The sequence below is a fragment of the Theobroma cacao genome, chromosome 2 (assembly GCF_053813885.1).
Source record: "Theobroma cacao isolate CCN51 chromosome 2, ASM5381388v1, whole genome shotgun sequence".
NCBI lineage: Eukaryota > Viridiplantae > Streptophyta > Magnoliopsida > Malvales > Malvaceae > Theobroma > Theobroma cacao.
In genome coordinates this window covers 16,190,510-16,262,598 of record NC_142640.1, presented here as the reverse complement: position 1 = coordinate 16,262,598, position 72,089 = coordinate 16,190,510, and the positions used below count along the sequence as shown (strand labels likewise).

The 72,089-nt window shown below is 34.2% G+C and overlaps 2 protein-coding genes and 1 long non-coding RNA gene across 4 annotated transcripts in view; all 3 read right to left on the bottom strand.

Moving 5' to 3' along the window:
* Nucleotides 1-41,689: 41,689 nt before the first annotated feature.
* On the bottom strand, nt 41,690-43,484 carry LOC148764107 (uncharacterized). The gene is made up of 4 exons (XM_088803537.1): nt 43,288-43,484; nt 42,710-43,113; nt 42,344-42,565; nt 41,690-42,192 (listed from the first exon to the last, which is right to left on the bottom strand). The coding sequence occupies exons 1-4, from the start codon at nt 43,482-43,484 to the stop codon at nt 41,690-41,692; spliced, it is 1,326 nt and encodes a 441-aa protein (XP_088659663.1).
* A 950-nt stretch (nt 43,485-44,434) lies between these two features.
* LOC18608951 (squamosa promoter-binding-like protein 16) lies at nt 44,435-48,841 on the bottom strand. 2 transcript variants are annotated; one of them, XM_018115131.2, is made up of 4 exons: nt 48,232-48,841; nt 46,608-47,058; nt 45,385-45,521; nt 44,435-45,230 (listed from the first exon to the last, which is right to left on the bottom strand). In XM_018115131.2, the coding sequence occupies exons 2-4, from the start codon at nt 46,814-46,816 to the stop codon at nt 44,644-44,646; spliced, it is 933 nt and encodes a 310-aa protein (XP_017970620.1). In that variant the 5' UTR covers nt 46,817-47,058; nt 48,232-48,841; the 3' UTR covers nt 44,435-44,643. The 2 variants fall into 2 exon arrangements, with proteins under 2 accessions (XP_017970620.1, XP_017970621.1); XM_018115132.2 differs by lacking the exon at nt 48,232-48,841 and having other exon boundaries at nt 46,608-48,178.
* A 20,908-nt stretch (nt 48,842-69,749) lies between these two features.
* The window catches only part of LOC18608948 (uncharacterized), a 9,744-nt gene continuing 7,404 nt past the window's right edge, over nt 69,750-72,089 (bottom strand). Inside the window, exon 4 of the long non-coding RNA XR_016024853.1 lies at nt 69,750-70,066. This is a non-coding gene — a long non-coding RNA (uncharacterized LOC18608948). The remainder of the gene's footprint in view (nt 70,067-72,089) is intronic.

The window sequence follows — 72,089 nt, the reverse complement described above, 5'->3', positions numbered from 1 at the left end:
AAAATTCTCAGACTTATCCAAAGTCTTGGTGGAGTAATTTTTTAAATTTACACTTTTGCCCCCGTAAAAGTGAAAAATTACATTTTTGCCCAAAAAACTGAAAAATTATCCATAGACATATTTTTCATCCCTTATACTCATACCATTCCCTAATTTGTCAAATTTGATCTAAATTCTCTCAAAATCTCAAATTTTGTCCGCGGGTGGCAAAATTATGATTTTGCCCCTGAACATCAAAATTTCCAATTTTACCCCAAATGAACCCTCGAACTCCGAACAATCATTTTTAGTCATTCCTGGACTGTAAAATATTAAATTTTGTCCTACGATTCCTATTTGAACTAGTTCGAGGTTAAATCAAATTAAGTGTACCGTTAGGTACAATACCGGGTTTCGTCTATTCTTAGGACTTTCCTAGCATAATAACATGTTACTCAGTACATGTATGTCATGACATGTGTTTATAGGGTCGGGTTTTACAATTCTACCCCCCTAAAAATAAAATTTTGAACTCAAAATTTCACTTACCAAATTCGACAACTAGATACGGGTATTGGTTCCTCATCTGATGCTCTACTTCCCATGTCATTTCCTCTATTCGAGCACTTTTCCACAACACTTTGACCATTGAAATACTCTTGTTCCTCAGTACTCGATCCTTTCGATCCAAGATACTCACAAGTTGCACCTCGAACTTCAAATCGTCATGCAACTCGATCGGAGGTGCTTCGAGGATGTGAAAGGGATCTGGTACATTTTCTCAAGCATGGAGACATGGAAAACATTGTGGATCCGATCTAACTCCAGAGGTAGTTCTAGTATATACGCCACTGGCCCAATTCTTTCAATAATACAAAAAGGTCCAATGTATCTCAGATTGAGCTTTCCTCGCTTTGCAAACCGGATCACACCTTTCATTATCTAACAAGATATCATAATTTACCACAATAATATAATCAAATAAAACTTAATACCACAAAGCATTCAGATTATTACCTTTCCAAGGAGAAACCTTAAGAAAAACTCTATCATCGATCTCAAACTCCAAGTCTTTTCTCTGTTTATCTGCATAGCTCTTCTACCTATCCTGGGCTACTTTTAGCCTCTCTCGTATAACCTTGATCTTTTCATTAGTTAGATCGATCAATTCCACACTAGCTAACTTTCTTTCACCCACGTCATCCCAACAAAGTGGAGTACGACATTTCCTTCCATATAAAGCTTCGTACAGTGCCATACCAATGCTAGACTGGAAACTGTTGTTGTAAGCAAATTCCACTAACGGCAAGTGTTTATCCTAACTCCCAAGAAAATCCATGACACAAGCCCTCAACATATCCTCCATAGTTTGGATAGTCCTCTCTGACTTACCATCCGTCTGTGGGTGAAAAGCAGTGCTAAATTTCAATTTGGTTCCGAGAGCTTCTTGAAATTTTAGCCAGAATCGAGAAGTGAATCGAGGATCTCAGTCTAACACTATAGAAATGAGAACTCCATGTAGCCTCACAATATCATCTATATAAAGCTGAGTCAGCTTCTCAATAGAGTATGTACTATGGACTGCTAAAAGGTGAGCGGACTTAGTCAACCGATCTACGATCACCCAAATCACATCATTTCCCCTCTGTGTCCGCGACAGTCCCAAAACAAAATCCATAGTTACATGCTCCCATTTCCACTCAAGAATAGGTAAAGATTGAAGTGTACCTGCTGGCCTTTGATGCTCCGCCTTAACTTGCTGACATACGAGACACTTTGCTACGAATTCTACTACGTATCGTTTCATACCCGGCCACCAATAATTCTCCCTGATAGTCTTATACATCTTGGTGCTTCCGGGATGTAATGCATAGGCAGATGAATGGGCTTTTTCCATGATCGCCTCTCTCAACTGGTTTCCCTCAAGAACACAAACTCAGTCTCTAAACATCAAGACATTATCCTCTCTGAGTCTGAACTCACTAACTCCCCCATCAGTCAATTTTTGAATTTTTTTTCTTAACTCATCATCAGACCTCTGAATGTCCTTGATCTGATTAAGTAACAAAGGTCGCATAATGAAGTTTGCCAATAAGGATCCATCCTCACCATTTCTCAACTTGACCCTAAGAGATTTCATCTTTAATAATGCTGGAAAATAACAACTCTCAAGTGTGGCTAAAGACGATGAAGACTTACGACTTAAGGCCTCAGCTACAACGTTCGCCTTTTTCGGATGATAGTCTATCACCAAGTCATAATCTTTTATCAACTCCAACCATCGCCTTTGCCTTAAATTAAGCTCCTTCTGAGTGAGCAAATATTTTAAACTCTTGTGATTCTTAAATATCCGACAATGCTCACCATACAAGTAACGCCTTCAGATTTTTAAAGCAAACACCACTGCTGCTAACTCTAAATCATGGGTAGGGTAATTTGCTTCATGTTTCTTCAACTACCGGAAAGCATAAGCTATTACTTTCTCATCTTGCATCAACACACACCCTAAACCCAACTTAGATGCATCATTGTACACCACAAATCCCTTACCACTCACAGGAAGTGTTAAAACGGGAGCGGAGGTTAACCGGTTCTTTAGCTCCTGAAATCGATTCTCACAAACATTATCCCACTCAAACTTAACTCCCTTATGAGTTAGATGGGTCAAAGGAGCTGTTATTAAGGAAAACCCTTGAACAAACCTCCGATAATAATCGGCTAATCCGAGGAAACTACGAATCTCCGTCACTATCTTAGGTTGCTCCCATTGGAAAATTGCCTCTATCTTCTTGGGATCAACATATATTCCAGCTCCCGATACTACGTGTCCCAAGAATATCACTTCCTATAACCAAAACTCACACTTCAAAAACTTTGCATACAACTATCTTTCCCGTAAAGTCTGTAATACTATACGCAAGTGGTTAGCATGTTCATCATTATCTCTCGAGTAAACCAGGATATCATCAATGAACACAATAACAAACTTGTCCAAGTAAGGGTGGAACACCTTGTTCATGAGATCCATAAAAGATGCCGGTGCGTTAGTTAACCCGAAAGACATGACCAAGAACTCATAATGACCGTACCGAGTCCTGAACGTTGTCTTGGGTACATCCTGCTCTTTAATCTTCAACTGATGATACCCAGACCTCAGATCAACTTTAGAAAACACTGTAGCTCCCTGTAATTGATCGAAAAGATCATCAATCCTCGGTAACGGATACTTGTTCTTAATGGTCATTCTATTAAGCTGTCGGTAATCTATACATAACCGAAGTGTACCATCTTTCTTTTTTACAAATAAAATCGGTTCTCCCCATGGAGATATACTAGGGCGTATAAAACCCTTGTCCACTAACTCTTGCAATTGTACTTTCAACTCCTTCAACTCTGCTGGAGCCATTCTATATGGAGGAATAGAGATAAGGGCAGTACCCGAAAATAAATAAATGGTGAATTCTAACTCACGATCGGGAGGAAGTCCAAGTAATTCATCAGGAAATACATCGAGGAACTCACTTACTACGGGGACATTCTTTAACTTAGGTTCCCCCCTCGATATATCAATCACGTGAGCCAAGTATGCCGGATATCCCTTTCGTACCAATTTCAAAGCTTTGAGGGTCGAGATTACACAATACGGTAATACTCAACGTTCCCTCATAAATACAACTTATGCTCCCTCTAAACTCTGGAGAATCACTTCTTTCTTAAAGCAATCCACTTTTGCTCGATAAGTGGACAACCAATCCATACCCAAGATCAAATCAAAGTCCCGAATCTCCAAAGGGATTAAATCACTCATAAATTCTTTTTCCCCAACTTTAATACCACAGTCTCTATAATACGTATTTCTTACTAACCGCTCGCCTAGAGGAGTATGCAATATAAATTCTTCCTCTAATGGTGACAGGTTCCTATCTGAGAATGATGCAAATGATATGCTCACGTATGATCTATCGGAGCCCGAATCTATCAAAATATGTGCATCTCTATCAAACACAATCATAGTACCTATCACTGTGCTAGGTCGAACCCGGGCTTCATCCTCAGTCACTGCAAAGACCCTGGTCGAAATCTGAGGCTGCGGTCTAGAAGATGGCTACTCTGGGGTATTACTCCCCATGCCTGACCGTATCACTGGGCTTTGTCTGGACTGTGATCCCGAAGTGTCTCTCCGCGGTATACTAGGATGAGTCAGAGGAGTAAAAGTAGCTACTGTACCCCATCTCAACTAAGGACAATCTCTCTTAATATGCCCCTGTTGGCCACATTGAAAACACTTCACAAGCTGTCTACATGACCCAACATGAAATCCTCCGCAATTACGGCATCTGTCCAATCCTCTTGAAGTCCTCCCCTGACTACTCATCACTGGTCGATCAAATCTAGAACATCTCGACTGTGATTGCTGAGATAAAGGTCTAGTGGATGCCACAGACGCTGAAATAGTACTTCCTGCAGTAGATGTCGAATCTCTGCCTCTCTTTGAAGACTGACCCGGGAAAGTAGGCGAATTCCTTCTTTTTACGAACTCAGCTCTGATCCGTCTATTCTCAATGGCGAGCTTCTCAACCCGTAAGGCCATCTGCACAACTTCCTTATATAAATCATTGCCAGTCACTATCATACGCTCCCGTATCTCATTACGGAGTCCCTCTTCAAAGTAGTTTACCTGATCTTGCTCCAATCTCACCAACTTAGGTACATACAACATCAACTCGTTAAACGAGTTTCATACTCCTCAATGGTCATGTTCCCTTGTGTCAAACTCAGAAATTCTCTTTTTTTCTCCTTCTAATGAAAATAGGTGTAGTACTGACCATCAAACTCTCGGAGAAAATCCGTCCAAGTCAGCGGTATAGGAGAGCGAGACTTTACTGAATTCCACCAGGTACGGGCTCTCTTTTCAAATAACCGTGTAGCCACCTTCAATTTCATCTCAACATCTAATCCCATATCTGCCAGTGTCTCCAATACCTGAATAACCCAATCCTTAGCTGCAGTCGCATCCAACTCACCAGTAAACGAGACGCAACCTAACTGTCTAGCTTCCTTCAATTTCTTAAAAATGGAGACGTCCGGTGTTTGGGGTGGAATAGGAGGGGGTGGTACTAGGGTTGTTACATGGGAAACAGCGGGTGGAACTGGACCAGCCTGAGTCTGGCCCGCAAGAGTGGCGAGAAAAGTCGCTAATGCCTGAGCTGCCTCGGGTGTCATGGCAGGTACTCCAAGAGTAGCAACAGGTGGTGGAAGTACAGGAATGTTTGTAAACTCAACAGTAGGAACTGCTCTAAATGAAGACGCAACTGACTCCTCTTCTATGGAATCTGACCGACTCTGTCTAGGGCAACCTCTTCCCCTATCGGTAGATCTAGTGATAGGTGGTAGCTCATGTCGATGAGGCATAATGATCTATAAGAATAACAGAATTGGTTTAGACTACTTAAGACTCTATATGCAACTACATGCAACTAACTAATCTTAACTGGGCCACACTGACATTGTAAATTATTTTAAAATAACTTTAAATCCAAGAACTTTAAAAATCAAAAACTTCTTTCAAAACCATAAACTTTTAAACCGAAAGCTCCGATACCAATAGAATTGTCACGACCCGGAACCTCCCTCGGACCCATAACAACCGTCGCGACGTCCCGATTGACACTCATTACCCGAAATGCTAATCAGAACCCCGCAAGGCTTACATATCAGTTTCTTGCCTTTTCTGTGAGAAATTGTTTTTAAACATTCCAGTTTAAACAATTTCCAGTAGTTTTCGACTCAAGTAAATCAAAAGATAAAAATATTTTAAAAGCATTTATAGACAAATATTACTATTCAAAATATTGATTAAAATATAAGATTTTTATATAAAATAATATTTATAGAAATACGTGTAAGAAATCTTTTATAACTTGGAAGTAAAATAAATTCATACATACAATAATTTACAAAGTTATAATGTACAATAAAATTACAATGACAAGTGGCCTAAAATACACCAAGTATTGGTGATAGTAACCTACTGTTTGTGAGGTAAATATGTCAACTGGAATCCTCGACAAAATAAGGTATCTACAAGCTACCACAGACCTGAAATGTTTGGAAATTAGGTGGGTGAGATTTTACAATCCCAATGAGTAAACAGACATTATCATAAATATCTAAAGGCCAGTAACATGGAGGCAAGTTTAAACAACAAATCACAAACCATTTCATAAGGTTTTCAATTTATTCCTTAAACCATAAAATATTTGTAATTTACCAAAACAGTTGTTAAGGCTTATGTCTTTTCTTAAAAAACAAGGCTCAAGCCAAAACTAATCCTCGAGGATACCTTGGCCGAGGCATCTAACCGAGTCTGCCAAGGTTGTTATGATATTTACATGTGAAACACATTTTTATTTTCAAAACAAGTCGTTCCTTGGCATTGGCCGAGTTACACACTCACGTGGGGGTTCGACGTGAAGTGAGCTCTAATACTACCTCGGGAGTTACCCTCCTCGCCTCTACAACTGAAGTAACTATGTAACCGGGTTTACCGTGCCCCTCTAATAGGCAGTCCACGAAAACCCATCACTGTAGTGACTAAACCCACTAATTTTAAAAAAATTTCGACAGTATAACATGGCTTTTATTTATTTACCCAGCCTACATAATAAAAACAGCTTACATAAATTCCCAATGCAATTTATCAAATATAGCCACCTATACTCATATTTCATAAGCCATTCATAGGAAAATATATATTTCAAAATAATTGTCAGCCTCCAATTACTCAATTTTATAATCAACACAATATATTTTTATTTATGACATTTAGTTCTAAAACATCAAAAAATCCCGTTTTAATCTCGTTTTCATTTCATAAAATACATAAAGAGCATTTAAAAATAAACTCTAGATAATTTACAATAATAATAAGTTTACTCACCGTTTGTACAAATTAACTGATTTTTAGGTGCCCCGATCACTGTTCGTCGGGTATTACTTACTTGCCTTTACCGGAAGGCTCTCCTCCTAAACACATTACAAAATTTACACAATTCACCACATTGATGCTAAATCACTATATAATTGACTTAAATCCTATACTAATGCATGGTATGAAATGCAATAGCCTAAAACGGCTTAAACGCAGTATTAACCTATTTTCGGCACTTTACTCGATAAATTGCTAACGCGCTCCATTTTAGCTCTAAATTGTCCCATTTTCTCCACAACATTTCTAACCATTAAATATCAGCCACTAACCTTCTAAAATCACCAAAATCAGCTCACTTTCCTCCTTGAAAAATTCGGTCAAAAATGGGACATTTACTCGGTTAATTTTTCACTTTGTTTTTCTATCACATTTAACCATTTTTCATCATTTTCTCTTCATTTCTCTTAGAATAAAAATCAGTTCATCATCATTGTACATCAATGCATATTCAGCCAAGGGTGGGTATTGTGAAAATTTCATGCTTTCTTGCCCAATTTAATTTCTATACACATTTAACTAACTAAAACTACCAATTTAACTAAAAATCAAAACCTAAAAATTCCAAAATCTCTCCCCTAAAATTTCGGCCAGCCCTTGGTTTCACTTTTTGATCTCTCTCCTCAAGCATTCTTAAAGGAAATAAAGGCATAGGAAAGGTAGAAATCAAGCTAAAATCGAAAAATCTTACCGTTAGACGCGTAAACGGACGAAAAACACGATTTCCCCTTTGAATTTTCTAGTTTTCCTTTGTTTCTCTCTTTTCTTCCTTTCCTCTCTATTTTGTCTCTTGTTCTTTCCTTATAGCCGGCCAGCACTTAATATGGGGTTTAAATGGGCTGACTTTTCATTAAAATAATATTAAATCATTAAAAAGTGCCATGTGTCACTTTCCCATTGGCCCGTTTTTTAAATTTCATCCAATTGTTTCCAAATTTTCACCATACACTTGTCCCACATATCCATAGCTTAGATAAAATTCTCAGACTTATCCAAAGTCTTGGTGGAGTAATTTTTGAAATTTACACTTTTACCCCCATAAAAGTGAAAAATTATTTTTTTGCCCAAAAAACTGAAAAATTACCCATAGACATATTTTTCATCCCTTATACTCATACAATTCCCCAATTTGTCAAATTTGATCTAAATTCTCTCAAAATCTCAAATTTTGTCCGTGAGTGGTCAAATTACGATTTTACCCCTAAACATCAAAATTTCCAATTTTACCCCAAATGAACCCTCGAACTCCAAACAATCATTTTTAGTCATTCCTGGATTGTAAAATATTAAATTTCATCCTACGATTCCTATTTGAACTAGTTTGTATTTGAACTAGTTTGAGGTTAAATCAACTCAAGTGTACCGTTAGGTACAATACCGGGTTTCGTCTATTCTTAGGACTTTCCTAGCGTAATAACATGCTACTCAGTGCATGTATGTCATGACATGTGTTTATAGGGTCAAATTTTACAATAATTTACAAAGCCATGACTCACACTACACAATCAAAGCATGAAGGCTTATGGTTCCCTTCTCTTATTACAGCTTTGTGCAAGCAAGCTAGTGTAAATTGGGATGCTAGTTAGAAGTTATTGCACCCTAAACTTCCAATTGATCTGAATCTTATCCTCAAACAACCTCAACATTCTATTGAGGGTAATTCTTCTTCTACAAACCATTTTCCACCCCCTTGACTAAGACAGTAACAATTGTAAATGACTCAGAGAATTGAAAACCTTAAGCACCTAGTTGAGCAACTTGGGCACTAGTTTGAGTAGCACATGACTTATCAAACCCAACGTAATCAACATATAGACCACATGTTTCCAGCTTATGGTGTTTTTATGGGAATAGACATTTCTACTCTTCCACCAGCACCAGAAGCACCTAATCCTCTTAGGGGTGCCAATGAGGTAGAAGACAATGGGAAAGAAGATGTGGACTAAAGCTTCACCAAATTCATCTGATCATCAGGGGAGTATTCTTTACCTTTCCTTTATTTTTTTTCTAGCATTGAGGACAATGTTTAGTTTAAGTTTGGGGAGGTGAATTTATTTTTCTGGTGGTGAATATTCTGTGAAAGTTTTAGATTTAATTTATTTGCATGCTGATAACTCTATGATATAGAGTTATTTAGCTTAATTTTGATAATAATTTGGCTTAGTTCTTGTAGTAATATAGAGAAATTAATAGGTTTTATTTAAATTATTTTAAATTAGCAATTTAGGTGAGTTAATCTAATCTTAGTTGATTTTATACTTAATTTGGTGTTAATGTAATTAAGATAGGTTGTTATTGATTTATTTGTGCTTTATAGGTGTTTGATGAAAGAAGAATTTTAATGAAAGAAGGTGAGCAATTTGGAGGTGTAGATTTCCACTGCACATATTTTAGTTTTTTTGTCATAAGGCTTTCTACAGAGCTCCACATGAAGCGATTTTTAAACCATTGGAAAGATAAGAGAAAAATCTACAACGTTGATGTTTACCACTTTACCAAATTTGGCTTGTAATGTGGTCAAAAATCTTATGAAATTTGACATACTGTAGCAGTCCTAGAGCAATTACAATTTCTATTAATTAATTGGGCAAGGCTGTGACTCACATAGTCTGGTAAGGAAATTCCAGCTGAAATTGACTTCTTTCTCCACCCAACTTGGGCTAACTTCAAAGCCAATAAAAACAACCTTTCGAAGGACTTAAAAAGGAGGAAAAACACCAAATTGAAAATTGAGAATCAAGCGGCAAAGTCATTGAAGCCGAGAAGATTTTGAAGAATTCAAGTAGACTTGGACGATCAAGAGTATAATTGTTGAGTTTTTTCTTTTTGATTATTCTTTTATTTTCTTAGTTTTTTTTAATTGTTTAAACTTTATTCAATGATGATGTGTGACTTGATGGGGAATTAATTTTTTATCTAAGATTATGATTGAACTCATTATGTAATCTGAATTATTTATCTCTCTTTTGATTATGTTTGATAGATTTATGTTGTTTATTTTATTATGTTCTTAATACTTCTAATTGCTTGATCACCAATTAGATTGAATTGGGAAACTTAGGCTAAACCTTGATGAAAGAGATTTAGGTAGACCTTGAATAGAATAGTGTATGATCGAATACACTTAGTTGATTAGGTGGTTTGATTTTCATATAGGGTAGACATACACCTATAAGCCATACGTAGCTAGGATTAAAGCACAAACTTAATAAATCTTTCTTCAATTTAATTTGCATAGACATATAGTAAATTAATTGGGTGAGGTATTTTTATGAAAAACTCAACAGAGACTTGTAAATAATTTAGGACTCTAGGTTAACAATTTAATCCATTAAACTAAGTTAAGAGAGAGAGATAATAATCAGATGAAGTATTGAGGGATATCATAATCTTAGGTCTAGTAGTTGATTGAAGTTTTAATTTAGTAGTTTTATTTTTTTTTAATAATTTTAAAATTTGATTGTTTAAATAAAATTAGGGTGTGTTAATTTTAGTAGTTAATAGTAGGAATTAAAACAATTCTCCGTGGGAATGATACTCTGTTCATTACTATATTACTTGTTAACGATAGGTGCACTTGCGTGAGAAATCAACAACACATGCTTATCTAGATTCATAAATAATTTAGGATTAGTTGATAATTTAATTTAGTACTTGCTTCAATTTTAGGAATTTAGAGTAAAGTTGTGCCAATTTTGCTTGATGATTTCCCTATCCAATGATGATAATTAGTGGTCTTGAATTTTTAGCTTTTGGTAAATAAGGTTTTTTTTTGGATTCATGCTAAATTCTTTTAATAAGTATCATTGTTAGGATGTAACTTCCACAATTTTGAGCATTATATTTTTTGCTTTGGATTATTGTGAATATCTAGAGAAGGTTTATATTGATGAGAATTTTAGATTATGTCCAGAATTCTAGAATTTGCTTGATTTTCCTTTGAGGTGAAATTCTAGGCAATACTTAGTTAGGGAGATGATTTAGGCCATCTTTAGACAATTTGAGCCTAAAAAAGCCAACCTCAATATATTTATATCCTTAGTATACCTCGTTGAGCCTAATTTTTCATTGCTTTGTTTAACTATAAAATAATTGAGCCTAGTTTTAAAATAAAATTTTTGATTTTACAACCCTCACTCCTAAGCAAGTATATTGTTTTAGGAAATATAGAATGAGCTAAATGTTGAAAAAGGTTAAAATGTGATGTTGACATGAAAAAAAGAGTTAAAAATATATTAAAAATCACCCAACTACCTACAATACAAAAAAATAAGTTTATAAGTGTGAAATTGTGAAATTTTGAAGGAAACAAAATGTGTTGAACAAAAGAAAAGTTGAAATGTGGAAGAAAAAAGGTCTATGAGGAGAAGGAAAATAGAACTATATACATAGGTCCTACAATAATTATGTGCTTAGGGTGATTTGAGCCACATTATTATCCTTTATCCTACTCGGACCCTAGCCATACATTACAAGCTTTATAAAGTTCTATTGACCTAGCTTGGTGTTAGTCTACAGTAGTGGAGAGAGAGAAGAAAAGTGAACCTATGGAGTTCTAGTAATTTGAAATTTGTGTTGGCATAAACTCATCCGAATATCATGATATTCTTGATAAAAAAATTTTACACACACACAGAAATCCATTTGAGAATGTGCTTGCATTAGAATTGAAACATGAATTTGAATGATGTCGTTTTTCCTTAAGTTAAAGATTAATAGACATATTTTTCAGGAAACTATGGGGAATCATTGAGTTGGTGCACTTTATCTCTAGTAGTAACTACATTTATTTTGTTTTCACCATTTGAAATTGATTTTCATAATTTAGTTTCATTTCTATGTTTTGCTCGAGGAATAGCAAAATATTAAGTTTGGGGGTGTGATAATTCTATGATATAGAGTTATTTGGGCTTAATTTTGATAGTAATTTAGCTTAGTTCTTTTATTAATACATAGAAATTAGTAAGTTTATTTAAATTATTTTAAGTTAATTAATTTAGGTGAATCAAGCTAATCTTAATTAATTTATGCTTAATTTGGTGTTAATGTGATAATGATACATTGTTATTGATCTATGTGTGCTTTTACAGGTGTTTAATGAAGGAAGAATTTTAATGGAAAAATGAGAGCAATTTCAAGGTGCAGACTTCCACTATACAAGTTTTGGTATTTCGACCATAACTCTTTCTACAAAGCTCCAAATAAGATGATTCTTTGACCATTGGAAATTTAAGAGACAAATCTACAACTTTTATGTGTACCACTTTGTCCAGTTTGGCCTAGAAGATAGTGAAAAATCTTATCAAAATTAAAACAATGTAGTAGTCCTAAAGCAATTACAACTTCTACTTATTAATTGGTCGAGGCCGCGGCTTTGTTAAAGGTAGGCCACAGCTTACGTAGTCTAATAAGGAAATCTTAGTTGGAACTAATTTCTTTCTTCAGCCAACTTAACCTAACTTCAAAGTCCTATGAAAACAACCTTTCGGAGGACTTTTAGAAAAAACAACGCAACACCAGATTGAGAGCTGAGAATCAAGCTACAAAGTCATTTAAGCAGAGAAGAATTTGAGGGATTTAAGAAGATTTGGAATCTCAAGATTATAGTTCTTGTGTTCTATTATCTTTTTGTTATTCTTTTATTTTCTTAGTTTGATTTTAATGTTTAAACTTAATTTAATGATGATGAGTGACTTGATGGGGAGCTAAATTAATTATCTAAGATTATGATTGAACTCAATATGTAGTCTGATTTATTTATCTCTCTTTTACTTATATTTGATTGTTTTAAGTTGTTTATTTTATTCAGTTGTTAATGCTTCTAATTGCCTGATCACCAGTTAGATTGAATTGGAAACCTAAGTTAAACATTGACGAAGGAGTTAGGTAGACCTTGAATAGAATGCTGTATAATCAAATGCATTTAGTTAATTAAGTGGTTTGATTTGCATATAGGGTAAACATACTCCCATAAGCCATACGTAGCTAGGATTAGAGCACGAACTTAATGAATCTTTCTTCAAATTAATTTGCATAGGCATATAGTAAATTAATTGTTAGAGATATTTTTATAAGAAACTCTACAAAAACTTGTAAATAAATTAGGACTCTAAGTTAGCAACTTAATCCATTAAATTAAGTTAAGAAAGAGAGATAGTAATTAGATGAAGTATTAAGAGACATCATAATCTTAGGTCTAAAAGTCAATCAAATCTAAAAAAAAGTAATTTTGCTGAGTAAATTTAGATTAGTTTTAGCTTTTAAGTTTGATTTTATTTTGCTATTTAATTCAATTTTTAGTGTTAGGATAAAATTAGGGTGTGTAATTGAAATACCCAATACTTTGATATGGTGATAAATAAAGTTGATCGGATGCAAATTGAGGTCAATTAAAATGTTTAAAAGTGATAAAAGACAAAAGGAGTTGTTTAGGATAAAATATTTCGCACGCGAGAAAATAATAATAATTTTATTGGAGGAGAATTTGTGAGATAAAAGGCGATTCAGAAGTCAAGTAAGGCATAATAAGGTATTTTGGGTACCAAGGAGACAAGATAAAATTTTTAGAATAAAATAATATTTTATTAATAAAATAATATTAAAATATTAATATTTAATCGGATGTCGAAATTAGTCATGAAGAAGGATCATATGGTTGATCCAAGTGGGGGAGAAGAAATACAAGTGAATTTTTAAAGAAATGAGTGACAAAAGTGAAATACGCGTGTTTTTGTTAAGTCGAACCAACGCGGATAAGTAAATATTTAACTATTATGGTAATACCGCGTTGAGGTGCAATTTTTATATTTTCGTGGTACACGCATTGAAAAAGGAAGTTAGATGAAAATTGGAATTTTTAGACGTATTAAAAGGATCGAAATTGGAATATAAAGATTAAAGGATATGTAGTGAAATTAGTGAGAAAAATAAAATGATCATAGAGTAAAAAAAAAAATATTAGAAGACCAACATGGGCAACAGGCCATGTGGCCAATAAAAGAGTCAAAGACTCTTTACTTAGTAAATTGGAGGGGGTGGCCGTCCATGTGAAGCAACAAGTGAAGGAAGAAAAAAAAAATTTGATGTGGCCGGTTGGAATGTTGTGGAACATTCAAGAGAGAAATAAAATATATATATGTGTTATTGACCAAACTAAGTGAAGAAGACCAAGAAGAAAAGAGAGGTCGGTTGAGGGAGAGTAAAGGAGAAATAAAAGAGCAAAGGAAGAAGAAAGAACTGAGAGAAAGAAAAACAAAAAGAAAATCGTGCATGAGAAAGGAAAACAAAAGGAAAAGAGAGTTGAGTTGAGTTGAGGGGCTGTTTTTGCTACCATTCAAGAAGGGAAAAAAAGCCATTTTAAGGGCTGGTTTTGGAGGCTGAAAAGAGCCATTTTTCTGCTGGTTTTGGAGGTTGGAAAGTGCCATTTTTTTGCTGATTTTGGAGGCCAAAAAGTGCAAAATTTTGCAGCAGAAAATTTAAGGTTTGAGGTGCTGTTTTGATGGTTAATTGTGGTTGTTTTGGCTGCAAAATTTTTGAAGGAAATGTGCAATTTAGTTGCTGAATACTGGAGGAAAAAACAGAACAACATAGCTGCTGATTTTGGAGCAAAAATAAGTAGCTGTAGCTGCTGAAAAATTTAGAGATAAAAAGCTAGGAAGTGTGACCGGTGGTGAGAGGGAGAGAAAGGAAGAGAGTGGACGGTTTGTGCATGTGAAAAGAAGAAAAAGGAAGACAACAAGGCTGCTGGACGGTGGGAGAGAAAGAAAGAAAGAAAGAAAAGAAAAGAAAAGAAAAGAAAATAATAAGGAAAATGGGCATGGCCCAACAAGCAAGGAAAATTGGACATGGTCCAATAAAGGAAGAATGCGCATGACCCAATTAAAAAGAAATGGGAGAAGTCCATGAATAAGAGTCCAAAAACAATAAAGGAAGAAAAATCCAAAAGATAAGGAAGGTGGAGATTTGGGCCTACCTAGTTTAATTAGGTAAAATTTCTTTACTCTTCACCATAATTTATTTTGAAATTGGACTATATGGAGGCTAAATGAAATACCCCATACTTTGATATGGTGATAAATAAAGTTGATCGAATGCAAATTGAGGTCAATTAAAATATTTAGAAGTGATAAAAGACGAAAGGAGTAGTTTAGGATAAAATATTCCGCAAGTGAGAAAATAACAATAAAATAACAATAATTTTATCGGGGGAGAATTTGTGAGATAAAAGGTGATTTGGAAGTCAAGTGAGGCATAATAAGGTATTTTGGGTACCAAGGAGACAAGATAAAATTTTTAGAATAAAATAATATTTTATTAATGAAATAATATTAAAATATTAATATTTAGCCGGATGTCGAAATCAGTCATCAAGAAGGATCATATGGTTGATCCAAGTGGGGGAGAAGATGACAAGCCCGACTCTATAAAAATATTTATCATGACATACATGTGATGGATAGCATGTTTGCATGCTATGAGAGTCCCAAAAAATTTACAAAAGTCGGTATTGTACCTAGGGGTACAATAAAGTTGATTTAAGCCTCGAACTAGATTAAATAGAGAATTTATGATGAAATTAAGAATTTTAAAGTCCTAGAATGGTTTAATCTGGTGATTCGGAGTTCGAGGATCAATTTGGAGTCAAATCGGAATTTTTGCTATCTAGGGGCAAAATGGTCATTTGCTACTTGGGGACAAAATGAGAATTTTAGAAAAGATTTTGTTGGCCCCATTTGACTTATTGGAGTATAATTTGACTTATTGGAGTAAGATTTGAGGTTTAGAAGTGAAAAATTTTAATTTCGGTATAATTTAGAGTAAAAGGGTAAAATGGTAATTTTGCCACCCCAGGGGTAAAATTGTAATTTTCCACCACCAGGACATTTTTCCAGCACATGGTCTTCCTTTATCCTCATTTTGACCATTGACTAATTGTGTGGTGGAGATAAAAAGGATTAAAATTTTAAAAATTTTAAAAACGGGCCAATGACATGATGCCATGTGTCATACCTTTATTATTTTATTATTTCTTTATAAAAAGGCATAAAATCAGCCCATCTTCCACCCCATGGCCGGCCAAACCAGCAAGAAGAGAGAGAAAACAAAAACAAAACCCTAGAGAGAGAAAATCAAAGAAAAAGTGTGAATTTTCAAGGAAATTAAGTGAAAAAGGTGAGATTTTTCTATTAAGCTTGAGTTTTCTTATTCCCAAGCATTTCTCTTTATTTTTCATGATTAAATTACATGTTTTCATGATGAATTCAATTCTGAAAAAATGGGTTAGGAGAGAGAAAGTTGTTGGATTAATTTGATTTTAAGTTATGTCAGTGTTTTAAGTTAGTTTAGCATATTTAGGAACAAAACAACAAGAAAAGAATTTATTTTCCTCCATTACCATTATTGGCCGAATTTTCTAGGGGAATATTGGCTGATGATCTTGATGTTTATTTGAGGAATTATGATGAATAATGATGAATTATGAGCCTAGAAAAATAATGGAAATTTTCGGAGCAAAAATACGATTTTTACCCACTAGGGGTATTTTCGTAATTTGCTATCGAGACTGATAAATTGAATCTCATTCACAGTCATGGAGGTAATTTAGTTATAATTGGAGTGTAGAAAGTGAGAAGAATTGATTTGGAGTTAAATTGGAGATAATAGGCCGAATTAGGTCAACACCGCATTTAAGCGGTTGTCGGATAAGTTGTATATCATATCATGCATATATACCGAGCCTGAATTGATTTTATAATGGTCAAGTATTGATGTGGTGAATTATGTATTGTACATTGTGGATAGGTGATGAACAAAGTACACTGGTAAAAGTACAGAGATTGTGCTTGGAGACTGAGATTAGGAGTACATCGACTCCTAGAACTGTGAGTGAACTTATTATCGTCTTAATTATCTAGAGTAGTTTTATACAACTGTGTGATTTTATGAAAAATGAGTTTAAATGGTAAATTGCTATGTTTTAAGAGAAATTGTGATTTTATAAAATGATTTTATAAATTTTCTGGAAAATCGAATATTGGTTTTGAAAATAGAGTAATTGGAGACTGCTAGTTTGTGTTGCAAATTTATGGTTTTGAATTGAATGGCTTATGATAATAAATGAGCATGAATGGCTAAACTGATTTTGGTGTTAGAATTATTTATACTGTGTATTCAGCCTTGAGAGGCTAGGTTGCAATAAATTGCCATGTCATGCTAGATTGAATTTTATTGATTGGTGGATTATATATTAATTATTTACTGCAGAGGGGGTTCCGTGGACCAGCCTATTAGAGGGGCACGGTAAACTCTATTATATTATTACCTCAAACGGAGAGGCGCGTAGGGTATCTCCTGGGGTATAGCTTAGGGTTCACTTCACGCCAAACCACCACGTGAAAGGGAACTCAGCCAACGCCAAGGAACGGCTGTATTTTTCTCAAACTAAAATATATTTTAAGTGTATACAAGATTTTAACAGCCTTGGCGGACTCGGTTAGATGCCCTGCGCAAGGTATCACCGAGTATGAGTTTTGGCACGAGCCAAAGTTTTAAGAAATTCATAAGCCAAGTTGATTTCTCGATTTTTATGGATTGATTTTATTTGGTTGAAATGAGTTGAAAGGTAATGAAATTACAGTATGATGATTTATTTTAATTGTCTCCATTTACTCGACTTTAGATAGTTTAGATGGTATCTGTTTACTCACTGGGATTTTATAATCTCACCACCCTTATTTCCTCACATTTCAGGCTCGGGGAATTCCATAGTTAGCTGACTTTGACAAGGACTTTCATTTGGACTCGAATCGGTAAAAGCTGTAGGTTTCCAGCTTCCGATGCATTTTGGTTAGAGGTGGGCCCACGTGTCACTGTAAAAGAAATTTTATGCTTTGGTTATTTGCTTTATAGTATATATGAATATAATTATCTTTTACGCTATAAGAATTATGTATCGATAGTTTTATGAAAATTATTTTATAAGAAAATAGTTTATTTTATTGAATATTTTTATTATATTCAAATGGTCAAATTTTCACTTCAAATGAACGTTTTAGATACTTAATTTTTTTTTTAAATCATTAAATATATATTTTCGGCTTACCTACTACATTTTTAGCAAGTTTCGAGGTTTTCGACAAAAATGACGAAAATGCCCCTGTGAGCCAGAAAAAAAATGTTATGTTATGATTTGAAAATGATTTGTAATCCTTCGTATTTTGATATTTGATAACTATTGCTCACCAGGGAAGTGCGAAAGCTGATACGAGAGCCTTGCGGGGTTTCGATCGACATTCGGGGTGAAGAATGTCTGTCGAGGCCTCGCGACGGTTGTCACGGGCTCGATGGGGAGTTTCGGGTCGTGATTATTTTATTGGTATCAGAGCATGGTTTAAAGATAAAAGATTTTGGTTTTAAAGCTTTGGATTTTAAAGTTTTTTATTTTAAGGTTGTTTTAAGAAATCCACACTGACACTGCGTGGCCCCAAGTCTAGTTAAGTTAAGATAAGTTAAGTTAGGTTAGATTGAATAGAATATATGCATCTACATATAGAAATCTACCTACTTTTGAGATGCATAAATAATTAAACAATTACTATTTGATTGCATATAGGTTTTGAGGTGCACTGGTGACATACACACCATGTCTAGAAGAGGTGGTAGTCTCGATACCTCTCATAGTGATAGCGAGGGATCGCTAGATTCTACTGTTAGGAGCTGATGGCAGTCCGAATCGAGTAGTCCAAAAAGTGCAGATAGTGATAATATTAATATTAGCATGAGAAGTTCCCTTTTGAGAGAATCTAAGGAACATATTAAAGAAATGGGGAAATTAAGGATAGCCGAAGGAGGTATTCGTTCTAGGAAGAGCGTGACAGTAGTCCGACACTTTCCACCAGGCTGTGGGAGAAATGTAAGGGGACAACCAGAAAAGGATAAGGAGAAAGTAACAGTGGCGAGTAAACCCCTTACAAAAGTGTCAGGTGTATGACATTTTCCTCCCGGTTGTGGAAGAAATGCTGCACCGATGAGTGATGAAGAATATAGGAGAATACAACAAGCTTGGATTGAGGAGCAAAGGAAAAAATCTCAAGAGGAGGAAAACCCGGAAGAGGATCTTTAGGAGGACTCGGAGTAAACTCTTTCGATAAGATCAGATTAAGATGATGATCCCAATGACATGTAATATTTTCGTAGGATTTTACACTACCTTAACTCTAAGTAAATGTTGTGTAAAAGAGATAATAATTATCTATACAAAGAAGTAAAAATAGTTTGGCTTTTAAAGTATAGGACTAGAATGTATTATAAAATGGTTGTTTAAGTAACTGAAGGTATATGGGAATCTTTTAGTACAACAGAGATAAATTGGTGATATAATTATTGAGGAAAGTTATAAAAGGAAGCAATAAGGTTATAAATGACATTCGGAATGGATAATGTGATTACATTAATGATTGTAATTTAAGCATGAAGGGGATTATTCAGTGATGTTATGACACTATGAGGTAATAGTTGGGCACAAATATAACCCAATGAAGTTAAATTATGGAATATGGGGAATATAAAATTTTGATTCAGTAAGGATTGCGAGAATAAAGTGAGGAGGAAGCTGGGCTGTTTTCGTAGTTAATTATACTGAAAGTCAATAAGATTATTGGAGTATAAGACAAAGAAGATAATTGGATAGGGATGACAATAAATTTGAGGAAAGTTGTAGATAGTAGGCAACTTATGTGTGGAGTGATATATGTATTTTGAATTTATTACACTATATGGAAAGAATGTTTTGAGGTGGAATTTTATGAATGTTGATAAGCGTCAAAAGATGACATGAGATGAAAGAATTAATTTGGCTTAGTGTGTATGACAAGAAAATAGAAGGTACCTATACTTATGGAACTCATGATATATATCTAAAAGGGAAACCACTGGTTGAGAATGATTGATGTGGTGACTTTGAATGCAAACAAATAGCTTTGATGAGAAAATTTCTAATAGCTACAGTACTTCAACATTGACTGTTCAACGCTGTAATGCTCCGAATACTTCACGCTTATGATGCATGAGTAAGATGGGAGTGACACGATAATGTGCTTACAAATTGAATTTTGGTTGTTGGTCATTGTGTTTTGTTATCTAGGAGTCTTAAATATTCTGGAGAATGTTTACCCAAATGAATTGAAAAACTTCTTTATTGCCTTGTATATAGGCATATAATTAAAAGAAAAAAATTTTGAAAGATTCTTGAGATGACTATATTGAGATGAGATACCAAGTAATGAAAGTGTGAAGGAAGAATTACGAGACTGGTATAGAAAATCAGTTTATATAGAATATTATTACGAGAATTTGTAATATCTGTTTTGATACAGTAAAATGACAAGAGTTAGGAACAACATGAGGCTAATTGTGTGACACCCTAGAAACCTATGAAGACGAGTTAGGGATTGAATGGATGAGTACGTATTTATATATCTTTAAGAGTAAGTGTTTTAGGAATACATAAACATCTTTGAGAAGAGATTCTAATCATACACAGCAAGTATGAAACGTAAAATTTTTAAAACTTGCTGAGAAGCCTAACGTCTAAATCACAAGTTAAGGGATCACATGCTGTGAGACATAAGTTTAAGATAGATATTCCCAAGGAAATACTCAAGAGAAGTTTTGCTCTAGATCTCGTTAAAGCAAGCACTAAGTTATGTGATTATAAAAAGGAAGCTGTAAGCTGAGAGTGATATTAGTATTAATATTGAAAAATACTTGAGGAGAATCTAGTTTTAAGTTTTACAATTTCAAGTACAATTTATAAATTGGTTAAGGAAGAATGATGTTATGTTCATATGAAGGGATGGAATAAAGGATGATAGAAGTTGACCCTGAAAATGAAGTCAGATAATGAAATTTTTCTAATATATATTATGGAAATTGGAATTCGAAAATGCTTGAGGTATACATGATTCAAATGAGTTTGAGTCTTAAGTGACAAATCAATATCGTAATGCAAGAAAGATACAAGGTAATATAGAGGCATGAAAGATGATTAAGGACAAAAGGATGACTCTTAGGAATTGTGGTATTGCATGAGATGCAATGATCAAGTTGAGATAAATCTTTGAGGCATCAATAGGATTATAAAGCATACACGCATAATAGATTATAATTCAATGGAGATGACATTGTGATGAATGATATATAGTATAAGGAAACTCAAACATATGGTTGGAAATGATATGAATGGTATGAAGTTATATACAAGTATAATAAGAAGGTTGACATGCACTATAAGAATTATTATATTGAAACTAGGATTGGGATACGGATGAATAAAGGGGGAATGTAGTCCAAAGCATGTGAACACATGGATTCCTATATATAAAGAGAGATGTTGACATTTGAAAATGAATGTATATATGTATATATGAAATTGATAATTTCATATATTAGAGGGGCACGGTAAACTCCATTATATTATTACCTCGAACGGAGAGGCGCGTAGGGTATCTCCTGGGGTATAGCTTAGGGTTCACTTCACGTCAAACCACCACGTGAAGGGGAACTCAGCCAACGCCAAGGAACGGCTGTATTTTTCTCAAACTAAAATATATTTTAAGTGTATACAAGATTTTAACAGCCTTGGCGGACTCGGTTAGATGCCCTGCGCAAGGTATCACCGAGTATGAGTTTTGGCACGAGCCAAAGTTTTAAGAAATTCATAAGCCAAGTTGATTTCTCGATTTTTATGGATTGATTTTATTTGGTTGAAATGAGTTGAAAGGTAATGAAATTACAGTATGATGATTTATTTTAATTGTCTCCATTTACTCGACTTTAGATAGTTTAGATGGTATCTGTTTACTCACTGGGATTTTATAATCTCACCACCCTTATTTCCTCACATTTCAGGCTCGGGGAATACCATAGTTAGCTGACTTTGACAAGGACTTTCATTTGGACTCGAATCGGTAAAAGTTGTAGGTTTCCAGCTTCCGATGCATTTTGGTTAGAGGTGGGCCCACGTGTCACTGTAAAAGAAATTTTATGCTTTGGTTATTTGCTTTATAGTATATATGAATATAATTATCTTTTACGCTATAAGAATTATGTACCGATAGTTTTATGAAAATTATTTTATAAGAAAATAGTTTATTTTATTGAATATTTTTATTATATTCAAATGGTCAAAATTTCACTTCAAATGAACGTTTTAGATACTTAATTTTTTTTTAAATCATTAAATATATATTTTCGACTTACCTACTACATTTTTAGTAAGTTTCGAGGTTTTTGACAAAAATGACGAAAATGCCCCTGTGAGCCAGAAAAAAAATGTTATATTATGATTTGAAAATGATTTGTAATCCTTCGTATTTTGATATTTGATAACTATTGCTCACCAAGGAAGTGCGAAAGCTGATACGAGAGCCTTGCGGGGTTTCGATCGACATTCGAGGTGAAGAATGTCTGTCGAGGCCTCGCGGCGGTTGTCACGGGCTCGATGGGGAGTTTCGGGTCGTGACACTAAATTATTTTATTTAATTATGCATTAGTTAATTGGTGATATGAAATAAATTTAAGTTGCTTAGAAGGTTGAAATAGGCACTAAATACCGTAAGTAAGTTACCGGTGTTAATACTCTAAAGAATTACGTGAACGAAGGATGCAATTAATTATAATAAAAATATATTAAGATGTGAATTAGACAAGTAGATTTATGATAAAATGAGAGAGAGAAAAGTAGAATTGATTCACTAAATGTATTGAATTTAAATGGTTGCTAGGAAAGCGTGTTGAACGAAGTAGGTGACGGGCGATTAGGTATAATTATACGCATATACGAAGTAATAGCGATGTAGAAATCCCGCTATTGTGAGGTGAGTAACCTTACCATCATTTTTATTATCTAAAGTATATTTTTAATCGATTTTGATGAAATTTTATGAAAATGAAATTAAATGGTAAATCTTGAGTTTTACAAACAAAATGTGTCTACATGAAAAGATGTTATAAATTATTTTAAAATTGAATGATGATTTTGAAAAATAGAGTAATTGGAGACCACTTGTTATGAATTAAATTTATGAATTTAATGGCTTATGACAGTATTTGCATGAATGGCTGAATTGGTATTGGTGTTGAAATATATGAAATGTGTATTTAGCCTTGAAAGGCTGTGAATTATAATAATTGTCATGTCATGCTAGAATGAATTTTATTGATTGGTGGATTATATATTAATTAATCACTGCAGTAGGGGGTTTCTGTGGACCAGCCTTTTAGAGGGGCACGGTAAACCCCATTATATTCTTACCTCGAACGGAGAGGTGCGTAGGGTATCTCTTGGGGTAAAGCTTAGGGTTCACTTCACGCTAAACCACCACGTGAAGGGAAACTCAGCCAACTCCAAGGAAATGGCTATGTTTTCTCAAACTAAAAATATATTTTACGTGTATACGAAATTTTTAATAGCCTTGGTGGGCTCGAGTGTACGCCTCTGATCAAGGTGTCATCGAGTATATTTGATGGCATGAGCTAACTGTTTATGAAAGTCATAAGCCCTAATGAGAAATTAAATGAAATACAACCGTTTGCATGGGTTGGGATGAATTTTCAAATTGTAAAATACTTAAAATGATGGGATATTTTAATTGTCTCCTTTTACTCGGCTTTAGCTTATTTAAATGATGTTTGTTTACTCATTGGGATTTTATAATCTCACCACCCTCCTTTCCACCCATTTCAGGATCAGAGTAAGCTGTAGATAGCTGATTCCATCGAGGGCTTCTATTGGATTAGCGTCCTCCACACAGTAGGTTCACAGTTTCTTTAATTCTAGTTATTGTGGGTCCACTTGATATTGTAAATTTAATAGTTTATTGTGTTATAGTAAGAATGAATTTATTTTGTTTTTACGTTACAAAAAGTATTTACGTATAACTCTAAAATTACTATTTATAAGAAAATAAAATATTTTATTGAATATTTGTTTATCTTCTTATTATATTCAAATAATTATAATTTCATTTTTAATAAAGGTTTTAGATGCTTAAACTTATTTTTGAATATAAATTATGTGATTGGTACTTGTCTACTATCTTTTTAACTAGTTTCGAAATTTTCAGTGGAAAGTGACCAAAATGCCCCTATGAGACAAAATTTTTATTTTATCAGTTTTAAGTTGGAAATAGCTCAAAATCCTTTAGAACATAATAGTTGGCAATAGTTACTCACCGAGAAAAACGAGAAACTGATATTAAGTCTTGCGGGGTTCCGGTTGGCATTTCGGGAGATGAGTGCCCATCGAGGCACCGCGACTGTTGTCACGGGCTCGAGGGGAGTTTCGGGTCGTGACAGTAATTTTAGTAATTAATAGTAAGAGTTAATTCAATTCCCTGTGGGATCCAAACTCTACTTATCATTCTATTATCTTTGCGATGCTTATACTTCGTGGGTAGAAAATTGAATAACAAAGAAAAACAGAGAAAAGATAACAAAGAAGAAAGAGTTAACTTAGTAAAAACTCGACCAATAAATGAAAAATGAAAGCTAATCATTTTTCACTAATGTTGCATTTAGTTAACAGAATAAATAAGAATAGAATAGAATAGCTGTTAAGTGATAATATAATAGAATAGTTATTATGTAGTTTAATACGACGAATGGAATAGGTTAGAAATAGTTATTATGGCTGTCAAACCCTATTCTATAAAATAATTATGACGTCATTTACATGCTCAATAGAATGTTTGCATATTTAGGAAGTTCGAGAAATCGTTAAAAGACGATATTGCCCCTAATGGTACCATTAAGTCTATTAAGCCTCGAACTAGTTCAAATAGGGATTTAAGGTGAAATTCAAAATTTTACAATCAAAGAATGACTTAAAATGGTGATTCGGAGTTCGAGGATTAATTTGGAGTCAAATCAGAATTTTCACTATCTATGGGCAAAATGGTAATTTTGCCACCTGAGGATAAAATTGAAATATTGGAAGAGGTTTTTGATCAAGATTGATCACATTTGACTCATTGGAGTATAATTTGAGGTTGACAAGTGAAAAAGTTGTAATTTCAGTATTTTTGGAGTATAAGGGCAAAATAGTAATTTTATCGCCTCGAGGCCAAATCGATAAATTTTCACCCCCGACACTTGTCAAGACTAAGGGATTTTATCCATCATGGAAATGGATAACCATGAGAAATGTGTGGTGGAGAATTAAAGGATTAAAAGTCAAATATTTAAAATTTGAACCAATAAGGAAATGCCATGTGACATGCTTTTATTATTTTATTGTTTCTTTATAAAAAGGCATAAAAATCAGCCGATTTCTCCCATAGTGGTCGGCCAAACCAGAAGAAAAGAGAAACCAAGGAAGAACAAACCCTAGGTGGGAAAAATCAAAGAGAAAGTGTTGGAATTCAAGGATTTGATCAAGCAAAGGCAAAATTTCTTTAATTTTGCTAGTTATTTACCTTACCCATGCATTTTTCCTTAATTTTCATGGTTGAAAAGCATGTTTTCATGGTGAATTCATGGCTGGTCAAAATGGGTATGGAGAGAGAATGATCTTGGATTTGATAGATTTTTAGGTATGTTAATGTTTTTAGGTGATTAATGATGTATAGCATGAAAACAAGTGAAGAAAACCACCAAAGGTTTGGTGCCCATCAATAGCCGAATTCTCTAAGTGAATAATGAGGAAGAATGGGATGTTATTCTAGGTGATTTCATTAAGAAATAATAGTTTTTGGTGAATTAAGGAATTGGAAAAGAAATGGAGCAAGTTGGAGTGAAATTGGACGCATTGGCCAATTTATCGGATGAAAAATCGACTTAGACCAATACCGGGTCTAGATGGCTACCCGTGCATTTTTCATTTCATATCACGCATATATATCAAGCTTGAAATAGCTTATGACTGTTAGACACAATTTAATTGGAATATGTGTCATGGATTATGGCTAGGTGGTGAGCCATTGGATACGGGTAAAGAACTGTACCAGCGGACTGAATGTAAAACTCGACCCTATAAACACATGTCATGACATACATGCACTGAGTAGCATGTTATTACGCTAGGAAAGCCCCTAAGAATAGACGAAACTCGGTATTGTACCTAACGGAACACTTGAGTTGATTTAACCTCGAACTAGTTCAAATAGGAATCGTAGGATGAAACTTAATATTTTACAGTCCAGGAATGACTAAAAATGATTGTTCGGAGTTCGAGGGTTCATTTGGGGAAAAATTAAAAATTTTGATGTTTAGGGGTAAAATCGTCATTTTACCACCTAAGATAATAATTTGATCATGGAGTGAAAATTTTGATCAAGATTAACTATTTGGAGTATAATTTAATGATAGGAAGTGAAAAATTTCAATTCCGGCAATTTTCGAAACATAGGGCAAAACGGTAATTTTGTCGCCCCGGGGTAAAATCGTAATTTTCACCACCCAAAACTTGTCAAAATCATAGGATTTATTTATTTTTGGTATGAATAACTATGGTATTTTAAGTGGTGAAAAAATTGAAGTTTAAAGGATGAAATTTTAAAAACAGGTCAATGGAAAAGTGATACATGGCACTTTTTAATGATTTATTATTATTTTAAAGAAAAATCAGCCCATTTAAACCCCACATCAGGTGATGGTTGGCCATAAGGAGAAAATAAGAGAGAAAATAGAGAGGAAAGGAAGAAAAGAGAAAAACCAAAGGAAAACTAAAAAATTCAAAGGGGAATTCGCGTTTTTCGTCTGTTTAAGCGTCTAACGGTAAGATTTTTCGACTTTAGCTTGATTTCTACCTTTCCTATGCCTTTGTTTCCATTTAGCATGCTTGAGGAGAGAGATCAAAAAGTGATACAAAGGGCTGGCCAAATTTCAAAGGGAAGGATTTTGAAATTTTTATGTTTTGATTCTTAGTTAAATTGGTAGTTTTAGTTAGTTAAATGTGTATAGAAATCAAATAGGGCAAGAAAGCATGAAATTATCACAATACCCACCCTTGGCTGAATATTTAGTGATGTACAATGATGATGAACTGATATTTATTCTAAGAGAAATTAAGAGAAAATGATGAAAAATGGTTAAATGTGATAGAAAAACAAAGTGGAAAATTAACCGAGTTAATGTCCCATTTTTGACAGAATTTTCCAAGGAGGAAAGTGAGCTGATTTTGGTGATTTTAGAGGGTTATTGACTGATATTTAATGGTTAGAAATGTTGGAGAGAAAATGGGACAATTTAGAGCTAAAATAGAGTGCGTCAGTAATTTATCAGGTAAAGTGCCAAAAATAGGTTAATACCGCGTTTAAGCCGTTTTAGGCTATTGCATTTCATACCATGCATTAGTATAGGATTTAAGTCAATTATATAGTGATTTAGCATCAATGTGGTGAATTGTGTAATTTTTGCAATGTATCTAGGAGGAGAGCCTTCCGATAAAGGCAAGGAAGTCGTACCTGACGATTAGTGATCGGGGCACCTAGAAAGCATTTAATTTGTACAAACTGTGAGTAAACCTATTATTATTGTAAATTATCTAGAGTTTATTTTTAAATGCTCTTTATGTATTTTATGAAACGAAAATGAGATTAAAGTGGGACTTTTGATGTTTTAGAAATAAATGTGACAAATAAATATATTCTGTTGATCATGAAATTGAGTAATTGGAGGCTGCCAATTGTCTTGAAAAATATATTTTCCTATGAATGGCTTATGAAATATGAGTATATGTGGCTATATTTTATAATTGCATTGGGAATTTATGTAAGCTGTCTTTTACTATGCAGGCTGGATAAATAAATAAAAGCCACGTTATACTGTCGAAATTTTATTAAAATTGGTGGGTTTAGTCACTGCAGTGACGGGTTTTCGTGGACTGCCTATTAGAGGGGTACGGTAAACCCGGTTGCATAGTTAATCCGGTTGTAGAGGCGAGGAAGGTAACTCCCAGGGTAGTGTTAGAGCTCACTTTACGTCGAACCCTCACGTGAATGTGTAACTCGGTCAACGCCAAGGAACGGCTTGTTTTCAAAACTAACATGTGTTTAACATGTAAATATCTTAACAACCTTGGCGGACTCAGTTAGATGCCTCGGCCAAGGTATCCCCGAGGACTAGCTTTTGGCTTGAGCCCTGTTTCTAATAAAAGTCATAAGCCTTAACAACTGTTTTGGTAAATTACAAATATTTTATGGTTTAAGAAATAAATTGAAAACCTTATGAAATGGTTTGTGATTTGTTGTTTAAACTTGCCTCCATTTTACTCGCCTTTAGATATTTATAATAATGTCTGTTTACTCATTGAGATTGCAAAATCTGACCCACCTTCTTTCCAAATATTTTAGGCCTGTGGTAACTTGTAGATACTAGATTTTGTAAAGAATTCCAGTTGACCCCCTATCTCACAGACAGTAGATTACTATCACTAATACTTGGTGTATTTATGGGCCACTTGTCATTGTAATTATTATTGAACATTATAACTTTGTAAATTATTGTATGTTTGAATTTATTTTACTTCCACGTTGCAAAAGATTACTTACACGTGTTTCTATAAATATTGTTTTATATAAAAATACTATATTTTAATCAATATTTTGAATAGTAATATTTGCCTATAAATCCTTTTTAAAAAAAAAATAATTTTTGTCTTTTGATTTACTTGAGCCGAAAACGACTGGTAATTGTTTAAAACGGAATGTTTAACAACGATTGCTCACAAGAAAGGCAAGAAACTGATACGTAAGCCTTACGAGGTTCCGATTGGCATTCCGAGTAATGAGTGTCAATCGGGACGTCGCGGCGGTTGTCATGGGCCCGAGGGAGGTTCCGGGTCGTGACACTGAAAATAGGAGTATTTTTGCTCCTAATACTGTGAGTGGACAACTTATCATCTTAAATATCTAGAGTAATTATACTTGTTTGATGCTTTTATTGAATGGTGAGTTTAAATTATAAAATATTATGTTTTCCAATTAAAATATTTTTTAATAAAATTGAGATTTATATTGATTTTGAAATCAAATATTGTTTTGGGAAAATTGAGTATATGGAGATTGTGTTGAATTTATGATTTTATATGTTATTGAAATTGTGGCTTATGACACTATGGTAGTATGATGGCTAAATTTTTGGGGTTGGCATGAAATATATGAACAGTTTTGGGTTGGTCTCGGTAGACCGAATTACATTTTATTCGTCATATTATGCTACTGAAAGTTTTATGAGTCTGGTGGTATATTAAACGGTCACTGCAGTGGTGGGGGTTTTCGTGGACTGCCTATGAAAGCGGCACGGTAACCCAATTATATACGTACCTCCGGGGGGAGATGTTGGATAAAGTATCTCCTGAGGTAAGATTTGAGTGCACCTCACGTTCGATCCACCACGTGAGAGTGAGACTCAGCCAATGCCAAGGAACGGCTGTGTGTCAGATGCGAAAACATGTTTATGGGTATGGAACATTTAACAGCCTTGGCGGTCTCAGTGGGATACCTTGACGAAGGTACCAGTGAGAATGATTCTGGCAGGGGCCAAGTTTAAGAAATTCATAAGTCGGGAAATTTTGATGAAAAGAAATTATTTGGTATAGATTGAAACGAATTTTGCGTTATGAACATTATTGAGATATAATGTTGTTATATTGTCTCCATCTACTCGGCTTTACATGCTTTTGATGGTAATTGTTTACTCACTAAAATTATGTAATCTCACCCCTCTTCCTATCCATTTTTTTCAGGCTCAAGATAGTTTGTTGATAGTTGATTAAGATGAGAATTAATCTCGGAGTTGCATCCTAAAAAGTAAGGGTTCATAGCCCTGCACTTTCTTGGTCAGTTAGGAGCCAACGTGTCACTATAAAAGTAATTTTATACTTTAGTTAACTAATTTAAAGTATTTATGAACATATTTAGTTTTTACACCATGTTTTTGGAGGGTTTCGGTATTTTTGAAGAAAAATGACGAAAATGCCCCTATGAGCCAGAAAATAATATTTTATTATTTTGATTTGAAAATGACTTATGATTTCTTGAAATGCGAGATTTAATAATTGTCGCTCACCGGGGAGATGCGAAAGCTAATGCTAAGTCTTGCGGGGTTTTGATTGGCATTCGGGGTAATGAGTGTCTATCGAGACGTCGAGACGGTTGTCACAGGCCCGATTGGAGTTCCAAGTCGTGACAATTAAAGTGGTATCAGAGCATGGTTTAAAGATCAGAGATTTTGGTTTTAAAGCTTTGGATTTTAAAATTTTTGGTTTTAAAGTTGTTTTAAGAAATCCACATTGACACTACGTGGCCTCGAGTTAGGTTAAATGAGGTTAGATTGAATAGGATGCATTTGCATTGGTCATTAGACATTCTCCCCACAGGCTGTGGGAGCAATGTAAGGGGATGGCAAGAGAAGAAGAAGGGAAAACTTGAAATGAACTCGAAAAAAGATCAGGATGATGATGATCCTAAAGATGTTTAGTGTTTTGTTGAAGCTTATAATACTGTAACCTTAGGTGGACGTAGTCTAAGAAGAATGTCCTAAGGTGGGACATAGGACATGAGGAGTTTTGGAGATGCTTATAGATGAAGATGTGAGATAGTAACAAGGGATGTTAATATCAAACGGTAAATAAAGGTTTCAAGAATAATATAGTAAATGAGTTCATATGGAATATTGCTGTAAGAATTTCTTATTATATTGTGGAAATTAGAACTCAAAAATACTTGAGGTATATTGTCACGACCCGAAACTCCCCATCGGGCTCGTGACAACCTCCACAAGGCCTCGACAAACATTATTCACCCCGAATGTCGATCGAAACCTCACAAGACTCTTGTATCAACTTTCGCACTTCCTCGGTGAGCAATAGTTATCAAATATCAAAATTCGAAGGATTACAAATCATTTCCAAATCAGAACATAACATATTGTTTTCTAGCTCACAAGGGCATTTTCGTCATTTTTGTCAAAAATTTTGAAACTTGCGAAAAATGTAGTAGGTAAGCAAAAAATATATATTTAATGATTTAAAAACAAATTAAGTATCTAAAACGTTCATTTGAAGTGAAAATTTGACCATTTGAATATAATAAAAGTATTCAATAAAATAAAGTATTTTCTTGTAAAATAATTTTCATAAAACTATCGGTACATAATTCTTATAGCATAAAAGTTAATTATATTCATATATACTATAAAGCAAATAACCAAAGTATAAAATTTCTTTTACAGTGACACGTGGGCCCACATCTAACCAAAATGCATCGGAAGCTGGAAACCTACAGCTTTTACCGATTCGAGTCCAAATGAAGGTCCTTGTCAAAGTCAGCTAACTATGAAATTCCATGAGCCTGAAATGTGAGGAAATGAGGGTGGTGAGATTATAAAATTCCAGTGAGTAAACAGATACCATCTAAACTATCTAAAGTCGAGCAAATGGAGACAATTGAAATAAGTCATCATACTGTAATTTCATTACCTTTCAACTCATTTCAACCAAATAAAATCAATCCATATAAGTCAAGTAATCAACTTGGCTTATGAATTTCTTAAAACTTTGGCTCGTGCCAAAACTCATACTCGGTGATACCTTGTGCAGGGCATCCAACCGAGTCCTCCAAGGTTGTTAAAATTTTTGTATACACTTAAAATATATTTTTAGTTTGAGAAAAATACAGCCGTTTCTCAGCGTTGGCTGAGTTCCCCTTCACGTGGTGGTTTGGCGTGAAGTGAACCCTAAGCTTTACCCCAAGAGATACCCTACGCCCTTTTTCGTTCGAGGTAAGAATATAATGGAGTTTACCATGCCCCTCTAATAGGCTGGTTCACGAAACCCCCTCTGTAGTGAATAATTAATATATACTCCACCAATCAATAAAATTCATTCTAGCATGACATGGCAATTTATCGCAACCTAGCCTCTTAAGGCTGAATACTCAGTACAAATAATTTTAACACCAAAATCAGTTTAGCCATTCATGCTCATATATTGTCATAAGTCATTCAATTTAAAACCATAAATTTACAACACAAGCAAGCAGTTTTCAATTACTCTATTTTTAAAACCAGTATTCGATTTTCTAGAAAATTTATAAAATCATTTTAGAAAATCACAATTTCTCCTAAAACATAGCAATTTACCATTTAAACCCATTTTCCACAAAATCACACAATTGTATAAAACTACTCTAGATAATTAAGACGATAATAAGTTCACTCACAGTTCTAGGAGTCGATGTACTCCTAATCCCAGTCTCCAAGCACAATCTTTGTACTTTTGCCAGTGTACTTTGCTCACCACCTATCCACAATGTATAATATATAATTCACCACATCAATGCTTGACCATTATAAAATCAATTCAGGCTCGGTATATATGCATGATATGATATACAACTTATCCGACTACCACTTAAATGCGGTGCTGACCTAATTCGACCTATTATCTCCAATTTAACTCCAAATCAATTCTTCTCACTTTCTACACTCCAATTATACTTAAATTACCTTAGTGACTGTGAATGAGATTCAATTTATCAATCTCGATAGCAAATTACGAAAATACCCCTAGTGAGTAAAAATTCATATTTTTGCTCTGAAAATTCCCATTATTTTTCTAGGCTCATAATTCATCATTATTCATCATAATTCCTCAAATAAACATCAAGATCAGCAGCCAATATTCTCCTAGAAAATTCGGCCAATAATGGTAATGGAGGAAAATAAATTCTTTTCTTGTTGTTTTGTTCCTAAATATGCTAAACTAACTAAAAACACTAACATAACTTAAAATCAAATTAATCTAACAACTTTCTCTCTCCTAACCCATTTTGATCAGCCATCAATTCATCATGAAAACATGTAATTTAATCATGAAAAATAAGGAGAAATACTTGGGAATAAGAAAACTCAAGCTTAATAGAAAAAATCTCACCTTTTTCACTTAATTTCCTTGAAAATTCACACTTTTTCTTTGATTTTCTCTCTCTAAGGTTTTGTTTTTGTTTTCTTTCTCTTCTTGCTGGTTTGGCCGGCCATGGGGTGTAAGATGGGCTGATTTTTGTGCCTTTTAAAAAGGAAAATAATAAATTAATAAAGGCATGACATGTGGCATCATGTCATTGGCCTGTTTTTAAAACTTTAAAAATTTTAATCCTTTTTATCTCCACCACACAATTAGTCATTGGTCAAAATGAGGATAAGAGATGACCATGTGCTGGAAAAATGTCCTGGTGGTGGAAAATTACTGTTTTGCCCCTAGGATGGTAAAATTACCATTTTACCCCTATACTCCAAATTATACCGAAATTAAAATTTTTTTTCACTTCTAAACCTCAAATCATATTCCAATAAGTCAAATGGGGCCAAAAAATCTTTTCTAAAAATTTCCATTTTGTCCTCAGGTGGCAAATGACCATTTTGCCCCTAGATAGCGAAAATTTCAGTTTGATTCCAAATTGATCCTCGAACTCCAAATCACCATATTAAATCATTCTGGGACTTTAAAATTCTTAATTTCATCGTAAATTCTCTATTTGATCTAGTTCGAGGCTTAAATCAACTTTGTTGTACCTCTAGGTACAATACCGACTTTTGTAAATTTTTCGGGACTCTCCTAGCATGCAAACATGCTATCCATCACATGTATGCCATGACAAATATTTTTATAGAGTCGGGCTTGTCATCTTCTCCCCCACTTGGATCAACCATATGATCCTTCTTCATGACTGATTTCGATATCTAGCTAAATATTAATATTTTAATATTATTTTTCATTAATAAAATATTATTTTATTCTAAAAATTTTATCTTGTCTCCTTGGTACCCAAAATACCTTATTATGCTTCACTTGACTTTCAAATCACCTTTTATCTCACAAATTCTCCTCCGATAAAATTTTTATTATTTTATTATTTTTTTCTCACTTGCGGAATATTTTATCCTAAACTACTTCTTTCGTCTTTTATCACTTTTAAACATTTTAATTGACCTCAATTTGCAATCGATCAACTTTATTTATCACCATATCAAAGTATGGGGTATTTCATATACAAAGTTCAAATGAATTTAAATCTTAAGTAACAAATTAATGTCAAAGTACAAGAAGGATACAAAGCAATATAGAGGCATGAAAGATGATTGAGGACAAAGGGATGACTATGAGGAATTGTGATACTACATCGTATTCAATTATCAAATCAAGGTAGATCTTGGAAGCATAAATGGGATTATAAGGCATATACACATATGTGGGGTTGATATTGTGATCAACTAAAATGAAGAATGATTTTTAGTGAATTAAGTTTCAAACTTAATACATGATGAGTGATGTAGGTAGTACAATGATACGAAATTTTATCAGAAATTGAACTATGTGAACATAAGAGACTTTGGGAAAATAGTTGAGGAGATAATATCAAGGAAATATGATCTATAGCATGGTTAAGCTGTACGAGATGGATTAATATGATTAAGAAGATTGATATTTCATACCTGTGAGATAAACAAGAAGTATATGGAAATAATGGAAGAAAATATCCCACCTTTTCTTTGAGTTTGATAAGTGAAATTTTGAGGACAAAATTTTATTTTAAGGGGGTTAATGCTGTCAAACCCTGTTCTATAAAATAATTATGACGTCATTTACATGCTCAATAGAATGTTTGCATATTTAGGAAGTTCGAGAAATCATTAAAAGACGATATTGCCCCTAATGGTACCATTAAGTCAATTAAGCCTCGAACTAGTTCAAATAGGGATTTTAAGGTGAAATTCAAAATTTTACAGTCAAAGAATGACTTAAAATGGTGATTCGGAGTTCAAAGATTAATTTGGAGTCAAATAAGAATTTTCACTATCTAAGGGAAAAATGGTAATTTTACCACCTGAGGATAAAATTGGAATATTGGAAGAGGTTTTTGATCAAGATTGATCACATTTGACTCATTGGAGTATAATTTGAGGTTGATAAGTGAAAAAGTTGTAATTTCGATATTTTTTGAGTATAGGGGCAAAACAGTAATTTTACCACCTCGAGGGTAAATCGATAAATTTTCACCCTCGACACTTGTCAAGATCAAGGGATTTTATTCATCATGGAAATGGATAAACATGAGAAATGTGTGGTGGAGAATTAAAGAATTAAAAGTCAAATATTTAAAATTTGAACCAATAAGGAAATGCCATGTGTCATGCTTTTATTATTTTATTGTTTCTTTATAAAAAGGCGTAAAAATCAGCCCATTTCTCCCATAGTGGTCGGCCAAACCAGAAGAGAAGAGAAACCAAGGAAGAACAAACCCTAGGTGGGAAAAATCAAAGAGAAAGTGTTGGAATTCAAGGATTTGATCAAGCAAAGGTAAAATTTTTTTAATTTTGCTAGTTATTTACCTTACTCATGCATTTTTTCTTAATTTTCATAGTTGAAAAGCATTCTTTCATGGTTAATTCATGGCTGGTCAAAATGGGTATGGAGAGAGAATGATCTTGGATTGGTTTGATTTTTAGGTATGTTAGTGTTTTTAGGTGATTAATGATGTGTAGCATGAAAACAAATGAAGAAAACCACCAAAGGTTTGGTGCCCATCAATAGCCGAATTCTCTAAGTGAATAATGAGGAAGAATGGGATGTTATTCTAGGTGATTTTATTAAGAAATAATAGTTTTTGGTGAATTGAGGAATTGGAAAAGAAATGGAGCAAGTTGGAGTGAAATTGGACGCATTGGCCAATTTATCGGATGAAAAATCGAATTAGGCCAATACCGGGTCTAAATGGCTACCCGTGCATTTTTCATTTCATATCACGCATATATATCGAGCCTGAAATAGCTTATGACTGTTAGACACAATTTAATTGGAATATGTGTCATGGATTATGGCTAGGTGGTGAGCCATTGGATATGAGTAAAGGATTGTACCCGTGGCCTGAAAATATGAGTATTTCTACTCTTAATACTATGAGTGGACAATTTATCGTCTTAAATATCTAGAGTAATTATACTTGTTTGATGCTTTTATTGAATGATGAGTTTAAATTATAAAATATTATGTTTTCTAATTAAAATGTTTTTTAATAAAAATGAGATTTATACTGGTTTTGAAATCAAATATTGTTTTGGGAAAATTGAGTATATGGAGACTGTGTTGAATTTATGATTTTATATGTTATTGAAATTATGGCTTATGACACTATGATAGCATGATGGCTAAATTTTTGAGGTTGGCATGAAATATATGAATGGTTTTGGGTTGGTCTCGGTAGACTATATTACATTTTATTCACCATATTATGCTACTGAAAATTTTATGGGTCTGGTGGTATATTAAACGGTCACTACAATGGTGGGGGTTTTCGTGGATTGCTAAGAGAGGGGCACAGTAACCCAATTATATGCTTACCTCCAGGGGGAGATGTTAGATAAAGAATCTCCTAAGGTAAGATTTGAGTGCACCTCACGTTCGGGCCACCACATGAGAGTGAGACTCAACCAACGCCAAGGAACGGCTGTGTGTCAGATGCGAAAACATGATTTTGGGTATGGAACATTTAACAGCCTTGGCGGTCTCAGTGGGATACCTTGACGAAGGTACTCGCGAGAATGATTCTGGCAGGGGCCAAGTTTAAGAAATTCATAAGCCAAAAAATTTTGATGAAAAGAAATTGTTTGGTATAGATTGAAACGAATTTTGCGTTATGAACATTATTGAGATATAACGTTTTTATATTGTCTCCATCTACTCAGCTTTAGATGCTTTTGATGGTAATTGTTTACTCACTAAGAGTATGTAATCTCACCCCTCTTCCTATCCATTTTTTTCAAGCTCAGGATAGTTTGTTGATAGTTGATTAATACGAGAATTAATCTCGGAGTTACATCCTAGAAAGTAAGGGTTCGTAGCCCTACACTTTCTTAGTTAGTTAGAAGCCCACGTGTCATTGTAAAAGTAATTTTATACTTCAATTATCTGCTTAAAGTATGTATGAACATATTTAGCTTTTACACCATGTTTTTGGTGGGTTTCGGTATTTTCAAAAAAAATGACGAAAATGCCCCTGTGAGCTAGAAAATAATATTTTATTGTTTTGATTTGAAAACGACTTATGATTTCTTGAAATGCAAAATTTAATAACTGTCGCTCACCGGGGAGATGCGGAAGCTGATGCTAAGCCTTGCGGGGTTTTGATCGGCATTCGAGGTAATGAGTGTCTATCGGGACGTCGCGGCGATTGTCACAGACCCGATGGGAGTTTCGAGTCGTGACAATGGTTTATTGTGATATTTGGTAGGTAAAAATAACTTTGGAATAAAAAACGAATAGAGTATAAAAAGACAAAAATACTATTTATTATATAGATATATGATTATTTAATTTTATTTTATATTATTTTTTAAGCATTAATAATTTATAATTTGTTTAAAATATGATAATTGATCATTTAAATATTAATATTTTATTAATATTTTAATCTTTAATATTTTAAAATATTAATATTTTATTTATAATTTAAATGTTATTATGATTATTTATTTTTATTTTATTTATTTTTTAAATATTAATAATTTATAATTAATTTAAAATATTAATAATTGATCATTTAAATATTAATATTGTTGTTTATAATTTAAATGATATCATGATTAAAATATTAATAATTTTAATCAATTTTTAAATTTAAAATATTTTTTATAATATATTATTAAAGTTTTAAATTTTTTTTCTTTTTGGAATAATATTAATAATTGATAATTTAAATATTAACGTTTTATTTATAATTGAAATGTTATTATGATTAAAATATAAATAATTTTAATTAATTTTTAAAATTAAAATATTATTTAGATAATATATAATTTAAATTGTAAACTTTTTTCTTTTTTATAATAATATTAATAATTGATAATTTAAATATTAATATTTAAATTATAATTTAAGTATTAATATTTTAAAACATTAATATTTTATTTATAATTTAGATGTTATTATGAGTCAAATATTAATAATTTTAATTAATTTTTAAACTTAAATTATTTTTTTGTAATAGATAATATATAATTTTTTAAACTTATAAAAGATATTTAGGTCTATATCGTTTTTTAAAGGTATTCCTTAACCAAGGAATAGTTAATACAATGGGGAGTGTTGGCATTAACTATTCTTTAGTTTTAACTTATTTTAAGGAATAATCATTATAGAGAAATGGCTATTCCTTGAAACATGTGGGAAGCAAACAAAGGAACATTTGTTTCTTAAGAGTAAAGGTTAGTCATTCCCTCAATCAAACATGTTATAAGTTATCGATTCTATAATATACTGTAGAATATAAAACAGAAAAAACAAAAGATAGTGAACACATTACACTACTGTCGGTTGAGGTACATAAGCCACAAGTAGAATCACTACACGTGTTAGCTATTAGAGGAAAAAAACACATAATAATAAAATATGCTTGGTATAAAGTCACGATCTATCACCACGAGACATCATCTTCTTCATTTAAATCTTCCAGCTTGGCGCCATACATCAAGAGCTTAAGGTTGATCTCAGTTTTAACAAAAATTAACATCTATGGCTCATCTCAAGCTAACGTTAGTCCTGTTGGGGCAGGAAGAGTAATCAAAAATCATGAAGGAGGTTCATTGCTAGCTTCTCAAGTATACTTGGTGCCACCATAAGCCTTAGTGGGAAACTATGGGCAATTCGTGATGGATTCCAAACTGCTGCCTCTCTTGGGATAAACAATGTTGTGGTTGAAACTGACTTCTAAATGACTATCCATTTGATGGAGTATAATATCACTGTTAATCACTCTTATGGTTCCCTTATTGATGTTTGCATATGGCTCGGGGAGCAAGATTTCATTTTGTTCAATAGGCCTCCTGATTGTATTTCACTTGCTTTATTTGTGAATGTTATAGGGACAACTCACAATAAACTCAAACTATTGAGACTCGGTCCCATATTGATGTTTCTATAAAGCTATTTTATTTTCAATGAACTTACCATTTTTAACCAAAAACAAAAATATTGAGATTTTTAAAATAAAAGCTTCTTTGGAACATCTGTGAAGAAAAATTTAATGAAATTTCTCTGGAAAAATTCAATATGTAAATAGAGTAAATGAAGAAGAGAGCAGTAGAGAATTTTCAATTTGGTGGCAAAAAGCACTACTTCATATTCAACGTTTAGTATTTACACTTCTACACTTAACAATACTTCCTGAAAAATCGGATCAAGCACTAATTTCACACTTACCAATACACAGCTCAACGGTAAAGGGAACCAGCCCAACCATGGCTATTAGGCCTTCAACAGAGAATGAAAACAGACTAAAATGACACTACAAAGAAGCATATAAAGACTAAGTAACAATAACAGCAAACCCAAATGACAACCATCACATCTTTTTGAGGACAACAACTTTAAACAAAGACTAAAACGAAATGTTTGGAAGCCTCCAACCTATTCAGTCAAGAAACGCCACCATTTATGCTCCAAGTGTATTTTCCAACCTTCAAAGCTTTTGCTTCTCGCTTGATCTTCAATCAGTCTTGCTTCAAGATTAAGAATTACCTTTCAACACAACCCCATAATTCTCAATTTTAAGAACTCCAAGACATAATCTCAAATACTCAAATCTCTCCTTTCCCAAACTTTTGGTGAACATATCAGCAACCTGATCAATAGTTACACAATGAACCAATTCAATTTCACCTTCCTTTACAGCATCTCTCAAAGCATGGTACTTGACTCTGATATGCTTTGTTCTTCCATGTTGAACAGGGTTCTTTGCGATAGCAATTGCTGACATGTTGTTTACATTGATCAGAGTTCCCTTGACTTGCTTGAATCTTAGCTCAACTGGTAACTTCCTTAACCATAGAGCATGGTTAGTAATAGCTGCACAAGCAATGTACTTAGCCTCAACTGTTGACTAAGCAACCACTTGCTACTTCTTTGAATTCCAAGCAAAGACTGCACTGCTAAAAGAAAAACAAAACCTTCCTATACTTTTAGAATCATCTAAAGAACCAGCCTAATCACTGTCTGAAAAACCTACTAGCTGACTGCTCTCTTGCTTCATGTACACTAATCCATAATCCTTCGTTCCCTTCACATACCTCAAGATCTTATTAGCTACTGTAAAATGAGTTTTTGTAGGATCTTGCATGAACCTTGACAGTACACATGTAGCAAACATTATATTAGGCCTTATAGCTGCTAAATATAATAAAGAACCAATGATGCTTCTATATAACTGCCCATTTGCTTTAGCAGTACCATCATCTCTGCAAAACTTGGCACCAGTACTCAACGGAGTATTTACAGCCTTGCACATACTCATTTTGAACCTATTGAGCAAGTCCTTTGCATATTTCTCTTGATGTAAAACAACCTTATCAGTAAATTGTATAACCTCTATCCCAACAAAATAAGTCATTTCCCCCAAGTCTGTCATTTCGAACACCTTCTTCATCTAAGTTTTAAACTTAGTTAGATATTGACCTTCAGGTCCAGTAATCAAAAAATCATCAACATAGAGTGCTACAATGAGTAACATAGTGCCATTTTCACACTTCACATACAGTGTTGACTTATTTATGCTCCTTTAAAACCCTTGATCCTTGAAATGATCATCAATTCTTGTATACCAGGTTCTTGGAGCTTGCTTCAGGCCATAGAGTGCCTTAGTAAGCTTGCATACCTTTTTCTCAAACCCCTACTGCACATAACCCTCAAGCTGCTCAATATAAATGTCTTCAGTAAGAATGCTATTATGGAAAGCTGATTTGACATCAAGATGATAAATTCTCTATCTTTCCCTTAATGACAAAGCAACAAGCATCCTTATTGTGTCACGTCTGGCCATTGAAGCAAATGTCTCCATATAGTCAACCCCATAAACTTGATCATAGCCTTTAACCACCAATCAAGCCTTATACTTGTTTACAGAACCATCAGGATTAAGTTTGGTTTTATAAATCCACTTGACTCCTATGATGTTTTTGTCAGTAGGTCTATCAACTAGAGTCCATGTCCCACTTTTCATGATCATCTATATTTCAACATCCATGGTTGATTTCTAGTGTTGTTTTGAGTATGCTTCCCTAAAGCTTGAAGGTTCAACTAGGTCAAAATTACACCTGCTATAAATTTCTTCTAAGCTCCTTGTGCCTCTCACAGCTTTGCTTTCATCCTCCAAGTCAGAATCATCATCTGAATTATTCTGTAGCATATCCTTAGCAGTACCTGCAGACTCAACCTGTCTTGTATTTGTATTTGTCCAATTCTAGCTGTGACCCTCATCAAATACCACATCCCTACTCACAAAAACCTTCTTAATTTCAATATCATATAGTTTGTTTCCTTTTGCAAATTCACTGTATCCAACTAGCACAGCTACAACTGATTTAGGATCAAACTTTGTCCTCTTAGCATCTAGTGTCCTTGCATAACAAATACTATCAAATGTTTTCAAGTGAGAAACCCTTGGTTTATTATCAAACCACATTTCATAAGGTGTTTTGCTATAGTATAGGATCTATTTAAAAGGTAATTAGTAGTATTTACTGCTTTTGCCTAAAATACCCTTAGCATTTTCATCTAGAACAGCAAGCATCTTCCCATCTTTGTAAAGTTCTAGTCACTCTTTCAGTTTTTCCATTCTGTTAAGGGCTAAATGGAATGATTAGCTGATGCTAGACTCCCAAGGACTCAAGGTACTACTCAAACTCAACAGATGTGTACTCTTTGCCATTATCAATTCTCAAAGTGATGACACTTTGACTTGAGAAATTTTCAGCAACTGCCTTAAACTTCTTGAAGTACCTCAATGCTTTAGATTTCTGCTTCAAGAAAAATATCCAACAAAACTTTATATAATCATTAATAAAGATGATATAGTATCTATTTCCACTAAGTGAGGCAGTCTTCATTAGACCACTAAGATCTGTATGCACTAATTCAAGTTTTCTGGTAGCCTTCCAACTGCTTTGTTTAGGAAATGGTCTCTTAGTCAGCTTTCCAAATTGACAAGCTTGACAAAGCTTATCTAGTTTTGAGATACCTGGTAAGCCTTCCACCAGATTCCTTGAAGACATGAGTGCCAATGAATTGTAATTAACATGGCCAAGTCTCTTGTGCCACATGTCAGACACATCCAATTCATTGTATAATGCTAAATGATCCGTTTTAGCCAGATTAACTGGATAGCAATTATTCTTTACTTCAAGAGTAAACATTTCAATACCATGAGGATCATACACAGTTCAGCCATCATTCTTAAACAGTAAAGTATAACGCTTATTAGTCAACTGTCCCACACTTAACAGATCATGATCAGCATCAGGAACATAATGCACACTTAATACACTTACAACCAGAATCAATCTCAACATTAACAATTCCTACGCCAGGTATCTCCAAATAGTTTCCATCTCCTATCTTTACTTTTGACTTAAAGCTTGTATCAAGAGTAGTGAAAAGAGATTTGTTACCTATCAAAAGATGTGAGCAAGCACTGTCCAATAGCCAATTATTAGCTTTTCTGGAATTTTCCCCAATGGATGCCATAAACAGAACCTCATCAGTATCTTCATCTACATGCTCAATAACAGCAACTTTCTTAAGTGCTTTAGAACGATTCTTACATACCTTTTCTACATGACCTTGTTAATTGCAAGCCCTGCATTTAACATTAGGCCTAAACCAACAATATTTTTCTATGTGATTAGTTTTTTTACAGTGTTGGCATGATGGATACACTTTCTTCTGATCTTCTTGCTTATTATCTCCATTCTTCTTCCCTTTGTTTTTCTTGTCATCTGAACTGCTCTTAAAGCTACTACCACTCATTTTCACATGTTCAGACTTAGACACTAAAGCAAAATCAACCGTAGTTCTCTGTCTAAATGCTATCCTATGTTCAAGTCCTTCAAGAGCATTAACTAACTCCTTAAAGCTAAACTGAGGTAGATCCCTAGAATCTTCTAGTGAGGACACCTTAGACTCATATTTCTTAGGTAAGCTCACTAACATCTTGCTTACTAGTCTTTCCTCTGTAATCTCTCTCCCTAATAACCTTAATTGATTAACTAGTCCCATCAATTTTCCAGAGAACTCTTTAATATTTTCATTATTCTCCATTCTAAGCATTTCAAATTTCTAAGTAAGATTAAATGCTTGAATCTGTCTAGTTCTTTCACTTTCAAAAAACTCATCCCTCAAATAATCCCAAACCTATTTAGGAGTTCTTAGATGCATAACTCTAGTAGATATCTCATCAGATTATGCTGAATGTAAAAATGACAAAGCTTTATACCTTATGGATTTTTCCTCTTCGAATTGTCTAATTTGAGCAATGGTCGGATTAGCTTTCCTTTGAACAAGTTCTTCATCAGATTTCACTACCTCCCAAAGAGTGAAGGCTCTGAGATATGATTCCATCTTCACACACCAGAATGAATAGTTCTCTCTTGTGAACTTTGGAGGAGCAGATGAGTTGAAGCCAGAAGTCATGGTTAGCGTCGAATGAGGTCCCTTAAGATCAATTGAAGTGCTCTGATACCAATTGAAGAAAGATTTAATGAAATTTCTCTAGAAATATTCAATATGTAAACAAAGGAGTAAAGGAAGAAGAGAGCAGTAGAGATTTTTCAATTTGGTGGCAAAAAGCACTACTTCATATTCAGCATTTAGTATTTAAAGTTTTACACTTAACAATACTTCCTGACAAATCGAATCAAGCACTAAATTTCACACTTACCAACACACAGCTCAATGATAAAGAGAACCAGACCAACCATGGCCGTTAGGCCTTCAACAGAGAATGAAAACAGACTAAAACGACACTACAAAGAAACGTATAAGACTAAGTAACAATAACAGCAAACCCAAACGACAACCATCACATCGTTTTGAGGACAGCAACTTTAAATAAAGACTAAAACCAAAAGTTTTGAAACCTCCAGCCTATTCAGTCAAGAAACACCACCGTTTATGCTCCAAGTGTCTTTTCCAACCTTCAAAGCTGTTGCTTCCCGCCTAGTCTTCAATCAGTCTTGCTTCCAGATTGAGAATTACCTTTCAACAATCTGTAATGGTAGGTCATCCTGCTTTACTTAAGCACATGTTTCCTTAGCCAACATTCGGATATTGACAAAGGTTGCACTCAACTTAGACGATGTTACCGTGTAGACCCCATAATTTTCGCTCTCACAAGGCATTAAATTGACCAGCAAATCCTCTACTACAGTTATCCCTCTCACAGGATACAACCTTGTAAGAATCAAGACATCACAAACGTAAATCATTCACTTGCAGCTCAGGTGGTGAAGCCTCTAAAGAATTTTAAATGCGTTTTGGATAACTTGGGCAGCTTCTGCTGTAAACTCTTTTCGTCTTTTGCACGAATAAATGAGTCCTGACTACCAAGTATCTAATGACATGGAACAAGTACTACCGCAGAATCAAATAATCTGTCTCGGAAAAAGATTCATACATCATTGGAACTCACTTGAACAAGGCTACATAATTTTTTTAGAGGAAAAACACGTACATAAATTTGCAACTTCAAAATGCCACCGCTTAAAAGGCTGTAAACATTGTAATTTATGGGATAAGCATTTTTAATCACTCAAAACCATCTATTTGAAAGTGTAGATGGAAACGGCACATACTACTCCCATGAGAAGGAAAGCGTATGGTGAGTACCACTTGAAGATGACCCAGGATGCCCAGTCTGAAACATTTCGTTTCCGTGGAAGTTGGTGTTACTACTGCCATCAGAGGCCAAAATAGATCCTACTTGCTCACCCTCCATTCCTAGACCATTATATTGCAAGTTTTGGTTCAAGGATGAAGCTGGGCCAGACTGCACCATGGGGCAGGGGCTCAAACCAATCTCCCCAGTCTCAGCCGGTTGGGATGACAGAAGAGAGAGAGCACGATTAGAGTTGATGACTTGATTTAACCCATTTGAGAATATTTTCCGGCTGCTGCCACCATTGCCTGATAAAGGATTGGCATCAAGAAAGGGTTGACAAACAGAAACTCCAGGGAGTGACAAACTAGTGCTTTGTAAGAATGAGAAGTGCTTTTCTTCTTTGCAGTTTTGAGATGAGGATCCAGGGAACAAGCTATTTCTGCTGCTGAAGTTTAACTCTGACTTTATATCAGTTTCCACTTTCACAGACCCCACCCAAGAAGAGGTTACAGCGGTAGCGGAAAATATTTGGTGGTTACTGAATGGTAAATATCTAGTACCTGCGGCAGAGTCTCATTTATATCAAACAGAGCAAAATACATCACATTAAGCTACTACATTGGAATACAAAGGCAACGGGTTTGATTCTTTTGCTGCTCATGATAAATGAAGGTAAGACAAGTTTCTTATTTGAACAATAAAATCCAGTCAAACCTTGGTGATTGGAAAGAAACCTTCCAGAATTTACAGATAGAGAATCAGGTTGAGGCTTTCTTCGACGTCGGTTGTGTCCATCAAGACGTTTCCTACAGCTTCGTTTCCCCTCATCAAACTCCACTAATGAATGAAACCTAATATAATGCATTCAAGAGAAACTAAGCTCTTATCTTTATCAAATGAAATACACAACAAAAGGAATGAGGGCAAGGGGTAGAAAATCTTGAAAGGAGCAAATCCCATAAAAGCATCTATTAATCTGTATTCATGATGCATAGGGCAAATATTATTCTGTCAGAAAATCAAGAGATTCTACACACACGAATTCAAGTGTCACAAAGGACAGTTTTAACGCAGATTTAAGCAGCTGCATCAATTATGTTAGTCTGATATCACCTTTAGAAATTCTGTTTCCTCATCGCAATGTCTTCTCAAATCATAGGTTTCATCTCTTTGCTCTGTAATCAAGTGCACTTAAAACATGGACATTCACACAAAAAAGGAGCTGTTGTCAAATTGAGAAATGTTTTGGACATGAATATTGCAAATATCAATTCTAGATTTCTTGTGGAAACAAACAATTGCACACTGTAGGATGAGGATGACTTCAGACATTAACATTGAATCATATTTCATGATAATTAGAATCATATATCATTGAGCATATCAGATACTGAAACACAGCCAAACACACAAATAGAGTTTATTGGATGCTGAAACTCAATATCTCAACACTTATACACAAAACATGTACCGAAAACAAATTGTACTAGTAAGTGGTTATTAAGCCATATTGACTCAGAAATTTCACAGTAAAACTACCATTTCATGCAAAGAAAATCAAAACAACCAAATCATATTCATAAAGCTAAAATCACTATAAAATACCAGAGTTATGAGTATATTAAAATTCAAATACTATGGTGGACAGAGCATAGAAAAAGGCACCTTGAATCATTCTTACTGCACATTACTAAAAATCAGTGACCAAAGAACAAAGAAAACTAGAATGCTAACAGTCACTGTGTCAGGTAAATGCTTAAACAACCCCACCTTATAACGTAATGGATAGATGGTAACTTTAAAGGCCAAGTAATAAAACATTGCTAAACAAAAATCTAGAAAATAGAAATATTAGCGAGATGAGGAACCCAACAGAAAACGTAATGTGATTAGGAAAATCAAATCAGCTCCATTTGCATAAAGCAAAGCATTACTACCTGCTGCACTGCTGGCAAAATCGTTGTTCCTGACCCCTAATTGTAACCTTTGGGGTCTTAGAGTGGACTTCGCATACTTTATGGCGTCGATGATAGTCCCTGCATTTGCTGAGGTCTGCAGTGCAACCATCAACCAAGCATGAAGGTACTTGGTTTCCGCTGCCAGGTGCCCGAGCCCTTTTAAATGAAGCAGATGATGATGACTCCATCAAAGGGACCCCAGGACCCTTAAAAGTATCTTCAAAATCACCCAAACTCTCAATACAACAATGCTAAGTAAGCCTGATTAACTTATTGTGCTACCGGACTTGACAGCTGAAATGCTGCTGCAACATTCAGCTTACCTTCAATCCGCCTCAAGTCACAGCCCATCAACTTTTCCGTTTTTCTTATTTTCCATTCTTCATTCCCATCACCTTAACCAAATTTTTCTCCAACTGAACTTAAATACCTGCTCCAAGTATCAAATGATTATTCCTAATACTATATGAACAGAACTAGAATCGAAGCAAAAATTCCATGACTAGAATACTCGCTTGCACAAAAAAATTGCAGATGATACCCTTTGTTCCGAAATTATAACAACATAAAGTTACACCTAGGAGAGTTAGGTGTACTATATCCTACTAGTATTTTTTTTTCTTCTTTCTTTCAAGAACAATTAGTGGAAGGAGATTGGTCGGTTTGAAACACATAAGGTGATTCCTACTACAAGTGAGTCACATATGACCGAATCAGGAGTCGTTGACAATTAAAAGCAATTATAATTAATAATGATAAGTTTAATTGTAGAAATGAAAACTTCAAGGTGGATGCACAGTTATAAATGTCTGAAATAATCATTGACCAAACCACCCATTCCAATGGAAGAAGTTTAATTAGGCTCCCTCCCTAGTGCTAGTTGCAGTGTCCAGGAAGCAACACATGAGGATTGAGGAAGGAAAAAGATATAGGCAAAGAGTGAAGAAGCTAAAGGGAGGCCTTAATGGTCATTGCATAACTCCTGAATCAAGTGCAACTTTTATGGAATTCAGACGCTTCATACCTGTCACGTCATTGGAGTCAGCACTCGCATCCCAACCACAAGTGGTCGCCAAGATATTTTCGGAAAGAAAGAAAGGCCTTTACCACAAAATTATTATTTTTTCAAACAAAACTCAGATTAAAAGTCCCAATTGGGCTTTAGCATTTTAAAAATAATTCATCATTTGAATGTTGTAAGCGGATTTTAGGGTAGGAAGTTATGCTTGCACGATGAGAGCTAGAACTTGTCCTTAATCAGTATACTAGTAGTATACTTTCTTACCGAGTATTTCCCAAAGCAGAGAACATTTTTTCTTGGAAGGTCGAGCAAAAGTTGCTATTACCACTTTCATTGACTGAAAAAGGGAGGACCATATGGGTCTTCTTTACCCGTTAGTAACATAGTTATCATTGCAAGGAGTAGAGGCAAAAAAACCCCCCTACAATTTATATTTTATATTTATAGTAAAGCATAAAATTATAATACATCGAATTTCATAATCGAAGAATTTCGGTTGTGAACTTGAAATATATATCCACACACATTACATAAAATAAAAAAGGACAGTTAAGAAAAGAAAAGTTGTGAAAAAAAGGGTACCTGAGAGAATCCCAGAAATCTAGCACAGGAGAGGAAGAATCTTATCTTAGTAACTTCTATACTGCCAGTTTCGGATAAACCGTCAAAAGGAGAAGGGAAAAGTGGCAAAGTTGAAGTGAAAATTTAGTAGGAATTGGAGAACTGGAAAAGTGCGGAAGTACTTGTCTACAAGTTACAGAAGTTAAAGAAACATGGAAGGAAAGAAGAAGACAGGCCTTTCAAATCCTAGCCATTAATATTCTGACAACAGTTCCATGGAAAAAGTCTAGCAATTGCAAAAAGAGAGAGAAATAGTAGTAAGGTTGGCTGGCTTTCCTGTAGCAGGACAGAAGAAGGGATTGAGCCAATCTATGACGAAATTATTGGAAGTAACACAAAAGAATGGATAATGTATTCAACTTATGTGGAATACCGCGGAGGTGTGTACCTGTGCGAGTGAGAGAGAGAAAAAGAGTCAGATTGAGATATGGAATTGGCAAAGGAGATATATAACCATGAAAGGTAAGGGGGTTGATCTTTCCAACTCTGTTTCCTTCCTTTTTAGGCTTGGAGCCTTGAAACAAGTTGAATAGTAACTATAAAAAAAATTAATAATGGGAGTAGAAAATTGAGAAAAGAAAGAACACAAAAGAGCCAAAGAATAAAAAGAAATAAAAAAAAAAACGAGAGGCAAGGAAAGGGACAGGGTGTGGTTGCTTTCAACTTTTCAAGCGAGAGAAAGGAAAAGTACAAAGGGAGTGGAAAAGAGCTTCTTGTGTTCCACATTCCATGATGTCTGTTCCTTCTGGGGTCTTTTCTCTTTAGTCTTTGGGTTTCTTTGAGTAACCCCGACCACATGCGCCTTCTTGGTCTTAAACTCTTATCCGTTGGATTTTAAGACAACAGTTTCTGAAGCCTTCTTGTCTTTCAGATTTCAAGTCAAACCTTTGAAATATGTGAAACCCATTAGCATACTACAGTCTATCTCCGGTTCATTTTCTTCACCCCCTGCCAAGGCGAATATCCTGCTGTCCAAAGCAGTAGCAATTACTTGCACCAATTTAATGTGGTAGTATTGGAATTGTTGGCTATTCGACTAGGACAGCGTGAGCTTGATTACACTACTCTGAACAATTACTACCAGAATTTAAGGGATACATGCCCTTACGAAATAGTAGTATTTCGTTAATTTACACCAATACTAAAGACCGTTGTCTTGAGAAAAATGTTTCTAGTGCTTTGTTGCATGAATTGGTGGGTTGCTAAGTCTAGGGAAACATGAATGCCTGAATTTGAAATAGGGAGTAAAATGAAGGAGAAGAGGTCATTGATGGATGGTATTGTGTAATATGGTATGCGCCGTCCGACATTCATAGACATTATTTATGGTGGTATTGTATTTTTTTTTTTTGAATCATAGTAATACGTCCAACTCCATTCAATTCTTTTTCTAAACTAGTTTTATTTCACAAATGCAAGCACATGCGTGATTTTAAATATCTTTTTTTCTGTCGAAATTTGAAATTCAATGAAGCAAGAATGTGAACACTTCTTGATTAGGGTAAAGAAGTTTCTCCTAATATTTTCTATATGGGTCCTTAGCTTCCCCAGCTCGTGCCATGGCTTAGCTGGAAAGAAGTCCTAATTTGTCTTTTGTCTTTTGTTTGAGAGCTGTAAGGGAGCAGTGGTATTGTCATATGTGGAAATGCAGGTAATGAAGACTTTTTCTGTTACCATGATTCTAATGGAGGAGAAATCACAAACATGCTTGATCCAATGTGGAAAAACCGTGTCGCATTAATTCGTAGATCTTTCCACCAAAACGTCAATTATCAACTACTCATGAGTCGGTGCAAGGACTCATACACCATAAATTGGATTTCAACCCCTGGGCTTCACGCTTTCAAGGCGGACGCACCCCGTTTAGCATTGAAGTGGAACAGAGCTTTTGGGCTAAAAGCTGCGTTTCAATCTTACCTCAATGCTAAACACGTAAAATATTTTGGCTTTTGACCCCTAAAGTCCGGTTCCGAGACAGCGACGCCAAAGCAACTCAAGTGCTGCTTTTTCCGTTTTCAATGGCAGCATTTTATCATTTTTAAAATTTTTTTACATATCTTATTTAAAAAAATCACTATATTATTAAAAAAATTTAAATAAACTCTCACTTTTTATAAGGTTTAATAAATTTTTTATTTTGGATCAAAAAGCCCTCAGTTAAAATATCATTTGTCATATATGCCGTTATGTAAAAATTAAAAAATATCACATGATTATTTTAACATATTAAATTAACATATCATGTTATTATCAAATGATTTATCAATACGTCACATTATCATTAATTATAATATCTTAACATGTCAATATCACATGATATAAAATAATAAATGATATTTTGATTAAATCAATTATTAGTTATGATAACTTATTTGATTAAAAATAAAAATATAAAGATATGATTGAACACAATAAAAATATAAGAATTAATTGAAATTTTTAAAAAAATTTAATTTTTTTTTTAAATATTATACTTATTTTAAATCAGCACAACACTTTTTCATAACAATGATAAATACTAAAAAAATAACTTCGTTCCATTAGAAAACCATTAACTAACTTGATGAAAAAAATTCTTTTTAGTGTAAAATATTTTATTGAAAAATCTTTGAATAAAATGTCCAAAATATTTTCACTTGTTTGAAGTATCTTGTACTTTTTTTTTTAATATTGCAAATTCATTGATACGGGGAAGAAGACGTTCTTCAACACTAATAAAACAAAACCAGTCAAAAATCTGAAATTTTGAGGACTATGCCCACACATAGATTCTAGGTATAGTTCCTCAAACTTCCAACAATCTCCACTCAAGCACCCATGCACAAAAACCCACCCCTATACATGAAATCCAATTGCAGGCTAATCTCCCAAAAACAATGATTACCCATACAAATCATAGCAAGAACAAAACATTCGTAGCAAGACACCCTACAAATCACATTGCTCACATCAAGACACAAAAACATAAACAGAGCACAACCTCATCATTCCTCTCTTTGTAAAATGGCCAACATTCTACCTTTCCTAACAACCTGCACTCAGTCAATGGCCCATGCAACACAACATAAGAGCAAAACATACCTAGTTCATTTCACCACAGCCACAGAGTGATTAGAAAGCCTTTTATCGCCAGGTTAGTATCTCGCCAAACAAGCTTGCCACGTTAAGTTAGGATTGTAGCCACTCAACACAAGCAGTTCTCAGTCAAAAACGTTTAATCGATTATGTTGCCTCTGCACTCCTTCTTTAGATAATTTATCAACAATATGATTAGCCTCTCTAAAGGGGTGGACAAATTTTCAATTGGCAACTTGACACTTCAATCGCTAGCTCTAGTTGCAGCACTCATTTTCTCAACTTCCATGGTGTAACAGATGCGTTATTGACCCAATTGTCACGACTTGTTTTTGAAAACCCATGATCGGTGCGAGGACTTAAATGGATATAGCTCATTAGGCCTAAGCAAGCCTTTCAATCAATTCATGAGTGGGTTAGTCATCCACAACATTCATCACATGAACATTCAATGAATATAAATTCGTACATGTATAGATGCCATCACATAGTTATCGAACTTCTCGACATAAAGTGTAGGAACGTTTTACTCATTATCAACATTTAATTGCACCCTTGCTGCTTGTATGGGCTCTCAAGTCATCATCATTCACATTCGCATAAGTTCATACAAGTATATTGCCATCCGTTGGCTTTATAATCAAAACATATCCAAGTATATATAAACAAAAATGTAAAGACTGACCCGTCAGCAGAATATGACTCGACCCTCTAGGTTGCAAGCGATTGCTAGAACACCTACCAAGAAAGAATGGGTTATGTTTCCATGACACGGGCTGCTATATATTTCTACTCACTGATTTGTAAAAAAAATAAAAAACTAACATGTGAGTCAAAAAAGCTCAATGAGTGAATACAGGAAAAGGACAAGCTAAGAAGAAGAGTTTTTGCAATAACACACGTTTTGCAAAAACAACATGAGTTCACAAAAATCATCATAGTTTCTTTCAAAACATTCAATAACATCATTTTAAAACATTTCCCATAAATGCAATTGAAATCCATGATACATAAACAATTTGAAAAAATAGTTATACCTTCAATTACAAAACATTTGCAAGTTGAAAAACACGTGAGTTCACATCATGAGTACCGGTACTAGTACCTTCACCTTGGGTAATAGTATCAATTTTCACACAACCCAACCATTGGGCATTATCTCTTATTTTGAGATCTAAAAGTACCATTCAAGTCTTCATACTCACTAGTTGTATAATATTCATTCAACAAATGAACATGTAACTTAAACAATCAAACACATAATCATTTCATACAAGTACAATATCATGGAACTCACTTATATACAAAAATCACAATACCAAATTGTTTGCCAAATAAAGAGTCAACTTTTATCATTGACTATATTGGGAGATAAGTATGCTCGTCTAACTCACGATTATACGAGTACATGGTTTTCTTACCCCCCACATCTAGCGATGATAATGTGTGGTATTCTCACCCTCACAATACCACACCTACATCTAGCTTGGATAACATGTGGTATTCTCACCCCCATATCTGGTTATATTCATGTGGTATTCTTACACTCACATTGGGCTATATTCATGGAGTACTCTTATCCCCACATCTAGCTATACAAAATACATACTTTTATAACACAATAGTAGTTCATAAATCATTTCCAAATAAAACAAGTGCCTTATGTTACATTTTATCATTCATCTCATGGGCTTAATGGTGGGCATTTATACATCCACACATACAATCCTCAAATGGTGAAGACTTACTCATCCATTCTCACATTCTATATTAGTGGGTATTTTATCATCCACTTTCACTTTCTCATGGAGGTGACTCTAATCATCCACATCAACACATACGCCTTGGTAGGCTTTCTAACATTTCACAATCAAATATATTTTGGGTGGGTTTCTATTTGTTCACCTAGGCATTTACCTAGACATGCACCAATCGTGCCTCAATCATCCATTCTAAGAGATTTTGAACAAAAATATTTGAAAGGGCTTATCCTTTTTTGTTGAAAACAAATATGTAGTAGACATATTTACTTACATAATAAGTTAGAAAACTTCATTGAAAAGATTTGTGCTCAAACATTTAGATTTATCAATATCAATATAGCATTCAAATCATGCAAATCAACCAACTTGATAAATCATTTTTAGCTTTACCATATAGAATACTTTAAATAGGTGTATCCACTCATATTGACAAAAGCATGTTTCTAAACCTCATTTTGTCAACCTTTGCTTGTACTATGATCCTCGACCTCAACAAATCCTAACATAAAGAATTCCAACATAAGTTTCCAAATTTTCCAACAAACCTAATTATTTGAAACTAGTCGAGTAAACCCGTATTCTTCATTTTAGGCCAATAATCCATAAAACTTCAAATCCAAAGCATTTATTGTGCACCTTAAATGTCCTGACCTCAACAGCTTCTTTGGAAAGCAAAACCCCCATTGAGCAAAACCCTCAATGGAGGTTTAAAAGTTAAAATTCATAGAAAGTGAAAGTTAGGTTATAACCATCGGTTTTAAGCTAAAAAATGGTTAGATCTTGCCTAAAAATCGAGATAGAAGGCTTAATCCTTGCTAGATATGGTGTCAATGGTTGCAAGGAGAGAGAGTGTTTAGGGGTTGAGAGTAGTGGGAAATGTGAAAAGAAATTCAGGCTAGGGTTTTTATTTTTTTCTATGTTAAAGCTTAAGGATCAACCTTTTAAAGCCTAAGGTTGATCCCTAAATTATTTTTTGTTTCCTTCCCAAAACTTCATGGATTAACCATAGACCCTCAATGTTGATCCTTTTTGTGTCCAATAGGTATTTTTAGGTTCTATTTCATTGGGATTGACCTTTTAAAGCTTAGGAGTCGATCTTAGTGTCCTAAAAAAAAATTTTTAAGTGTTCCATCTTGAAGCGATTGACCCTTTAACCTTTAAGGTCGATCTTTTTGGTTCTAAAAGCTCTCCTAAGCATTCTATTTGGTGGGATCAACCCTTCCTAAATCAAAAGTCGATCCTTGACCTTTTAGTAGCCAATTTGAGCCAAATTACCTATAAGGATTGACCTTCCCTCCAAGGGAATTGACCTTTCATGCCTTATCTTGAAAAATACATTCTTCTGGTGTCCTTTTCCTACCATTCTTTCATCCATCAAGCTTTCATCAATTCAACACAATACTAGGGAGAAATTTAACACAATATAGTTGGGAAAACTCATCCAACAACACAATTATATTAAGCATAATCCGTTCACTTAAAAATTATAACATTTTCATTGAATGTAAAGTTGGTATTTCACACTAACTCATCATGTTACCAGAATCACTCTCCACAACCAGTGTATGAACCTCGCCCCTCCCCCCCACAGTTTTTAAGCTACAAAGACTAGAAAAGCCTCTATAATAGCTAAGAATTACATCAAGTTGAAATCTTTTATCCTAAGATCTTTAGAAAAGATATCCTTGCAGTTTTTTTTTTTCATCTCTAGAAACCCCTTTGATTCCCACCTTTCACAAATATCCCTTTGTCTCTCTGTCCACATTAAACTTCAGTTACATCTTCATTGGTTTCTACCATTCACTCACAACTCTAACCTTCTTTGTTTTTTCTTTTTGGTTACTAACATTTGACATCTTAAAAATATCCATCACACTCATATACTCCTCCAACCACTTGGCATTTACCCATACCGCCACTCTAAGCTTGGTTGTCTCAAAAGCTTGCCCAACATCCAAACACTTGCCCCTAAACACAATTTCATTTCTACTTAGCCACACAATTCACACTATAGCAGAAAGGCCATCTGTCAAACTCTAAGGTCACTTCCTTTTAAGTTGATCCTATTTTGAAACATAAATAATAATTTAATGTCCTTTATAATGCACTAACAGTAATCCCAAGCTTTACACCAAATTGACCATATTTTCCAAACTTTCAAACACGACACAAAAAAATAATCCACTGATTCAAATTCTTTGCTACATATACTGCATATGGCAAACTTAAAACTCAACATACCTTACCTAACCAGTTCCCCTTTGACAGCCACCCTTCATTGGATAAGTTTTTAACGAAATGCCTTAATTTTATATTGTGCCAAATTAACTTACACCTACACCCAACTCCAAATTCTAATTCTATTTTTATTTTTCTCTTTCGCCAACTCATTGTTCCCTTCCACACCATCTCATCTTGAAGTTGATCATTAAGTTGGCAACCATCTAGGATCTGCTTGAAGTTGTCCCATTGCTTTTTTTCCCATCCCAAGATTTTTCTTCTTTAGTTAACTCACCAAACCCACTTTCTATTCTCCTAAAATCCAAACTCGCATACTTTACCTTCCTTGTTGACAACCAAAGCATAGATTCTAAGAAAGGCAACCTTTAGTACAATCCCATAAATCCACTCTTCCTCCAAAAACTTCAAATTGACACCATCTCCCAACACAAAGCTGAAATTAGATTTAACTTACATGAAAACATTGTTAATGGGAGAAAAGGGGTTGAGAATATTATTCCACAATGTGAAATTTTTCCATTTGCCCGATGAATCCAAAAGCAACCTCATGTAGTCACCACCATTCTTCTCCATAATCATCTTTCTCCGTAAATTCCCTTTTACACTATTATATCTCCATATCCACTTTGTGATAAAGGGCTTTGTTTTTAACCTCGAGGTCCATAATGTCGATCCCCCACATTTTTGTAATAACACACCTTTGCCCACTCAACATAAAGCATTGGGCCAACACCACTCCATGGAAATGTGCTTTGGATATTATCAAGCTCGTCTTTCACTCCTTTAAGTATTTGAAAAAGAGACATTGAGAAAATTGGAAGGCTCGTTAAAGTTGATCTCAATAGCGTAATGCGACCTTTTAAAGACAACATTTTAGCTTTCCACCTCGCAAGTCTAGTCTCCGATTAACCTTAATTATCTTGTATTATATTAAAGATTATAGTATTTTTGTAAAAATAATTATAGTGGTAGGATCTCAAAAAAATAATGAATATAAATAAGTGATGATGCTTTGTTAGGAAAAAGAATAATAAATAAATAGATGAAAAAAATAATGCTACTTAATCATTTAATTAATTTATGGGATTTATTCCACAAGAAGGAGAAGATAATATTTTCCAAATGGGATGGATCCTAGAGAGAGAAGGTTGATGGAAAATGTTTTAGGTTCTTCTAAAGCGTAAGACATTTTACTCTAGTCAATATAATTTTTTCGGTCAAGCTGTAAAACATTTTGTTAGTGTAATAAGTTCAAAATGAATAAGAACAATAATGGGGTGAATTGCGCTTTTTGAAAAATTCTTTGTGAACTTAGTTAAAAATTGGTTTTTTGTTTGAAAGCAATGTTTATCAACCAAGTGTAAAAAATTGTAAATCAAGACACAAGAAATTTTATAGAGGTTCACCCTTTTTGCCTACGTTTTCTCCCTTAGCTCATTAATGAATTTTGAATCTACTATGAAAAATACTTTTTAAGGCTCAAGCATGACCTTTACAATATCTTTTACTGGGCTCAAGCATAACTCACACAATGACTTTTCAAAGGAGCAAACACAACCTTTACAATGCCTTTCAAAGGAGCAAGCACAACTTTTGCAATGCCATTTCTAAAGATCACGCACAAAATTTTATAAATAACTTTTCAAGGCTAAGTTATAATCTTTCAAGAGTTGTACAAAGATTGGACAACAATAAATGCCTCTTAAAGGCTAGTAAGCTAAGAGTCTAAGTTTGAAAAGAATGGGTACAATAAATATCAGAATATCAAGTCAAGATAATTAATGAATATCTTTGAAGGAAAACTTAAATGAGATGTAAGAGTAGAATAAATGAAGCTATAGCTTGCATTTGAGCATTTGGCTCATTGGTTGATGCATGATTTTCTGCCTAAAAATAGGGTTCGATCTCATTTCCCCTAATAAAAAAAATGAAGCTATAGCTTTTCTCAAACGTTGGAGTGGTTTTCAAAGTCTTCTCTTACTTCAAAATGAGTGGGAAGCCTTCTTTTATGCTTTCATAAGAAATTAGAGTCGTTAGAGATGAGTTGAGGTAGAAAATAGCTATTGGGAGCTTTAAATACGATCTCAAGGATAGAGTATGGAAGAGGGAAAGTCGATCCTAATTTGAATTTTGCTTTGAAATTGAGCTTGATGATCGAGTTTTTAAAGGGTAAGTCGACCCTCTTCCCAAGACTTGCATTATTTCATCTCTTTTTCTTCTAGGATCTAGTTTGGTTTGTTCAATGTTGATCCTCCAAGTTTCCAAGGGCTATTTGTCTTCTTTTCTTACTTCTAGGATCGAGTTTGGCTTGTCCAATGTCAATCCTCCAAGCTTTCTTTGCATTTTTCTTGATTTTTACCTTAGGATCGAGTTTCGAGGTGCATTATAGATCCTGAACCCGAGGCTTCTCTTCTTTATTCTATCTTTTGTCCATGTAGGATCGAGTTTCAAAGACGTAAAGTCAATCCTAGATCAGTAACATGTTTGCTCTTTGTTTCCTTTAATTGAAAACTCAATATTTGAAATCTTTTTGATTTCTTCTAAATGTAAAAGATTTGTCAAACATTTTCTTAGACCTTAGGGGATCAAAACAATGAATCAAATCATTTTAAATGCTTATTATCAAACTTAAATCAAAGTAATTTTGTCAAATAAAAAATAAGTCAATTCTAAAGCTAACAATTTTCCCTTTTTTCATATGATAAAATCTTTTAGCATAATTTGCATTTGAATAACTCCTCCTAACCCTATTAGTTTATAAGCCCTTGTTTGATAACATTCGAACTCAAATGAGAAGGAATTTTGAAATGCTTTTATGTTTTTTCAAGGAAATTTTTCCCCTCGACATATGCATGTAATTTTCAAAAAAAAATTTAGCTGCTGGTGACAATAAGAGCATGCAAATGTACTCATAAACCTTCTCCCCCTTTTTGTTATATATAAAAGGTATCAAAGTGTAAGAATTAACAATTTTAAAGCTCAAAAGACATGGGTTAGCAAAAATCAGCAAAATATAATCATTAAGAGTAGTACAACAATCAAGAAAGGCAAAGGATACACAACCAAGATCTAACAATCAATGGATAACCAAGAAGATCATGCTATATATATATATATATATATATATATATATATATATATATATATATGTTTATCACAAGGAAAATTTAGCATAATTAAGGAGTTTAAGAAACAAACAAATATCCAAAGAGATATGAACATGAGACGCCAAGAGTGCATTACATAAGAAAGTGAAAGGGCAAGGTCATCTAAGAGATCTAAGACCCTCATTGGGGAATGAATTGTACAATATGAGCTTCCATGGATTCTTTGTGCTATAGCATCTACTGAATGCATTGATCAACATTGTTAAAATGGCAGGTCATGGCATGATTGACAACATCAAATCTTTCCTCAATACTGTAATGAAGGAGATCTAAACGACAAACATTACTATCAATTTCAGACCTCACAACAGCGCAAGTACCGATGATCCTAGTCTCCATCAAATCAAGTCTAGCAAGTAAGGGATTGTAAGCATCCTTGGTGGAGAAAATGTTCCTAAAAAGGGTGGAAGCTAAATATGGCATGGCACTCGATGATGGTCTGATTGGTGGAGATTAAGAGGCAACAAGTGGAGGAGACTCCTCCTCATTATCATTATCATCTTGATGTCTCCTTTTATGAACCCAAGTACCAATAACAATGTCTTCAACATACCTAATTCTTGATAGAGTTCCTCAATCAAGATGTCTAATCTTAGATAGTGATATAGAAATCTATGATTGATAAGTATGTGCTTTTATATGAACTTGAATATTTCTTCATGATCTCTTGCCAAAAGTCAGTCATTCTTTTGATTGAGAAAAATGCTTGGATAATCATATTTGTTTGGACTACTTTTTCTTTGTTATGTAAAATGATTTGTTATAATAGTTGTGTATATGTTGCATAATTTTTCCTCATACTTTGTGAAATTGGTTCATAACATTTTTTTTGGAAAAATTTTTTTTAAGCATAACCATGAGCATAAGAGCTTGATGTTTTAAGATATGCGCGAAAAGGCTAATATGTGCTCATTAGATTGATTTACATAATTGCCTATAAACAACGAAAATTGAGTTTGAAGAGTTAACCTTTTGATTTCCTTGTGTTTAAGATAATTTAACTACTTGAACAACTTTTCTTTTAAGACTTAATTGAATGTTTCAAGTTGGTTAAAATTGAGCATGATAAGTGTAACACCCCTAATTCTTTATGTAAACTAAGAATGATTTATGACACATGTGGAGCCTTGAGGACTTTGATGATAGGATATGTATGCCTAGTGTTTAAAAGTGTACATATTGACATTTAGGCACGTTTGAGGAAATATGTAATGAGTCCCACAATTTGAGGTTTTGATCTAAGTTTGATGTTGTGTTTGTTGACATATATGTGTATGGGATTAAGTTAAATGAACAATTTGAGGTGTGATATTAACAAGGAATGATTTTGGGGTGTTAAAGCTGAATATTTAGAAGTTTGGGAAGCTTGGAACTGCTTATAGGGGTGAAGGTATCAATACATACCCTAATGTATCGATACATTCTTGGCAAGATGAGTAGTAAAAGCATGGGGAAGAATATTCTATCGATACATTTGAGAATGTATTGATAGATTTGGCCAAAGATGAACATGTATCGAGACATTGTCCAAATGCATCAATACATTTGAAGCAGAGGGCACCCAAAGGGAAATGTATTGATACATTCCCTATCGTATCGATGCATTCATTCGAAATTAGGGCCAATGTATTAATGCATTGCCAAAATGTATCGATACATCAAAGAGGAAAGGCAAAAATAAAAAGGGATTTTAGGCTATTTCGTCTAACTCTTTCTCTCATTCTTTCTCTCCCTCTTTCTCTAAAAAGTCTGAAAACCTAACCCTTCAAATTGAATTTTTGAGCCGTGTGAAGCAATTTAGAGCTTAGGAAACTATTCTGGAGGTAAGATATAACATTTTACTAATTATTTTCCAATTTAATCGGTTAATAACTTCGAATCTTACTTTTTTCAAAATTTGGTTTTTTACCCTCCTTAGCTTGGATTGAGTAATTTAAGAGCTAAGACTCATGCAATCCGACCTCCAAGGTATGGGTTTAGCCTATTAATGAAGAATTTGAGCTTGAATAGTTGGATTGCTAAGATTTAGTTAATTAAGTGAAAAGTTGGTTTTTTTCGAAAGCCAGGAATAATTAATCTTTTGATGTTCTGATGTGTTTGAAGGGGGAAACGGAGTTAAATTAACTCATTGGCAAGCTAGACAACGATCGAAGGCTAAGACTCGAAGCTTGGTTGGGAGTGTCTCTTATTGTCACTGTGAGTGGGATTTAAGCTAAATGCATGTGATGCATAACGCATTATAAGTGCGCTGCACTGGTACTAGATTTTGTACGTAGGCCTAGATGAATGAACTTAGGTTAGAAAACATATATGTGTATATGTATATATGTTAATTGTGAGTGATTACGCTATGATGTGAGCCACATGGGTGGCCTATGTTGTGTAAGCCTAGACTAGGAAGCCTGTAGGCTATGTTGAACCCTTAATTGTGGATTACCCTTAGTGATTGATATGTCGAGATGATTTGATTGCATGAGGCCTTGGATAATTAGAGGCATCTAGAATCTAACCGAGCTTAAGGTGGTTAAAGCTCAATAAATGTTAATTGAGATTTGATAGGAAAAATGTGAATGATAAAGGCAAGATGGCCTTAATTATGGATTTGTATTTTTGTTCGAAGGATAAATTCCGAATGTTGATATGATTTCTGGATGAGTGGAGTCCAAATGCCCTGTGACTATGTCAGTGCCTTAGGGACGATGGTAAGTAGGGGCAGTGGTTGATATCTCGCTTGTGATTCCCTCCTGTAGTGCATGATGCCATCCGTTGGGAGATTACTCGAAATGATGATTGTGATGTCACCTGAGTGAGAACACTTCGGGTGATGCTGACCGTCAAGAGATTACCCTGATTGATGACTTTGACTTTTTACTAGTTGCTTCGACACTAAGCATGATCTGTTTTTTTGCCAACGGCTTTGGCCCTGTGCGTGATTTGATTCTCCACTAGCTGGCCACCGAGCATGATTTGATTATGTCTAGAGGAAGACCACTCGTTGATTTCATTCGTGTATGACGTGAGATAGTTATGAGAGGCTTGATATACATATGATATGACTTACATGTGATGCTTCAACAACTAGAGTGTGCTGTGGAGAATGATTTAAATGATTTGGTTGGCTTCGAGGGTAAGCCCACGATATGTGATGATGATGATGACTTTGAGGAAGATGATATACCCCCGTATTTGGTGAACTTATGGACGACTATATCCCTCTATATTTGGATATGTATTGAAAGATTATATGGAAATGCTAAGAGTGCAACATAGTTATTATATGTTTAATGTATATATGCATGTAATTGATTTTGATTATCTGCACCACCCACTGAGTATTATAGTACTCACCCATTTGGGTACCATGTGCAGATAAATATACCACAAAGGAGCGTGGTAAAGATCATCTGTAGATAGACTAATTTTGGCATCCGTTAGGTCCTCCATTTTTGTCACTCTGCTGAGTTACTCAAAGCCTTCCGTTGTGGATAATGTGTGAAGGCACTGAGTGCCATGTTATGTTGTGTCTTAAGGTGTGAGACCTCAACCTCTATAGGCTTGTAACTAAGTATAGATGTAATAATATGAGCTAGGGGTAGTTTCGTCATTTTCTCTAATAAGCTTCCAGAAGAAAGTTTTATGATATTTTAAGGTCTAAATGGGTATAAGACTACATAAATGATGTGTGCTGATGAAAACACGAAGAAAACTAGAAGTTTCAACAATTTTCATAACAGGGGCAAAATTGTCATTTTTCACCTTGGGTTAAAATTTTAAGTTTTTATGAACCTAAGCATGTTTAGACCATTATGGATATTGTCCCAGTGTTAAAAGAGCAAAAAGATTGCATAAAAGATTGGAGGAGAGTAAGTTAATTGGTGGAGGGGCATTTTCGTAATTTTAAAGGAAATGATAAGATTGCCTATAAATACCTTGAATTTCCAACAGCTTCTGGAATTTTCTAACAGCTGGTCTTCTTCTTCCTTTCTCCTCTCTCACGTTTCTTCAAACTCCATGGAAGCTTGATTTTCAAACTTCCACAACTTTCTCTCTCTAGCTCCAATTTTCATGCTTTTGGTGCACCTTTCCATAAACCCTTGTGCTATTTCATCTTCTCACTTCAAAAACCTTGAAATATCTTGTTTTCATACTTTCTCTCACTAGTTGGGCATTCTCGAGAGAGAAAGAGAGAATCACTCCATTGATTAGGAAGCTATTGGAAGAGAATCCAACTACAAAGGAACCCTAGGGTGAGTGATGCACCAAGTTTGATTTTAGCTGCAGAAAATGGCTAGTAATTGTGATTTATGAGCTGTTTTATTGTTTAGTATGTTCATTACTTTTTAGTGATTAAGATAGTGAACATAGATAGCCATTTAGAGTGACAATTGAAAACTAGCTAAGAGATAGCTTTTAGAGTTCATAGTTTGTAAATTAATCTATTGTTTATGTTAATGTGATCCTAGGTTTTTAAGGAAGCACCATCATTCCAATTGGATCATTAGGGGAATTTGAGTCAATTAAAAGTTCTACAATCAATTGGTGAGTGGACTACCTTCAAAACTGATTTTGGGAATATGATGGATTTGATAAAGTGTTTGAATGATTTGATACAATTTTTCATGAAAATGAATGCCTTGGGAACAAGCTTTTGAGAAAAGGTTTATGTTATGAAATGTGATTATTATGGATTTCTATGTGGCTGCATTATGTTGATATACATATATGCTTGAGTATAATGTTGTGTAATTATATTGACTCGGCTATGTGCGAGTAGGGAGTGCGCATAAGCCGAGGATGACCCGGTTATGTGCGAGTAGGGAGTGCGCATAACCCGGTGATGACCCAACCATGTGCGAGTAGGGAGTGCGCATGAGCTGGTGATGATGATGATGGGTATATATGTATATATATATATATATATGTAAATATGTGTGTTATAGGAAATTGATGGATAATGGGTTATGGTTGTAATGCATGTGAAACTTGACATGTTAAACCTTGAGAAATTGTTATGTGTTTTCATGTTGGTTTGGACTTTTTGGCAGGGTGGTTTTTCCTTTAGGAAAAGGTAAATTTTACATTGATGCCCTGTATTTCACTGCAGCGATAATCATTCTCGCTGTAGCGAGAAACTCTTGGATTTAGAGGGGTACACTGGCCGAAAACTCGTTGCAGCGAGGATGCATTTTCGCTGTAATGAGAAACATTCTGTTTCTGGGTAGAAATTTCTCTGCAGCGAGAACGAATCTCGCTGCAGCGAAAAACTTTCTGTTTTGGTCTCTTATCTTGTCCAATTGCTGCCCTATCTTTCACTTCTTTGCTACCATATGGGAGCATGGACTTCCAACATTAAGGATTAAAAGTGTTAAGTTTAAAATGATGAGGTTTAGTGAGAAACCCTCGGCTAGTTGAGAAACCCTCGTTTGGTTAATAACTAAATTCCAACGTCGCTGCAACGAAAATTCATTCTCGCTGCAGCGAAGATTCGTTGTCGTATTTGACTTACTTGTGCAATATTGAAGCTTTCATTCTTCAAATGATTCGCTATGTATGGGTTTATGATTTTCAAATGATTAATCACTTAAGGGCTCGATAAGGGGTTTTATTAGGAATGAACCAAATTGCATTGTTTTGAAACTAGTGCATCATGATTTTAAATTTTTCTTTGTTGCTGCTTGTTCCTTTCCTTGTTCACTCACTGGGTTTATACTCACTATTTTCAAATTCATGTTTTCAAATCACGAGGTAGCCGGTAACTAGGACGAGGTATCCTTGTAGACTTGTGTCCATCTTTTGGTAGGTGTCTCGGCATTTAGTAGCTGTACATTCATCCGAGTCCCTCCGCTGGAAGTCAAGTCTTCTTTTTGAGATGTATAGGTGAACCTAATGTACATTATTGGAATACATGTTGTAGACAATGTATGTATATAATAAATGAGAAATGCCAATACGAGTTGGCAATGTCTATTACTATTTTGATTTTAAGTTTTGAAAAATGACTTAGCAGTTTATGATGGAATGATGAACACGTCGGACTATTAGGCTTGCTTGGGCTTAGTGGACTACGTCCATTGAGCCCATGAGCCGATCATGGCCCGGAATTTGGGTCATGACATAAGGGTTAGTATGTGTGAACCCTTTTGGATTGCCAATATATGGCCTTATTAATATTTGTATATAAATAAAGCCAAAGATGTTGCATTTGACTCAAATTTGTTATGAATATTTGATGATTGAATCCCTTGGCCTATGTATGTTTGAATAAGAACTCTAAGGCTTGCTCAAGTCTAGTGGGCTTGCCTATTAGGCTCGTGCACCGGCCATGACCTTTGGGTTTGGGTCGTGACAATAAGCGTTAACTACTTTAATTAGTATTTTTAAAGCAATATGAGCTTATATGAGAAAAATGTCCCCATCCTTTAAGTTCAAAATGATTTATGAGTTGAACAAGTTTGTTTCATAATGAAAATACTTATTACTTGTTCTTATTGGATGTGCATGCTTGTTTGTAAGCTTGAATGGTGATAAGGGCATTTTTGGTATATGATTGTGAGATATTTGAAATGACCCTTACATGCAAAAACATGATTCGTTATGCTTATTACACATTTGATAAATCATTTAAAGCATAATTGAACAAAATTGAGTGATATTGAGCTTATGATTTTTCACAAAGCATGTCTAATTTTGAATGTTTTATGTTGAAAAGTTTGTAAAGAAAGATTAAATCTTTATCAATTGATTTTCTTGCAAACTCTTTTTATTTTCTTTGATTGAAATTGATTTATTATTTTTGATAATATAGCATGGTTGAGCAAAACTGATTTGATACATGAATTGCATAAATCTCATTTTGCTTGATATTTCTCATGATTTATGAAATAGATTGAAAGAGTTTTCTTAAGCATAATCATGAGTATGATAATTTGACATTGATAATATTTTAAGCAAATGAACAAATCTTCTCATAATGCTTGAGGCTACAATGATTTCAATAATATAAAAATTGAACAAGTGTACCTTATGTTAACAAAGCTATTATAACTTGTTCTTGTTGCAAAGGAATGTTCGAATGACCTTAAGGGCATTTTTGTCTATATGCTGAAAAAATGTTGAAATGTGAAATTTTGAAAATTTGATACTTATTATGCTTAAACATTGTTTAAAATGCTTGTACATTTTATAAGTCATATTCACACATCATGATGAAAATTGAACATGCTTGAGCATATTAGAGACATGATTCTCCAAATGAGCATTTCAACTTTCTAGCACTTGTGAACAATGAGCAATAAAGGCAAAAATTTGAGTTCACATGTTTCTCTTGAAGAATCTTTGATCATACATGTCCAAAATGATGTTCCAAATATGGTTGAAATGAAATTCTAAATTGTTCTCACACAAGTCTGTATTTTGAGATCATTGTACCTTGGAACATTGCATGTTTTTTTAGCTCTTGAATGTGCAGGGATCAAGCATAGTCGACTCTTAAGCATAGCTAGTCAACTATGGAGAACAAAATGTTAAAAAAAATGCTGTTGGAATGAAAAAAAGTCGACCTCCAAGGATATGTAGTCGATTCTTTAGTGCTTTAAAGTCAAAATGGACAGGTTTTAAGTTTCAAAATGTTTTCTTGCTGCATTTCTTGTCCATTGCAATATTTTCTTCAATGAATTTCCTTTTCGAAGATGATTTTTGACTCTTTAAAACATGCATTATGAATATTCTCATGATCATTTGGTGCAAGTACATGTTCTTGAAATTGCAACATTTGTTGAAAAATGGGAAAACTTTCTTGATTGCCTAAATCTATCTATTCCCAAGCATAACACTCATATTGATTCCATAAGTTCTCATGTGTTTACAATGTTAAAATTGAAAAATGAGAAATTATTCATGAATGCTTGAATTTATGTGCTTACATAATAATATCATTTCTTGAGAACAAAATGTTCAAGTGCTTATGTTGAAAAATCTTTTCAATGAATCCTAATATCAAATTCTTAAATATGCTTTATGATTGTACTTAAATGATTGTTTCAAAATTGATCCTTTGATTATACTTATGAAATTGATCATGATGAACTTGTTGAATTTCATGAAAATAAATTTTGGTTCATCTATTATTTTGGTCAAGACACATGCGAACATGATTTTACATTTTGCTTGACCTTAAGGTTGAAGTCTAAAACTTGGCTTGAGCTATGCATTTGAATAGGAATTTAATTGTCAAGTTTGATCATGACATATATTGTGAGTTCACATAGTTAAAATTGGTTTTTCTTTAAAAGCAATGTTTATAAACTAAGTTCAGAAAATTGTAAATCAAGACACAATAATTTTTATAAAGGTTTGGCTTCCTTGCTTACGTCCTTTCCCTTAGCTCGCTAAGGAATTTTGAATCCACTATGAAAATTACTTTTTAAGGCTCAAGCATAACATTTACAATGCCTTTTTATGGGCTTAAGCACAACCCACACAATGCCTTTTCAAAGAAGTAAGTACAACCTTTACAATGTCTTTTCAAAAAATCAATCACAACCTTTTTAAATAACTTTTCAAGGTTAAATTAGAATCTTTCAAGAGTTGTACAAAGAGTGGATAGCAATAAATGCCTCTTAAAAGCTGGTAAGCTAAGAGTTTAAGTTTGAAGGAGAATGGGTACAATAAATATCAGAATATCAGCTCAAGATAATCAATAAATAGCTTTGAAGGAAACTTTAAATGACATGTAAGAAAAGAGTAACTGAAGATGTAGCTTTTCTTAAAAGTTTGAGTGATTTTCAGAGTCTTCTCTTACTTTAAAATGAATAGGAAGCCTTCTTGTATACCCTAATAAGAAATTAGAGCCGTTAGAGATGAGTTGGGGCTAAAAATAGTCGTTTGGAGCATTAAATGCACACCTACCGTGTCACAAGGATCGAGTATGGAAAAGGGAAATTCGATCCTAATTTGAATTTTGCTTCAAAATTGTGCTTGAAGATCGAGTTTTTGAAGGGTAAGTTAAGCCTCTTTTCGAGACTTGCATCATTTCATGTTTTCTTCTTCTAGGATCAAGTTTGGTTTATTCAATGTCGATCCTCCAAGCTTCTAAGGGCTCTTTATATTCTTTTCTTCCTTCTAGGATCGAGTTTGGCTTGTCTAATGTCAATCCTTCTAGCTTCCTTTGCATATTTCTTACTTCTACCTTAGGATCGAGTTTCAAGGTACATTGTCGATCTTGAACCCAGGGCTTCTCTTATTCCCTTTATCTTTTGTCCATGTAGGATCGAGTTTCAAAGATGTAAAGTCGATCCTAGATCAATAACATGTTTGCTCTTTGTTTCCTTTAGCTGAAAACTTAATGTTTGAAAGCTTTTTTATTTTTTCTAACTGTAAAAGACTTGTCAAACATTTTTCAAAACCTTTGGGGATCAAAACAATGAATCAAATCATTTCAAATGCTTGTGATCACACTTAAATCAAAGTAATTTTGTCAAATACATGTTTAGTTTTAACTTTTCCTTCCTTCTCTCTCATAATTTTGCCATCTTTCTCTTTTCATAGCTTATTTTCTTTCAGTTGTAGCTTGCCTTTTACCCTAATTACAATAACCCAAATTCCTACTACACTTTAAAATGGTTAAAGTGTTTTATCCCAAATATTTACAACTCATTAATAGAGAATCTTGAGTAAGAAAAAACCGTTCAGTTCAGATTATACATTAGAAGCAAATCCTCACTATCAAGAAATTTGAAAATCAAATTTTGTCTTTACAAACAATTGAAAATCCACCTATCTGTAAAATTCAAATGTTATTCGTAGTATTCTGCATACTTAGTGGCATCAAACCAATCAACTTCCTTTGTTAAATTTGTGGCTTACTGGATTTATTTGGAGAAGAAAGGGATCAAACCAATGCTACTTGTTGTATTCTACATATTGACATGATTGTTAAATTTGCAGCTAGTTTAAATGATGAATAAAACGTGTTTGACATGGTGGGGGAGAAAGATAGAAGGGAACTAAATGAAAATAAGCTGTGAAGAGAGATAGAGGAGAAAAATACGAGAGAGAAAGAAGGAAAAAATTAAAATTAAATATATATTAGTCTAATAAAAAATAGATATATAACAATTTATAATAGTTGAAACACATAGCCAGATAGGGAATAGGGGCAAGAGTTTTGGATGTCCTATTATCATATACATCGTCAACTCGTCTCCTATCTCAAGTAAAAGGTTGGCTCTGAAAAGTGGTTCTCTTATATGTCTTTTCGCTAACTACAAAACTGTAGTTTCATCAATGGGGTGATCGATGCCACCAAGGCCAAACCCACAATCAGTTATTAAACATTTTTCTTCTTTCGTTTAGATAACATTACATGTATCTCCTTGGCCTGTCAGGAAGTACTCGCTTGTCAAAGAGATTCCAATAATATCAGCTACAAAAATGGAAACTAGGTAGTGGTCCATTGTGAGGATGAAGCTTTTCGCAGCCTATTAGTTGCAATTAGAAATCGCCTTAATTGATACGTTTTCGCTTCGGAAACTTTTGCGCCATTTGAAACCCCCCCACCCTAACTTTTTAGATTTCTATATGTTAGTTTGATTAGTACAACAACATTAGGTGTCCACCTTCCCGCACCAAAGTTAATGGTCCCCTTCTTATGACAAACACCCACCCCCTACGTGAAGTTATGAAGTTACTTTATGTTAGATGATCATAGCGCCCCACTAATTTCACTGTTCACTCATCACTCCAGGAATATTCCAATCAAAGGACTAAAGGTCCTTATAAAATATTATTAGCCTGATAATCATAACTATTAAATTAAATTCAGAGATTAATTATATATTAACATCCCAAAATGTAGCCACATGCTTTGGACAGATAGTGACCCCACAGTCCAAGGACGAACTAAATGCTAATTTGTTCGTTGCTAGAAGCGGAAAGATGACCAAACGTGTTGTTCTATGCTGTCTGTGATCAGAACGGGTAAAACCAAATTATTTGGCCTTGCTCTTTTCCACACTTTTATTTAATATTAAGTTTCTGTCTTTCCTTTTGGTACATTGAATATGTTTAGGAAACAAAAAATTCAAACTTTAACCTTCTATTCTTCAATCTTTTTAATAAGAAAGAACAAGTTTTAAGTTTTTTTTTTTGTTGAAAATCAAAGGCAAGATTGTAGATTTAATTCCTACGAATTAAGTACCAAATCAAAGGCAAGGGGGTTATTCAAAGTCTCTAACGCAAAAAATGATTCTGATGATCCAACAAAACAAACCCTGTCAAATTAATAACTAAATAACAAATTCATAGTCCATCAAGGCAGAACCTCGCTAATACCACTCCTAGGTAGTCAATAAGACACAATCAGACCGCCTATAACTTGCAGTAGAGTTGATAAAACGCTGCCCGCTGCAGGTGCTTTCTTGTTTCAGTTACAAATCTGAGAGATCTCCTAGACCATTTTCTCTGGCGCCGAACTGAGAACCTGTATACAAATTCCATGATAAGCTCCAATTATAATAATGGCTCGGTCCCACGAAGCAGGATTACTTGAACCTGCAAAACTCAATAATTAATGTTGATAAGATGACAGATTTTCCTACAAGTAAATTTAAGACTTCGAAGTAGGGAGCAATTATAGGAAATGAAACATAATTTCGAACCATGAACTTTGATCGTTCAATCGCCTGGATGTGCGGAGGGTCACCATGTTACCTGACTGTAAATTCATGCACCCACACACAACATTTAAGTGCACAAACAAGCTTTTATGTATGCATTTTCATAAAGCTAAAAATGGAAAGCACAAGGCAATCGCTCTTCAAAGACTTGGAATAAGGTACAGATTATATCCTCCCATTCCGTTCTAATATCTGGAATGAATTGGAAAAAAATGTTTTACGTCTAATAGTTTCTAAAGGAACAGTAGAGTTTTCTAAATTGAAATTGAAAAACACAGGAGATCAAGGCCTTAAATAGAGCTTCAGGGGAAGAGAGTAAAACAAAGTAGAAGTAAGTTGATTTGCTTAAAACCTCATTTTGCTAGAAGCCAGCCGTATCGAACTTCAGGCATGACCACTTTTCCTTCTTAATTGTCTTAAATATCGTCTACAAAGTACAAACTTTGACAAATCTGAGTTAATATGTGATTTGGAGGGAAAACATGGTAGAACTTGTAAACCAAAGAAAGAAAGAGAAATTGCAAAAAGAGTTGAGAAAAAGAAAGAAACAAATTGGAAGGCTGAATAAAAAGAAAAGGCACACGTTCCGAACTTCTGAAACAATGATGCAATCAAGCACCATAAGGATAGTTGCAAAAGGCATGGGCCTAAAAGAAAAAGGTAAAACAAATTTCAAATCCATATCAAAGAACAAGTTTAAGTTGTTATTATACTTACACATATCTATCTATTTATCTATATACAATTAAAGAATCAAATATATTCCTCCATTTAGCTATTGGAAGGGATTTCCTCAAAGGTAAGTTTCATGATATAATAAAAGAATAAAAAATAGATATAAAGTTAATTAACGATTAGTGAGACCATTTGCAAAAGCCTATACACTTTATTAGTTGACACAACCATGCCGAATCTTTCTCATTCATTAATGGTTTGTCACTATAACACAACATGCATCGATCAAACATCAACTTACTAAACCTGTACTTTCTCTAGGACACGTGCGTACAAATGATTGCACACTCCATGTCACCTGATCCGGGCAAACTATACTTATAACCATGAAAACGAATAGGAATAGGATCCAACTAATTAATAATAATTGTTTAGCGGAAATCAATTGCCTGCATTATACTTGAGAAATTTGATATAATCATAGTGTAATAGGACCAGTGGAAGATAGATCCCACCACCAGGAATCTAAAAAACCTACTTTAGGAATTTTGATGGACAATATTCTGATTTCTTCCACGGTTGGAAATGCAATCTATGTTATGCATTAAACATTCCAAGTTCCCAACATCTCAAGCGTTGCCTACTACTTCAAACTTTGTTACCACCGGATAATGCTAGCCACATCGAAATTAAAGTTTCGGAAGAATAGTAAAACGTTTCTTTAGATAAATAGAATGGTTTTCAAAACGTTTCCGTACCACCTATTTACAACTAATTAACCACCAATCAAATCAACCAACTAATTGACCAAATACTAAAAGTTAAGGCTCTGGTTATAGCAAGGTGAACAATTGGCAACGTTGTGACCTCTATAGATCAACTGGTCCAGACAGTGTCCTAATAAAACAAAATTAGTGTTTTCCCTTCCATATGCTAACTAGCTACAACTACAAGCTAAGTTTTGATAGGTCTGGCGCAGCCCGTGAACCAACAAAATTCAAGAAAAAATTGTAGAAGGTTAACCACCATCTCGTGGTGTTACTTGACAAATACAATTACATGCTTTGAAAAAAACTAAATGGGAACGTTACTGCAGCACCAACGATTTCTTGTCTTAGCAAAAGGGCCAGAGCCTAAAGGGCAGCCTTTTCTTTTTTCTTTTTTTTTTAAATTAGCTTTTTGCATTCATTAAAATGAAGGGAAAGATATTTTCCCCTCTTACA

Bases quoted from the DNA above. Each gene is read 5' to 3' on its own strand.
- LOC148764107 (XM_088803537.1), bottom strand. From the start codon at position 43,484: ATGACTTCTGGCTTCAACTCATCTGCTCCTCCAAAGTTCACAAGAGAG. The intron at 43,114-43,287 runs GTATAAAGCTTT...TGAAATGCTTAG, and splicing joins GAAGAGGAAAAATCCATAAG to AATGGAGAATAATGAAAATA. The intron at 42,566-42,709 runs GTAAAAAAACTA...TTGAGCATGTAG, and splicing joins GTATCCATCATGCCAACACT to ATGAAGATACTGATGAGGTT.
- LOC18608951 (XM_018115131.2), bottom strand. From the start codon at position 46,816: ATGGAGTCATCATCATCTGCTTCATTTAAAAGGGCTCGGGCACCTGGC. The intron at 45,522-46,607 runs GTAGTAATGCTT...GCATTATATTAG, and splicing joins TTTTGCCAGCAGTGCAGCAG to GTTTCATTCATTAGTGGAGT. The intron at 45,231-45,384 runs GTTTGACTGGAT...ACTCTGCCGCAG, and splicing joins GTTTCTTTCCAATCACCAAG to GTACTAGATATTTACCATTC.